General features: G+C 50.2%; 7 protein-coding genes and 1 pseudogene across 12 annotated transcripts; 3 read left to right on the forward strand and 5 right to left on the reverse strand.

Moving 5' to 3' along the window:
- Window positions 1-598: 598 nt before the first annotated feature.
- Window positions 599-9,661, reverse strand: DHRS1 (dehydrogenase/reductase 1). The gene is made up of 9 exons (XM_007986337.3): window positions 9,418-9,661; window positions 8,753-8,926; window positions 6,335-6,478; window positions 6,106-6,185; window positions 3,001-3,133; window positions 2,533-2,679; window positions 1,571-1,640; window positions 1,140-1,220; window positions 599-996 (listed from the first exon to the last, which is right to left on the reverse strand). The coding sequence occupies exons 2-9, from the start codon at window positions 8,900-8,902 to the stop codon at window positions 860-862; spliced, it is 942 nt and encodes a 313-aa protein (XP_007984528.2). The 5' UTR covers window positions 8,903-8,926; window positions 9,418-9,661; the 3' UTR covers window positions 599-859.
- A 95-nt stretch (window positions 9,662-9,756) lies between these two features.
- On the forward strand, window positions 9,757-19,045 carry NOP9 (NOP9 nucleolar protein). Of its 2 annotated transcripts, XM_007986334.3 has the most exons (10): window positions 9,757-10,121; window positions 10,329-10,787; window positions 11,554-11,664; window positions 11,909-12,050; window positions 12,176-12,368; window positions 13,016-13,156; window positions 13,676-13,801; window positions 13,985-14,221; window positions 14,439-14,544; window positions 14,883-19,045. In XM_007986334.3, exons 1-10 carry the CDS (start codon window positions 9,875-9,877, stop codon window positions 15,038-15,040), a joined length of 1,920 nt encoding a protein of 639 aa, XP_007984525.2. In that variant the 5' UTR covers window positions 9,757-9,874; the 3' UTR covers window positions 15,041-19,045. The 2 variants fall into 2 exon arrangements, with proteins under 2 accessions (XP_007984525.2, XP_072866960.1); XM_073010859.1 differs by lacking the exon at window positions 10,329-10,787.
- CIDEB (cell death inducing DFFA like effector b) lies at window positions 15,139-17,400 on the reverse strand. Its single transcript, XM_037985629.2, has 4 exons — window positions 17,298-17,400; window positions 16,314-16,463; window positions 15,887-16,077; window positions 15,139-15,705 (listed from the first exon to the last, which is right to left on the reverse strand). The coding sequence occupies exons 2-4, from the start codon at window positions 16,350-16,352 to the stop codon at window positions 15,573-15,575; spliced, it is 363 nt and encodes a 120-aa protein (XP_037841557.2). The 5' UTR covers window positions 16,353-16,463; window positions 17,298-17,400; the 3' UTR covers window positions 15,139-15,572.
- A 110-nt stretch (window positions 19,046-19,155) lies between the features above and the next one.
- LTB4R2 (leukotriene B4 receptor 2) lies at window positions 19,156-21,940 on the forward strand. The gene has a single exon (XM_007986331.3). The coding sequence runs from the start codon at window positions 20,479-20,481 to the stop codon at window positions 21,646-21,648; it is 1,170 nt and encodes a 389-aa protein (XP_007984522.1). The 5' UTR covers window positions 19,156-20,478; the 3' UTR covers window positions 21,649-21,940.
- Window positions 21,325-27,998, forward strand: LTB4R (leukotriene B4 receptor). 3 transcript variants are annotated; one of them, XM_007986330.3, is made up of 2 exons: window positions 21,325-21,431; window positions 25,593-27,998. In XM_007986330.3, the coding sequence occupies exon 2, from the start codon at window positions 25,608-25,610 to the stop codon at window positions 26,667-26,669; it is 1,062 nt and encodes a 353-aa protein (XP_007984521.2). In that variant the 5' UTR covers window positions 21,325-21,431; window positions 25,593-25,607; the 3' UTR covers window positions 26,670-27,998. The 3 variants fall into 3 exon arrangements, with proteins under 3 accessions (XP_007984521.2, XP_007984519.2, XP_007984520.2); XM_007986328.3 differs by lacking the exon at window positions 21,325-21,431 and adding an exon at window positions 24,576-24,958; XM_007986329.3 differs by lacking the exon at window positions 21,325-21,431 and adding an exon at window positions 24,576-24,954.
- A 325-nt stretch (window positions 27,999-28,323) lies between these two features.
- Window positions 28,324-44,206, reverse strand: ADCY4 (adenylate cyclase 4). Of its 3 annotated transcripts, XM_007986327.3 has the most exons (26): window positions 44,094-44,206; window positions 43,602-43,791; window positions 41,865-42,062; window positions 41,596-41,757; window positions 40,857-41,006; window positions 40,277-40,425; window positions 40,087-40,198; window positions 39,238-39,365; window positions 38,930-39,088; window positions 38,470-38,602; window positions 38,130-38,303; window positions 36,450-36,493; window positions 36,227-36,313; window positions 35,945-36,014; window positions 35,504-35,601; window positions 34,124-34,208; window positions 33,879-34,016; window positions 33,161-33,271; window positions 32,721-32,905; window positions 32,433-32,517; window positions 31,875-32,033; window positions 29,699-29,845; window positions 29,287-29,394; window positions 29,056-29,170; window positions 28,614-28,738; window positions 28,324-28,528 (listed from the first exon to the last, which is right to left on the reverse strand). In XM_007986327.3, exons 2-26 carry the CDS (start codon window positions 43,758-43,760, stop codon window positions 28,376-28,378), a joined length of 3,234 nt encoding a protein of 1,077 aa, XP_007984518.2. In that variant the 5' UTR covers window positions 43,761-43,791; window positions 44,094-44,206; the 3' UTR covers window positions 28,324-28,375. The 3 variants fall into 3 exon arrangements, with proteins under 3 accessions (XP_007984518.2, XP_037841512.1, XP_072866959.1); XM_037985584.2 differs by having other exon boundaries at window positions 43,602-44,195; XM_073010858.1 differs by lacking the exons at window positions 28,324-28,528; window positions 28,614-28,738; window positions 29,056-29,170; window positions 29,287-29,394 and having other exon boundaries at window positions 29,771-29,945; window positions 43,602-44,198.
- Window positions 44,207-45,127: 921 nt separating this feature from the next.
- RIPK3 (receptor interacting serine/threonine kinase 3) lies at window positions 45,128-49,259 on the reverse strand. The gene is made up of 10 exons (XM_007986326.3): window positions 48,911-49,259; window positions 48,565-48,705; window positions 48,122-48,431; window positions 47,524-47,669; window positions 47,352-47,398; window positions 46,977-47,144; window positions 46,802-46,869; window positions 46,212-46,586; window positions 46,011-46,071; window positions 45,128-45,498 (listed from the first exon to the last, which is right to left on the reverse strand). Exons 1-10 carry the CDS (start codon window positions 48,928-48,930, stop codon window positions 45,278-45,280), a joined length of 1,557 nt encoding a protein of 518 aa, XP_007984517.3. The 5' UTR covers window positions 48,931-49,259; the 3' UTR covers window positions 45,128-45,277.
- Window positions 49,260-63,564: 14,305 nt separating this feature from the next.
- Window positions 63,565-63,665, reverse strand: LOC119619620 (U6 spliceosomal RNA; annotated as a pseudogene).
- Window positions 63,666-66,190: the final 2,525 nt, after the last annotated feature.

Raw genomic sequence — 66,190 nt, forward strand, 5'->3', positions numbered from 1 at the left:
TTGGATGGTTATCTAGGCTGTTGGGTGGAAGGATCCCTCAAAATAGCCCTTGGCTCCTCTTAGGAACACACTCCATTGCCTTGCTTCAGGCTAGGACAGCCTCCTGCATAGGCAAGGCAGCTCTATAGGGCTCATGCAATTAGTTCTGCAGAAAGCAATTCAGGTAGTACCACCCCGAGAGGAAGGATGAGAGTTGTCGGTGTCACAGCTATTCCTCTGTCCCTCACCTGGATTCAGGCAGTACCTTCTCCCCAAGTTCCAGGAAATCATAAACACCAAGGAATCTGCCTTTGCTGGACTGGGCCTCAGTCAGAGATCAGGCCCAGCTAGAAGGTAGTAGGCATCTCTGAAGAGATGGTGGAATGGGGGTGGAAAACCAGTGTGACTGGATGTGCCCGCTTCCAGCTGTGGAGTGACTCTGCTCCTCAGCTGGGGCATGGGAATTAGGTCTTGCAGGGCAGAGCAGGAACAGGTCTGGAGGAAAGGGGTCTTGTCCTGGGGCAGAACCCCTTGAGAAGCTTCACATTTATACATCTTTGAGTCCTTCTACCAAATAGTTAACGTGTTGCCGAGCACAGTATCAGCAGTCAAAAACATATTGAAAGAGAAATGAGACTTTTATTAGCTCCCAGAGCATTTTTCAATACTAAGGCAAAAAGTAAAAAGAAGGACAAGGAAAACCAAGGCACAAAGAAAGGACCTAGGCAGACCCCAGAACTCACCACGGACACACAGAAGAGTCCTTCTCTTCATATCAAAGGTATGGGTAGGCAAGAAAGGCTGCTGTTTCATTGAGATAGGACCAACCACCAAGCCCAAATGAGAAGACAAGCAGAGACGTGGTGTCAGACCAGGAGGGTTAGAACTTGCTAGTGTAGAGGGCAATAATCCACTTGGGCACACGGAGGAAGGAGGGCAAGTAGGAGGCCAGCCAGCCCACGCCGGACACGTGTGAGAGAACAGAGCTCAAAGACAAATAGTCTTGGACAGGGCGGCCTGGGAACAACAGGAGTAGGAGGATTAGATTCTCATTTCCCACTCCTCAGATACCCTCACCTTGGCTGGAGAGACCGAGGGAGGAGTGGGCAGGGAACAGAGGGAATAGCAGTCAAGGCTGGCTGCTGTGCCAGGGTCCTCACCGTCCACATCCCGAAGGCCATAGCGTCGAGCAAGGTCACAGGATGGTAGCACCTTACCACTCAGGCTCAGGATATTGGGATCTGTGGGCACACAGACAGGTGGAGATGGCAGGCAGGGGAGCATGCAGAGTGACAAGGTTTGGGCCCAGTTGGACAGGGCACTGCTGAAACAGACTCAGGAGCCCTGGAAAACTCTTTCTTTCTGTTCCTAGGAAGGCTCTTGGGCCTCGGACTTTTTCCACACTTCCCAGGAGCCCACTCCTAAGGCTCCTAGACCTCAAACTGGGAATGCTGACCCCTTGGGCCTCAAAAAACAGAGAAAAGAATGACATGTTCCTCAATCAACTCCCAAGCCAGATCTGGCCACTGGATGCTACCACCCTACACATCCTCCATGCCCTTTCTTATTACCAGCTGCCCCCAAACTTCACCTGTTGCCAAAGCCACCACACATTTGCCACTCAATTCTGTGGTTTCTGCAGATGAGAAGATTGATTTGAACTGAAAAACAGGGGCAGAGAAGTGAAGGGTTAATTTCCAAGAGCACTGCCCAAGTCTCCCGGTTTCAACTTCTGTTCCAGGAGAAAGAGATCAAAGACCAAAGAGGCCAAAGACCTCAAGCAGGGCCTGCAGGATCCAAAGTATTGGCAGGTGCCAGAGCCACTCCTCCCCATATCCAGGTGAGCCCTGTTTCCTGGCACCAGGATCTGCTGTCTTTGCTAAGTGGAAGGATCTGGTAGTGCCAAATAGTGTTTGGACCTTCTAAGATAGCTAGTGTGGGGGTCCAGTGCATGGGCTTTGGCGCTAGACAGCCTTTCCACTTAGGACATATGTGACCTTCAACAAGTTTTTGCCGGGCGCGGTGGCTCACGCCTGTAATCCCAGCACTTTGGGAGGCCAAGGCAGGTGGATCACAAGGTCAGGGGTTCAAGACCAGCCTGACCAACATGGTGAAACCCTGTCTCTACTAAAAATACAAAAATTAGCTGGACGTGGTGGTGGGCACCTGTAATCCCAGCTACTCAGGAGGCTGAGGCAGGAAAATTGCTTGAACCCAGGAGGTGGAGGTTGCAGTGAGCCGAGATCACACCACTGTACTCCAGCCTGGGCAGCAGAGCGAGACTCCGTCTCAAAAAAAAACCAAAAAAACAAAAAACAAAAAAAAAACAAGTTTCTAAACCTCTCTGGGTTTCAGTTTTCCCATCCGTAGAATGGAGCTGGTATCTCCCTTACAGGATTAAAGGAAATAATGTGTGTCCCATGCTCAGTCCTGCACCTGCCACAGTAAGCACCTGGTGAATGGGAGTATCTGCTCTTGTTATTGTCTTGTTATTGAGGACAGAGAGGCTGACTCCCCTGTGTTCTCTGCTTCCTTCGCCCTCCCCTTGCCAACCTGCTTAAACACAGGATCCTTCAGGACCTCCTCTTTTGCCATATGCTCCTTCAGCAGTTCTGTCTGCACAATTCCTGGCCACAGAGACACATAGCTGACCCCATGGCACCGCAGCTCGTGGGCACAGTCAGCAGCCAGCTTGTCACACTGTGGAGAGGCGGAAGGCAAGGTAAGAGCCACCTAGCCATGTCACTTTCCTGCCCTGCCCTCTCTGCTTCTACTGTGAATGCTCCACCAACCCTGCCCTTCCCAGGAGCCCCAAGGTCTCAGCTGCCCACCCTCCCCAGTGTGATGCCTACTCTAGCCAACCGAGAGGCGCACAAGCAAAGGAACTGTCCATGGATGAGGCAGAGGAGGAGCTGAGAGGAGCCAGCCTTACCATTCTGACCACTGGGGACTGTACCTTCTGAGCTATAAGTACCATCACTGTCTTTTACCTCCTCAGCTCCTATGCCACTGGGTCCTCACCGCAGCTTTGCCCACACCATAGGGGACGTTGAACATATACTGCAGGCTTCCAGGGGAGGAGATGACCACGATGAGCCCCCGGCCAGCTGGTACCATCAGCCGTGCCCCATACACAGAGCAAAAGTAGTGGCCTCTAGAAGGTGCGGCAAGGGAAGAAGGAATGAACCATGTTAGTGCTGGCCTGGGTGCCGCAGCCTCTGGCAGCTTCCCCTGCCTTCTGGTGGTGGTTGTCCACTAGGAAGGCTACACAGGGCAGGGTAGCAACCTGAGGAATTAGGGGCTTGAGGCCATATTCTGAGAGGAAAACTGGTCAAAATAACCACTGACAGGCCTGGGCGTGGTGGCTCACGCCTCTAATCCCAGCATTTTGGGAGGCTGAGGTGGGCAGATCACGAGGTCAGGAGATCGAGACCATCCTGGCTAACACAGTGAAACCCGGTCTCTACTAAAAAGGCAAAAAAATAAGCTGGGCGTGGTGGCAGGCGCCTGTAGTCCCAGTTACTCAGGAGGCTGAGGCAGGAGAATGGCATGAACCCGGGAGGCGGAGCTTGCAGTGAGCCGAGATCATGCCACCACTGGACTCCAGCCTGGGTGACAGAGTGAGACTCCGTCTCGGGGAAAAAAAAAAAAAAAACCACTGAAACAGATAAGAAATAGCAATCTTTAGAAGATGAAATGGAAAGCAAGAGCCCTGTCACAATAACAATTACAAACAAAATTGCTCAGGGGGAGAAAATTTAAGAAATATATAGTATCTACATGGAAAAACTATAAAACCATGACAGAATAAGTACAGATAAAATCTTTCAAAGCTAAGAACTGACATGTAAATCATCATTTCTATGTAAATCAATCCATAGATTCAGTCAAATTGGATTATATCTCAATAAGACCTTTTGGAGGAATTGATAAAATAATCTAAAGCTCAATGGGAATAATAAACATGTGAGAACAGCCAGAAAAGCTGGGCACAGTGGCTCACGCCTGCAATCCCAGCACTTTGGGAGGCCAGCGGGGCAGATCACTTGAGCTCAGGAGTTTGAGACCAGACTGGCCAACATGGTGAAACCCCATTTATACTAAAAATACAAAAATTAGCCAGGTGTGGTGATACGTGCCTGTAGTCCCAGCTACTCGGGAGCCTGAGGCAGGAGGATCTCTTGAGCCCAGGAGGCGGAGGTTGCGGTAAGCTGAGATTGTGCCACTGCACTCCAACCTGGGTGACACAGAGTGACCCAGGTTGTCACACTGTGGAGAGGTGGAAGGCAAGGTAAGAGCCACCTAGCCATGTCACTTTCCTGCCCTGCCCTCTCTGCTTCTACTGTGAATGCTCCACCAACCCTGCCCTTCCCAGGAGCCCCAAGGTCTCAGCTGCCCACCCTCCCCAGTGTGATGCCTACTCTAGCCAGCTTGTCACACTGTGAAAAAAAAAAAAGAGAGAGAAAGAGAACAGCTAGGAAAATTCTGAAAAAAGGACTAATGTCTTGTGGGTGGGGGGATTGCTTTCCCTACCCCTGTTGTCACCCATATGAAAATGCACACGGGCCAGACATGCTGGCTTATGTCTATAATCCCAGCATTTTGGGAGGCTGAGATGGGAGGATTGCTTGAGGTCAGGAGTTTGAGACCAGCCTGGCCAGCACAGCAAGACCCCATCTCTAAAAAATAAAATAAAATAAAGTGTACAAGACATAATAGTTAAAAGAATACAGTGCAAGTGTAACAATAGTCTGATAAGTCAATGAAACAAAACAGTGAATAATTAGATACAAGTATATGTGAGAATGCAGTGTATTACAAAAGGAACCTGTCAAGTCAGTGGGGAAAGATGGATCATTTGGGACAACTGACCAGTTATTTGAGTTGGGGGAATTGGGTCTCTGTCTCATTTATTATTTTAAAATTAAGCCTAAAAGAATCAAATATTTAAATATAAAAAATAAAAGCACAGAAGTACTGAAAGAAACATGATCAAATGTGTTTATAAACTTGAGGTGGGGAAGGCTTTTCTTAGCATCACACCCAGATAGAAACTATAAAAGACTGACAGATTTGACTTCTTAAAATTAAGACACACAGACACATACACACACAAATACAAAGATACATGTATATTTCTGTGTATACAAAGAGCAGGGCAGGACTGAGTATGGTGGCTCATGCCTATAATCCCAACACTTTGGGAGGCTGAGGCCAGCAAGAGATGAGGGTGTGGAAGGCACCTATCTTTGGAGGCTATGGCCATGAACACTGGCCAATTTCCAGCTGTTAGGGTGTTCCTTTCTTGCCTTTGGCCTGACCATCCTTCTCTGTCCTAATGATCTTCCTTCCACTTTGGAAATCACAATTGCATTCTAATCCTGCTTCCTTGGGATTGTCACCAGAGTACCAAAATTGGAGTGGTGGGTGTTCTTACATGCTTTAGTCACAGATTTGCCGATAATCTGGTGGTTACTCCCACAGGTGACTGATCACATTCATCAGGCATGGCTTGATTACATGAGAGCGTAACATCATTCCAACAGTAACAGAGGCATAGCTGGTGCACATTACGCTAGGCGAATTCTAAATGCTGTGTTTCATCTGACTCTTGGGCTAGATGACCCGGTGTGACCCAGTGATATCCCTGCTCTCCCAACTCTGACCCATGAGTGCCCTTGCCTGTGGGTGTGGAGTGAGGATGTGGAGAGTAAAGAGCATTGGTATTCACTCCTTCTTCTTAAGCTTCTCCTGGTCTAAAACAAAACAATTTCTCCCTCTAACCATTTTGAAAGTATAGACTACAGGCTGTGTGCATTACTGAGAGGAGGAGGCTTTCTCCCTTCTGGGTCTTTCATTTGGATGGGCAGAGAATGAGGCAGGAGAGAGGCCAAGGGCTTGTTCTGATGAAAATTACTGACAGAAACAAGGCAAGAGTTGACATTCTCAGGAACAGACTCACCTGGATGGAACTTCTCCAGAGGTAAGTGGGACAAATGGAACAGAAGGGAGAAGAAAGAGATGGGGGAGGCCAGAGGGAAAAGGAGAGGACATGTAAGGAAAGGCCTGGCTGTTGAGCTGGCTAAGTGAGTGAGGGAACACGGGCCCTGGCAGTGGAGCACCCACCTGAGTCCAACGTTGTTGATGTCATCCCACATGGAGGCAGGGGTTTCCCAGAATGCCTTATTCCTGGTGTTCAGGATCGTCTGGAAGGCACAGGGAGGGTGATGAATGATCTGAAGGCAGGGAGGTGTGAGGGGCTAGGTAATGGAAGGGACAATGAGTGGGGATGAAGATGCAGGGATCAGAGGGGGAGGTCAGAAATGTGGAGCTGGGACCAAAGTTCAAAGGGTACCTGGACTCCCGCATAAGCGTTGTTGACCAGCACATCCAGATGCCCTTGCTGTTCCCGATCCACTTGCTCAAACAGGCTTCGCACTTCACTCTCCTGGCTTGAATCGCACACCACAGGCACACATCGGCCCCCGAGGGATTGTGCCTGGAGTAGGACAGGGGATATGAGCTTACATTCACACACGGGTGTGAGTCATGGCAAAACCCCCTCAATCAAAAGTGGACTTGAGCACTGAGAAGACAATCCTAGGAGAGCCAGCTGCAGAGGCAACATGGCAGGCAACGCTGCCCTCTGGTGTGTGTTTGAGTAGTTTCAGGAATGATAGGCCTCCCCACCCCAGAACAAGGTGAATTGCAATGTAAGTTTTAATAATCTACAAACATTTACTAAGGCCCACCATGTGGTGTGGAGTGAGGATGTGGAGACTAAAGAGCATTGGTATTCACTCCTTCTTCTTAATGTACTTCTCATTACATAAGTAGAGGGCAAGAACAAGTGAGGCATGGAGTCTGTTCTTGAGAAATGAGTAAGCATCCTTTTCCTTGTTGTGGTCTTTTCCATCTCCCATGGCCTTAGCTCCCACCCTTCACCACTCACCTAGAACCTCTACTCAGTCCCAGCTCTCTTACCCTCACTCCACCAATGCTCCTGCTTGGTAATTGAAAAAACCAAAGCTATCAGCCATGAATGATTTCTACTTCCTGTTCCGTCTCACTCTCTACAAATGTCCACAAACCTCCAACTTCAGAGGAAGAAGAGTCCCTTATCCAAGAACAATCCTCCTATTCTCCAAATTTATGGATCCTCCCCTATTACCCTCCTTGCCTGAACTACTGCAATGCCTCCCAACTACTCACCTGACCTCCAGTCTGTCTGCCTTAAATTAATTCTTCATAATCCAGTCAGTACGAACCATTTAAAACACAAACCCTGTTCAAAATCTCCTAACTGGATCTCCATCTCTTAGAGAATGAAGCCTGAGTTCTCTTCTAGGGTCTTCTAAGACCTACTCTTTCCTCTCCAGCCTCTCACTCACTACTCTTCCCTTGCATTATCTCGACATCTACTCTTTCACACACCGTCCCTATGCTTATGGAGCTCCCTCTGTTGGAAAGGTTTTCCTAACTTCCTTTACCTAACTCTTACCTTTCAAAACTCAGTTCAAGAACCACCTACCTCCTCCAGGATGCTTTCCCAAACCACTTTCCCTAGCCACTCTCCTGTGTCATCTGGATGCTCCCCAACACCCCTAGAGTATTCTGTGCATATCTCCCACTTACAATTTACCATATTCACATTACATTGAAATGACCACTTTCTGTACTTCATTTCCTGTTGGAATCTATCTTCATTTTTAATTTTTATTTTTTTTTTAGAGACAGGATCTCACTGTCACCCAGGCTGGAGTGCAGTGGTGCAATCGTAGCTCACTGCAACCTCAAACTCCTGGGCTCAAATGATCCTCCTGCCTCAGCCTCCCAAGTAGGTGGTACTACAGGTGCAGGCCACTGTGCCCAGCTAATTATTCAAAAAATATTTTTTGTAGAGACTGGGTCTAGCTGTGTTGCCCAGACTGGTCTCCAAAAGGCTGCACATGTTCTTAATCTTCCTTCAGAAGCACAGACGGCCCCAGCTCGGGAATGTAAGCCAGTTGATTTTGAAGTCCCTGAAACCTTTTTAAATCGCCTTCAGGACCTGACCTCCTCCTTTCTGAAGGACATTGCAGGTAAGTGATCTTGCTGCCTTGGCCTCCCAAAGGGCTGGGACGCCAGGCATGAGCCACCGTACTCCACCATGGACTGAATCTTTGAAGAGGAGAAATTAGATCTTATTAGTCTTGGAATTTCCGTGCTTTACCCAATGCCTAGCAAATCATGGATACTCAAATATTTATTTAACTGAAGTCTAGTAAATAAGCAAAAAATGTACAGTTCAATAAAGTCTTGCCTAAAATAGAGGAAAACACAGGTCCACAACCCTTTAGTTACAATTCCAAAATCTCTGCTTTCAAACACAAAGTTCTTTTCTTTTTCTTTCTTTTCTTTTTTCTTTTTTTTTTTTTTTTTTTTAAGACAGTGTCTCCCTCTGTCGTCTAGACTGGAGTGCAGTGGCATGATCATGGCTCAACTCCTAGGCTCAAGCGATCCTCCTGCCTCAGCCTCCAGAGTAGCTGCTGGGACTATAGGCACATGCCACCATGCCTGGCTCAAACAAAGTTTTTTCATAAAACTCACTGGGCGGCAAAATTCTACCTTACCTGAAGTTATTTACGGGGTTTTAAATTTCCACTTTGAATAAATATTCACATCTTGTTGAGTAGTAGTATAGTTTCAGGTAAGGGATTAGGAAAGGGAGCGGTTAAGTGGAAGGGCTCTCTTGGGTGGTTTCTGCAACTGTGGTCCCAGAGGAAGCACTCACCTCCTGAGCAGCAACGCGAAGGGTGTCTAGATGGCGGCCAGTGATGTAAACTGTGGCACCTGCTTTGCAGAGCTGCAAGGCAATGCCACGGCCAATACCCCTGGAAGCACCAGTCACCACACACACTTTGCCCTTCATGGGAGCTGCCATGACTCACAGGCAAAGGAGGAAGGTCTGTGGAAGCAAAGACTTGCTCTGAGGGAAGCCTGGAGACTGTGTGTGTGTTGGGGCGGGGGTCGGGGGGAGGGGGGAGCCTCACTAGGGCTAAGAGGAGGAGCCAAGGTAAGAATCCTTTGAGGGGAGAGGAGTCAGAGGCGGACAACTGGGTGCGGGCCTAAGGGTAAGGGTGTTAGAGGCGGACAACTGGGTGTGGGCCTGAGGACAAGGCTGACTGTCTTTTGGGAGGCCCAGAGAGTGAAGAAGGGGCTGAGTGGGGCTGTCCAGAGGTGGACAACTACTACTACCCCCTGAGTGTGGCTGCCTGGATGGGGGAATCTGGCGCGGCAGCCCCTCGGGGCGCGTCCAAGCAGAGTCCTGGGCTATCTGGGGCTCCGGTCCCTGGCCTGACCCAGTCCGGCTGAGCCAGAGGCGCAGCTTCCGGGCCGGGGATGAGCGCGAAGCCTGGAGATCCTAAGCCCTAAATGTGAGGCGCGTGTGCCGCTTACCTGCCAGCTGCGCTGCCGCTGAGGTCCTCGCGCTGACTAGCTCTCCATACACGTGTAGTTCGAGAACTTTAATTCCGGCCGCAGGGGGGGAACGAAGTGACTACTACTGGGGCAAATTGCGGGGCTGCGGTGGAAGTCTGGGTTCTGACCCAGATTGAGCTGGCGACGTGGAGGCAGTGTTCAAGGACTGATTCTACAGTAGGACCCGGGGCGATTTTGTGCTGGGATCGAGGGGCGGAGTCCTGGGCCAAAGTTAGAACCTGCGGATGGGGCGGAGCGATCTGGGGGAGACACCCACCCCACCCGGCTGGGGCCGCGCGTAACTATGACGTAGTAGCTGCGTCAGGAGCGCGCCCGCGTTTCTGAACTTGGTTTGGGCCAGGCACACGCTTGGCGACGTTGAAGGTTCTTCCACAGCTAAGGAAACTTTTGCAGCCGGAGAGGTCCCGAAACACACATGGGGCTGGGTCCGCGCTCTCCACACAAGGTGGGGCGCCGGTTCCCAGCTGATGGCAAACGGGGGCGCGGGGCCAAGGGGTCGGGGCGCCCCTTACCCGGCAGTAAGCGGCAACCCTGGCCGCCTCCGGATAGGCGCTCGGAGCCGCCTCCAGATTCGCACCCGCACCTGAGCCCCGAAGCTCTGGGATATTTCCGCCGGGCGCTGTCAGCATTGAAAGAGGCTCCCGAGACTGGGGAAGAACGAGGTAGGCAGCAACTTCGGGGTTTAGACCAAGAGCATCAAATCCAGGGCAGGCAAGGAAACTTTCTAGGGTCGACAGGGCGTGGGGACTTAGTTTCATTTCCCATATCCTCTTCCTCGGCCTCCCACCCACGACCCTTGGTTAAGTGAGGGTACATAACCGTATTGTCTACTAAGTCTCTTCAAAGTGTGTTTTTCTTCACTTTTCCAGATCTGATGGTGCACAATATTATGAAGGAAGTAGAGACTCAGGCCCTAGCTTTGTCCACTAACAGGACTGGCAGTGAGATGCTGCAGGAACTGTTGGGATTCAGTCCCTTGAAACCGCTTTGTCGCGTATGGGCTGCTCTGCGCTCCAACTTGCGCACTGTGGCCTGTCACCGATGCGGGGTCCATGTATTGCAAAGTGCTTTGCTACAGCTCCCTCGATTGCTGGGGAGTGCTGCAGAGGAGGAGGAAGAGGAGGAGCAGGAAGGGGAGGATGGGAAGGATGGTCCCACGGAGACCCTGGAGGAGCTGGTCCTGGGACTAGCCGCTGAGGTGTGTGATGATTTTCTTTTCTACTGTGGAGACACACATGGCAGCTTCGTGGTCAGAACTCTGCTTCAGGTGTTAGGAGGGACTATTCTGGAGTCTGAGAGAGCCAGGCCCCGTGGTTCCCAATCATCTGGTAAGTATTACAAGAGGAAAGTGGACCTAGGGGGAAGAAGAATTTAGAAAGTTCAGAAGGAGACAGTAAACAGAAGACTAAGTCTTCATGGGGGAGCTTGACCTGGAAGTATTAGCTTGACCTGTCCTAATCTGAACAGGGCTTAGCAAGCCAAAGATTAGTGTGTGCAGAGGCCCAGAGGTAGGGATGTACAGTTGTGTTTTGGGGACGGCGATTAGAATGGACACAGGAGGAGAAATTTTTCTTTTTAAGCATGACTTAACATTTAAATGGACTCAAGCAAAAGTAACATACATACTGGACTCAAGCAAAAGTTCAGGAAAGAATACCCTTACTACATGCAGCCCACTCTGTTATTATTTTTTTTCTTTTTCAAAACTTTATTTTGCTTTATTTCATTGAAAAAAAAAATGCTAGTTGAGACTGCTAACTTGATTTCATGATACAGTCTTGAGCTGTGATCCACATTTTGAAAAACTCTGGGAAATAAAGTTAGCGAGTTTAGATGAGGCTTAATTTTGGAATGCCTTGACTACCTGACTGAGGAGGTTGAACTGTCTTCTGTGGACCATGAGAAGCTGGTTGAAGTTTCTTAGAAAAATTAAGACAGAAATGTAGTCTCAGTTCTGTCATCCAGAAGAGACATTCAGTTGTACTACATCTGTTCTGCATCTCCAAGTGGAATCCTTGTCCATCTATGGAATTTTTCTCTCCTGGGTGACAGTTTGTGAGCTTTCCACTGCACATGTTCTTAATCTTCCTTCAGAAGCACAGAAGGCCCCAGCTCGGGAATGTAAGCCAGCTGATTTTGAAGTCCCTGAAACCTTTTTAAATCGCCTTCAGGACCTGACCTCCTCCTTTCTGAAGGACATTGCAGGTAAGGAGGGAAGTAGGAGGAGGGTCTCCTATCTACTTTTCTGGAGGTGATTTTACCACCAAGCAAGGCCCTCTGGTCAGGTTATTCCTCTTCTTTTCAAACCTGGTCTGGTTTGATGTTCAAAGCACTTCGTATAGTCTCTTTGTGTCCATATAGTGCCCTGTATCTTGTTGCCTAAAGTTTGAGGTTATCCAGGTTGTCTGGATTTTGAGAAAGCTGCTTTATTTCTGCCCTCTCTTCACAGTGTTTATCACTGATAAGATCTCCAGCTTCTGTCTTCAAGTGGCTTTACAGGTTTTACACCACAAACTTCCCGAGTTTTGCGCTTATCTCTGCAATGCTGTGATTGGCTACCTGAGTACTCGCAGTTCCTCAGTAGATGGCAGGTATGGTCAGGGCCTCAGGATCATTCAATGTTGGTGGGGCTGTGTGAAATGAATGAGGTGATGTAGTGCAACTGTATTTTGCATGAAATAGAGTTAAGACTGCCTGATGCCCTTCTTGTCCCCAGTCCCCTACTGCTATTTCTCCGAGATCAGACGAGCTCCAGACTCCTGGAGCAGGTCCTGCTGGTGTTGGAGCCCCCAAGGCTCCAGAGCCTCTTTGAGGAGCACTTGCAGGGGCAGCTGCAGACCCTGGCTGCACATCCCATTGCCAACTTCCCTTTGCAGCGCTTACTGGATGCAGTCACTACCCCTGAGCTGGTGAGTTGGAAACCTGAGCTGGTTCTGTTTCCAATTCTTGATCATTGGACCTTATTTTATGGTCTGTCTGCCTCTATATATCTTTGACATTGTGCTGGCCATTGCCCTTGAAAAGCTATTCCTTGAGGTTTTCCAGAGCTTAGGATAAATTTGCCCATCTTCCAGTGAGGATTTGTTTTGACTTCTCTCAGGTATGAGGACCAGCAAGAGACAGGCTTCATTCAGGTTTACAGCTTGAGGTTCCATGGCCCACCCAGACTCTGGTACTTGGCTCTAAGCCCACATGAGTGCTAGAGCTGTTGCCATAGCTGCTCTTTTCCTTTGCTGCTTAGGACTAAGGTGGGCTTCCCTGTGGTCTCATGCATTGGGTGTTAGAGTGGAAGGGCAGGTTTAATTTTAGTCCCCCCTTGCCTCTAGTTCTCCCTTACACATAGGGAAGAGCCACTTAAAGTTCCTTCCTGTGAGGTGGCACCTCTAAGACTGCCCCCTTGTCCTGGGCCTTATCTAGCCAAACAAAAGTCCTGATACTGGCAATGCTTTTTATGTTTTATCTAGCTTTTTTAGTTGTTTTCACTGGGAAGATTTCTCTGAATAATGTGGTCCACCATTACCAGAATGCCAAAGTTATATCCCATGTTTCCCATCAGCTGTCCCCTGTGTTTGAGGAGCTGAGCCCTGTCCTGGAAGCTGTATTGGCCCAGGGCCACCCAGGGGTAGTCATTGCCCTGGTGGGGGCCTGTCGCAGAGTTGGGGCCTACCAAGCCAAGGTCCTACAGCTCTTGTTGGAGGTGAGTGGATATTACCCACAATCCGTTTATGCCCTCAGTCCAACTTCTACCTGTTAGGACTTATCTAATCTTAAGTTGTTGTACCTCTGGACTCACGAAGTCTAATGCCCAAGGAGTTCACAGGAATGGGGGAAAATGAGACCTATAGGTGCCCGCCACCACTCCCAGCTAATTCTTTTTTTTTTTTTTTTTTTGAGACAGAGTTTCGCTCTTGTTGCCCAGGCTGGAGTGCAATGGTGCAATCTCAACTCACTGCGCCCGGCTGAGGCCAAATGCTATTTCACAGTCCTGGAACAAAAATTGTCTCCCAGAACTAAGAATTTTATTTAAGGGATAAACGTTTATTAATCCCTGTATGTGATAGAGACTGGGGATACAGCAAGGCATGATATCCTGCTCTCATGGAGCTCACATTCTTGTGGAGTTGGGGCTTCTTTCCTTTCCTGAAGGTGTTCCCTTAAAGTTGAGGTTAGGGATGGAGAAGTTCTCAGGTTCATCATATTTTGTCTTCTCCTTTAGGCATTCCACTGTGCAGAGCCCTCATCCCGGCAAGTGGCCTGTGTGCCTCTCTTTGCCTCTTTGATGGCGTATGAGGTGTACTATGGACTGATGGAGGAGGAGGGGGCAGTGCCTGCAGAGCACCAGGTGAGGTAGGGGAGAGGCCAAGCCAGTGACTAATTGGGAGCCAGGCCTCCTAGGGTTTAGCAAGCCTCTGCCTTCTGAGGTGAGAGTGGTGACTTCATCCAGGTGGAGGTGGCAGTGTTCTGGGGATGGGCTCATCCACCTGGCTTGTTGGTGCCTCCTAATTTCCTATCTCTGCGCTCCCAGGTGGAAATGGCCGCAGCCAGGGCCTTGGGGGACGTAACAGTCCTTGGGTCTCTACTGCTCCAGCATCTGCTGCACTTCTCCACTCCTGGTCTTGTCCTTCGAAGTCTGGGTGCCTTGACAGGACCACAACTTCTGGTCCTGGCTCAAAGTCCTGCTGGGTCTCATGTGCTTGATGCCATCCTGACCAGCCCTTCTGTGACGCGCAAGCAGCGCCGCCGTGTGCTGCAGAACCTAAAGGTTAGATTTCTGGCTTCTGCCTTGATTCCCCACCATCATCCATTTAGAGAATATGAGCTTTCTCAGGACTGTACCTTCAGACTGCAAAAGGCTATGTAATTACTAGACTATTTTAATTCAGCCCCTAAACTCTTCAGAAAATTCACTCCCCGCAAGCCCCCAAAATACACTTTTGTGGACTTTGCTAGGGAGACCTACTTTGCTTGTCTCAATACAGGGACAATATGTGGCTCTGGCCTGTAGTCGCCATGGCAGCCGTGTGCTAGATGCCATCTGGAGTGGAGCAGCCTTGGGGGCTCGGAAGGAAATTGCTGCTGAACTGGGTGAGTACCAGCCCCTCTCTTTGATGTTTCCAGACTTCCCTTTTCTTACTCCAGATCACTGGGTGGCTGGGAAGTCTACTGAAATTCAACAGTCTTTAGTTCCAAAGGGTGGTCTTGCTCATGGGTTCTTAGCAGTCTGCTTTCCCCTTCCCTCCCGCTGACTAATTGTGCAGTCCTCTGCCCTCACCCCTCCCTCTGACTTCTGTTCTTTGGAAAGTGAAGTGTTCACTGTACCCCAGTGGCAGTCCCAGGGTCTGGGGGAAATGGAGGGACCTTTACCTCAGGTAGAGTCTGTCTTTGAGCATGGTGGTACTAAACATGAGTGGTTCCCTTTGCAGGGGAGCAGAACCAGCAGCTGATAAGAGACCCTTTCGGCCACCATGTGGCTCGAAATGTGGCCTTGACTACCTTCTTAAAGCGACGAGAGGCTTGGGAACAGCAGCAGGGTGCGGTGGCCAAGCGGAGGCGGGCATTGCGCTCCATACTTGAAGACTGAGGCTTTGGATCTGGGACTGCGCGTTGATGGGGGAGGGCAAAAGGGGGTATCCATCCCATCTCTTTCCTGGTTTAAATTGGAGTCAAAAGTCGTAGTGGTAAATATTTTATATTTTTATTGGAAATGTTTTTGTTAGTTTGTGGGGAAGGATATGAAGACATCTCAGGGTAAAGTCAGAGGGCTGTCATCAGTGTGCTGGGGAGTTTAGGGACAGGAGGCATTGGTAGGGGTTAGATGTAGCAGCAATCAGGCTGGGATCAAGATGCCTGGGGGACAGGCTTGTGGCCTTTCAGGGCAAGTGGGAGGCCAGAAAGGTGGCTAGGAAGGGACAGCATTCTTCAGGTAAGGGTATAGACTTGGGATGTGAGGCATTATGCTGAAAGGTTCTCTGACAAGCGGATCAGAGGACAATGGGGAAATTGGGTGAGTTATCTAGCCTGTACTGTCTGCAGGTCCTGAAATTTGATGCTGTCATCGTCTTTGCAGTGTGTCTCTTGGAATGATTCTGGGGGCAGAAGCTCAGAGCCCCTTCTTAGTAGGAATGGAGGCAGCCCTTTTGCTGCCACTGCTCAGCCCCCTCCACTACATGACGAAGGGTGGAGGAAATTCCCAGCAACATATGGCCCAGGCCTTGCAGCAGTGTGGAGGTCCAACGAAGGAGCTCCCTGAAGGGCAGAGACAAGAGGAAATCAGATGATTTGGGAAACCTGGGAGGAAGCCATCAAGCTGGGAGATGAGGACTTTCCACAAGCAAGAGCTAACTAGGGGTAGGTGGGTGCAGGAGGAGGAATTATGGGGACTATCCAACTGTAGGGGATGGGGAAGTATGACATGTTGATTTCTGACCTGAGTACTTTCTTTGGGCCGAGTCCTTGAAAGTCACAACTCATAGAGTAGAGCCCGTAGAATGTGGCTTTGACATTCAGGCTGCCAAAGAGGTCTCGAGGGTTTTGCTTGTACACGTCAAAGGTGATGCGGGCGATGTCCTTGCTGTGCTTGGGCCTCTCCCGTCCCAGGCCATATGACAACACTCCACTCTGTAGGACACCCTTGTCAGTGCAGTATATCCTCACACCAGACACCCACCACTAATCTCCATCGGCACTGTGTCAGACTCTCCCTTGCTTAGGCTTTCTGTCCACTGTGTGACATCCTTAACAATTCTACAACTCCCCCTGTACCTGGTCCCCAGGATCAGGGTTAAGCTAGAGAGGAAGCCCAGGAAAGCTCTAAAGGATGGGCAGTGGAAGCAGCCCCAGTATAGGCCTCTTACCCTTGCGGGGCTCCAGCTCTGACCAGACTCCAACACCATCAGGCACGTGTCATCCTCCAGCAGCTGGAAGAAGTCCTCACTGTCCACTGCAGTTCCATCCTCCTCTAGCACCAGGGTTAGCACTCCATTCAGCAGTAGGGTCTCCAATGCCTGCCCAATGGCAAGAAGCAAGAAGGAAGGTATCCCATGCCCCTTCCCTCTTTAGCTGCCCAACATCCATCAGTTGGCTCTAGACATTGGTCGATGTCCCACCTTGACTTTCTGGCACTTTGATACCTCCTAAAGGCTGCAGCTCTCCGTGTTCTTCAGGTTTTGGGGGATCCTAGCTAGAGGCTGAGTTTTTTCCTCTTTGCTCCTACCATGTCATTGGCATCTCCCCTTGCTCCCCTCCAAGTCACTCCTGGTTTGGAATTGGAAAGCAAGCCAGGTTCTCATGAAGTCCACCCTTCTGTCTTATCTACAATGCTGCACCTCACTTCCCACACCCTCAGAGTTCTCCAGAAGTGTTTTGAGTAATAGTGTTTAACCTTTTTGAGTCCTTACTCTGTGCCGGGTATGAAGACTTTACCTACATTATCCTCTTACTCCTTTCAACAACCCTAGGAGGTGATGTGTTATTGCCTTTTTATAGATGAAGAAACTGAGGTTTTGATAGGTTGAACAACTTCCCAAGGTTTGACAGCCAGGAAGTAGCAGAATCAGAATTTGAACTTGATTTGTCATACAAATTGCCTTCCATACTGGCCTCTGAATTCCATCCCTCCAACTCTCCCTAACTCCTGCTAACCCCTGCTCCCATAGAAAAGCTCACTAGGTGGAAAATGAACAAACTGACTGGAGCTCATGAGGCCCACCCCACTGAGCTCTCAGCGGGAGGAGGCAGCTGTGTGACTTCAGCCCTCTCTGCTCCATCATCACAAGTTGCCACTTGTGGAGCCCCTTGGCTACCCCTGCTAAAGGAACCAAGGAACTTGGCCTACTTACTTTGGCTAGCAGCTCCTGGCGGGTGGCAGCTGTCAGGCCTTTCCGGATGGTCCGCTTGTGATTACAGACACGGAAAGGTCGCTGGGGTGGTGAAGCTGAGGTCCAGACCCTCCGTCCAAACTCTGAGCTTATATTAGATACTGACCTGGTAGTTGAGAAGAAAAGTCAAGAAGGGGCGAGGAGGGGCTTAGTGAGTGTAAAGGGCGTGATGGGGGTAGAGTGGGAGGGAGGGAGAGATCTAGGTTTATAGATGGTAGGGATGAGGGAGAGACCATGGAGTACAGGTGGGGTCGGGTGGGTCAAGAGCTTGACAAGCCCACTATGGAGTGGGGAGCAGAAGAGGAAGGGGTACTGGTTAGTGTCCTAGGGGCTGAGTGGAGTATTGTTGCCCTGCTTATATCCCCTAAAGGTAGAGGGTAGAGCGGAGGGTTAGCAGTCACCTGAGTAGGTCACTGGGGTTCAGAGCTGAGAGGTACTCCATGGTGGATGGGAGAGTTCCTTCCCTGGAACTTCTGGGCTGGGTGGTTCTCTCCTGTGCTGGGGCTTTAGTGGTGTTTTCTGTTACAAACCTGGGATCTCAGCCCAGGGCAACGTGGGAGTGAGTCAAGCCTGGACTCTGGCCCCCCTGCCTGACCAGTAAGAAGGGCAAAGTCCAAGGGGAGGGATGAGGGAGGGGCCAGATGGGGTCCTGGAGGAAGAATTGCCTGGCAAAAGCCATTGGAGCTTGTATGTGTGCCTTTGGTGATGACATGTGTTGTGAGGGTAGATGGGAACCATGTAAAAGGATGAAACGTGACCTCTGGTGTTTTTTTATTTCTATGAGAGAATTTCTGGGGATGGTTTCTGGCTCTCAGACTCTGAGAAGCTGCATTTTATGTGAGTGGCTCTGTGTGTGCTGCCACCTACTGGAGTAGCCATAAGCTGCAGCTTTAGGAAAAGGGATCCCGGGGTGGAGTGTGGGGAAGCTGGATGGCAGCATGGCAGGGCTTTGGAAAATGAGAGGTGAGACTGTGTCCAGGAAGGGTGTAAGAAGAGGATGGATCCTGATCCATGGATTCAGGATCATTAGGGTCCTGTCTGGGACCCTGGTTTTCCTACTTACCTGCTCCTTCCTCCTTGGTCAAAGGAGGGGCTGGTTCATTGCTCTGACTTCGGTTTCCAGAACGACCTGTGGAGTTGGGTCACACTTAGGTCATCTTCTCTCTCACCTTTCTGCTTTTGCCAACTAATGGACGTGAAGGAGATGTGAATGGGGCAGGAATGTCCTTTGATGGCATCAAGAATTTAGCTTCTGGTGCACTGTGTCCCAGCTCTGATTTCAGTTGCAGCCGTGATGGACAGTTGCATGGAAGCTGAGACTCTCACTGACAGTGAAACCCTCAAATGAACACAATCCCTGCTTTCCTGCCCACGATCCTTGTAGGGTCCCCCAGCTTCCCCACTTTTTTTCTGTGTCCTGACAAAGAAACAGAATAACTTGATTGCCCTGTGACCTGGCCAGCTGCATTTCCCCTGGAGGCTTGAGCCCAAGCCAGAGCCTTGAAAAGGTATTCAGGTTGTTGCTCAAAACACAAAAAAACTGGCCCTGGCCCTGAACCAAATACCTTGAACCTTCATAAACTCCATACCCTGACCCCTTTGTTTTGGACATATCGAGATAGAACAACTCTTTCTCTCACTGTCTGTTGTAAGGATATGCTGTAGCCCACTCATTAAGTACATTCTCCTAATAAATGCTTTGGACTGATCACCCTGCCAGTCTTTTGTCTTGGGCAATCTGTACTTTTCTCAGAGATTCCAAGGCCTACTGAAGGGACTTAACACACTCTTAATGGCTTTCCTGTCTCTTGTTTTACCCTATGCCCTCACTTCCTGAGTTAACCTCCCAAATACAGGATTACCGGTACCCAAGCCCTTAGCTCAGGCTCTGCTTTGGGAGGCCCCAACCTAAGACAGTACTCCTGGTGCCCTGCGCAGGGAACCTCAAGTTCTGGCTGTTACTTGGGCAGAGGCCTTTCTTTTCCCTTCCCCCAGCTCTATCCATCTGCCAGGCCCCCGTCAAATCTCTTCATTTCCAAGTTTTGCTTGACTTTTCCAAGAAGAGAGGGCTGCTGCTTAGTATGTCCCTACTACTGCATCCTTTCCTTTCTTGTCTTGTATCCTTGTACAGCCTGGAAATGGGATCTCTCCATGGTTGTGTGTCATGACTCCCTAACCATTATGCCTCCATGCATCTCCTGTTCCTCCTGGAACCTGGCAGCATGCCTTACATGGAAAAGCTGTCACTGACAGCCTGGTGAGAGCCCTGAGGGTGGAGTGACTGGGGCTGGGCCCGAGGCAAGAGATGGGAGGAGGTAGACCAGAAGCTGAAGAAAAGGGGCTTAGCCAGACCAGGAGACTGGAAAACAGGCAAAGATAGAGCAGATGGGGGACTGAGTTGTTTGGGTCACCTTCTCTGCAGACCAGAGAGACCAAGCAACATACGTGCTGCAGAAAGTGGGCTGGGTGGATTGGGGCCAGAGCTGGGGGAGGGATGAGAACAGAAGCAGGACCAGGGTTAGGATTCAGCAGAGTCCTCCTATTTCCTTCCACGACCAGGGAATCTTACTGCCCCACTTCAGCTTATGCTGTTTCCTGGCAAGGCAGGCTCTCACATGCCTGGACACTTGGATATGTTGGTGATGGGAAGGAGTAGGGTGAGGGAGGGGCCCCAGGAGAGGCCCAGGATGAGCCTCATCTTGTCCCTCCCCATTCTTACCTTACCCTCTGCAAATGTGATAGGCACAGGACAGGAGTAGGCACCTCGCCCACTGCTTCTTAACCTTTCAGCTTCTCCAGGCCCCCAGTCGTGCTTGCTCCCACCTTGGTAAGTAGATCTGCACACGTCCCTTTATACCCCACCATCCACTTTTGCCCAAATGTGCTAGAATGGGGCTGGACAAAGAAGGAGGGGCCAGACTAGAGGAGTGGTGGTAGAGAGAGTGACAGCCTGGGGTGAGGGCTTTATGCCTGTTTACCACTGAGCTCTGGGAAGGAGCCAGGAGTGGGGCAGGTCAGCTGACTGGGAGCAAGGGATCTGGGTTCCAAGAAAGAGTAGTGTTTGAGGTGGGGTCTGGGTCCTCATGGAAGTCAGGACTCCCAGGCAGAAAAGAGGCAGGCTGCAGGCAAGTAAGGAGGAGGCATGGCCCCTTCGCATCAGGCATCACAGGTGGGGTTTTGCCCCACCCCTGAACACCCTCTGTGGCGCCTTCCACCCACCTGTAGGCCCAGAAGGATGTCGGTCTGCTACCGTCCCCCAGGGAACGAGACACTGCTGAGCTGGAAGACTTCGCGGGCCACAGGCACGGCCTTCCTGCTCCTGGCGGCGCTGCTGGGACTGCCCGGCAACGGCTTCGTGGTGTGGAGCTTGGCGGGCTGGCGGCCTGCACGGGGGCGACCGCTGGCAGCCACGCTTGTGCTGCACCTGGCGCTGGCCGACGGCGCAGTGCTGCTGCTCACGCCGCTCTTTGTGGCCTTCCTGACTGGGCAGGCCTGGCCGCTAGGCCAGGCGGGCTGCAAGGCGGTGTACTACGTGTGCGCGCTCAGCATGTACGCCAGCGTGCTGCTCACCGGCCTACTCAGCCTGCAGCGCTGCCTCGCGGTTACCCGCCCCTTCCTGGCGCCCAGGCTGCGCAGCCCGGTCCTGGCCCGCCGCCTGCTGCTGGCCGTCTGGCTGGCCGCCCTCTTGCTCGCCGTTCCGGCCGCCATCTACCGCCACTTGTGGAGGGGCGGTGTATGCCAGCTGTGCCACCCGTCGCCAGCCCACGCCGCCGCCCACCTGACCCTGGAGACTCTGACCGCCTTCGTGCTTCCTTTCGGGCTGATGGTTGGCTGCTACAGCGTGACGCTGGCGCGGCTGCGGGGCGCCCGCTGGGGCTCCGGGCGGCATGGGGCACGGGTGGGCCGGCTGGTGAGCGCCATCGTGCTTGCCTTCGGCTTGCTCTGGGCACCGTACCATGCGGTCAACCTTCTGCAGGCAGTCGCCGCGCTGGCTCCACCGGAAGGGACCTTGGCGAAGCTGGGCGGGGCTGGCCAGGCTGCGCGAGCAGGAACTACGGCTTTGGCCTTCTTCAGTTCTAGCGTCAACCCGGTGCTGTACGTCTTCACCGCTGGAGATCTGCTGCCCCGGGCAGGTCCCCGTTTCCTCACGCGGCTCTTCGAAGGCTCCGGGGAGGCCCGAGGGGGCGGCCGCTCTAGGGAGGGGACCATGGAGCTCCGAACTACCCCTCAGCTGAAAGTGGTGGGGCAGGGCCGCGGCAATGGAGACCCGGGGGGTGGGATGGAGAAGGACGGTCCGGAATGGGACCTTTGACCCTGCTGCCCTTCCCTCTCCCTTTCCATCCTCTCACCCTCTGGAGCTCAGTGTTCTGGAACATTTGGGGACCCTTCTTTGATTAGAGTTTGGATCTGACTAGGTAGGATTACTATACACCTCAGGCAGGCCCAGGCTTCTCCATACTGAGGGATTATGAGGGTGGTGATGGTCCCTGTTAAGGACTATTGCGTGCTTGCAAGTTGGCATGTACCCATGTGCCAGCACTGCTTACTTGTTGCCAATAGCTGTTATTGTGAAATATACTGGGAAGCCATTAGATGATGACTTACGTGTGCCTCCCCTGGTGGTTCTTCATTCCTGAGTTGTACTGAAGCCACCTAGTTCCCTTCTGGGTCAAGCCAGGGCTGGGCAGTGCCAGCCTTCAGTGGCATCTGGACCTGCTCTCCTCAGTCCAGGTGCCCTGGTTCCACAGGCCAATCCATAGAACCACTCTGGAAATAAAGGAGTAAATGGAAGGAGAAGTATGGGAGCTTGGATGAGGGGTAGGAATGGGATCCATTCTCTGAGGCTTATAAAAGCCTCTGGGGGAGGAAATGGCTCTGAAGGGGAAACTGAATCTGGGGTTTGAAAGGAAAGTTTTCCTGCCTGTCTTGTGTTTGGTCCAGTGGGTGTGAGAGAGGCACACAAGGAGTGGACAGTGGTGTAGGGGCCCTGGGAGTCTGAGACTTACCTTCCTCCCTGACCATCTGTTCCTCCCTGCAAAGGCCACCTGACGTGAAAAGGAGCCCAGGAGCAGGCACTCAGTCTGGGAAGTTTGGAGGTTGGTCATCAGGGGGTATGAGGAATGGCAGGAATATTTAGAGGACAGGAATAATTTTTCAGAAAAGTGCCACCTATTCTTTTTCTCTTTGCCAAGTCTGGGCTCCTTCCAAGATGCTGCTAGCTACTCCTGGGCCCTTCCCCAATACTTATCTGCCCCCACCTTTTGGAATCCATATCTAGGTCTAAAAACGGTTCTAGATCCTGACACCTTTGATTGGGGGATGTAGAATGGGATTCTTTTCAGGGGACATCCACAAGTACACACTCGTGGTCACTAAGGTGACCAGCTCATCCCAGTTGGCCCAGGACTTTCCCAGTGTTAGCACTGAAAATCCCTTGTCCCAGCCCTGTTGGTTTCCCAACAAACTGAAATGGTTGGCCACTCAAGTGGCTACCCTGACCATCACCCCAGGCTCTACTTTAGTGACTGCTCATACCTCCCTGCCTCCCAGACAGAAGTCGAAACAGAGCAAAAGAAACCCAGTCCCCAGGGTCATGCTGGGGCTACCAAAACTGGGATGAACTAGCATCTGTGAACTAGAACAGCAGGGAGTATGCTTAGAGTGCCTGGTCCTGGGTATGGGGAAGAAAGGCCATCAAGGTAGATGTAGGTGGGGAACAACTTGGGAGGGGAGGCAAGGACAATCCAGTTTCTGTCTGAAGGGACCTCTGGTTGACCCTGGAGCTTCTGTCCCCAAACACAGGCCTCATGGGATTCTTTCTGTCCTCATGCACTGGGCACAGGTTCCCTAACTTCCCTTGTTGCATATTCCCCATCTCTGACACCCAGTGCGGTCAGAAAGCCCTTCCTTAACTCAGACTTCAGTTCTTGCTGTGGTTTCTGCCCATTGCTTTTCATCATATCCTCTACCTGACAGCTACGAGGTCAACTCTGCTCTGGCTTTTCTCCAGGCAGAGCAAGTGGGGGCTCTGGAAAGGTTAAGGGATCTCAGTGACCACCATTATACTTTGCATCTTTCCTGAGAAGTGAGAGTTGAAAGGGAAGCAGGAAGGCCCATGGTCAGATTGAAGGAAGGAATTTTTAGTTTCTTTTTTTCTTTTTCTTTTTTTTTGAGATAGAGTCTCACTCTGTCACTCAGGCTGGAGTGCAGTGGTACGATCTCGGCTCACTGCAGCCTCCACTACCTGGGTTCACGTGATTCTCCTGCCTCAGCCTCCCAAATGGCTGAGACTACAGGCACATGCCACTACACCCAGCTAACTTTTGTATTTTTAGTAGAGATGGGGTTTCACCATGTTGGCCAGGCTGGTCTCAAACTACTGACATCAAGCGATCCGCTCCCCTCAGCCTCCCAAAGTGCTGGGATTACCAGTATGAACCACTACAACCCACCAGGAATTTTTAGTTCTTAGCTTTTGCAGGAGACTTCAAGGAAAGGAGATGTTCCTCTGTCCAGGAAATGGGGAAGGTGACCATTTTTGCATTCCTGGTTTCCCCTCTTGGCAGGGTAGGCATGAGGCATCACTGTTCCTGCTCTCCCACTCCTGCCCCTCATGCTCAGCCTGCCTAGCTCGGCCTCAGCTTTCTCTGTGTGTCTAAAGTGGAACTGGATAGAAGGCTGTGGGAAGATAGGAAAGAGATGGTGCCAATCCCCTTGCCCAGATCTTAAATCCAGACTCAGCAAGGCAATCACATGGGCAAGCACAAGGCAGGGGGGTTGGGGAAAGGGGAAGTAATTGGCATTCTGTGTGATACCAAGGAGACCATTTGGATTTTGGCTTCTACCAAAGAGAATGGAGAATTGATTGACCTAAATGGAACCAATCCCTTTAAGTAAGGCGAGGAAAGGGGGTGCTGGAAGATGACCACACAACCTAGATCATAGCTTGAACTGAAGCCAAGAACAGAGTGCTGCCCCCTTTGGCAATTTACTGACACGCCCTCTTTAAATCATGATGTTATCTAACCCAAACCCAGACCCAGGACCTAGTTACAGCTCCAACCTACACTTCCTATTAATTAAAAAAAAAAAAAAAAATTCTACATTATTAATGCAAAACAAACTAACAAACAAAGATATCAGCATTGTAGCCTCTCAATCTGAGCCCATTTCCCTTCTCTGGCTACCATACCTCCTTCTCCTATATGATACCATTCACTACTTTGTTTAATTCTCCAGTCTAAACCTGCATCTTGAGACCACACCCAGCCTACTCACTCCCCACACCCCTCTTCCCTCTCTCACTGCTCCTTCCTGGTCTCTTCTCATCTGGCTCCACCTCTGAGGAGTCCTCAGAGAAACCCTTCTGGGTTGCCCTGGAACACAGACTATCCCCCCTCCCAGTGAAGGGAGTGGGTAGGGGTTTCAGCCCCACCCTCAGGAAGATGCGTCTTCCCTGTCCTCTGCTCTATGGTACTTCCTCTCTGGCTGACTTAGCAAATAGCACCTAGACTGGGGGCCAGGCCCTTGGCAGTGGGACAGATCCAGGGATAGGCTACAGCACCTTGCCCTGACCCTGGGATTGGCATTAGCTTCCAACCAGTTCCTGTCAAAGCTTGTAAGTAAGTATCCTGGGAACGGCAGTGGTTGTGGTGGTGGTGGGACGGTGTGCAGCCATGAAAGAAGGTGCAAAGGAATCTCCAAAGAAAGCCTGACCAGTGTAAAAGTTGGGAGGCTTTGTCCTTGTCACTTGTCCACTAACTCTTCCCCTCCCTGTTATTCCTGGTTGACCCTGGGCATCTCTGGGGACAGTAGGCAGGTGATTGGGAAAGTTAATGGGATTGAGGGGATGAGGGCCTGGCAGGGGGCAAGAAAGCTGGCCTTTCAAGGGGTGCAGCATTGGTAGGAACTCTCAGGTTGGTTCTGGGCTTTAGGGTCTCCTAAGGGGAGGAGACTGAAAAGGTCTGGAAATGCTGCTGCTGCTGCTGCTGCTGCTGCTGCTGTGGTCACTGTATATTTTGCAATTGGGTCTGTGGGCAGGAAGGGGCCCCATGACCCAGTTAGGAAACTAGTCTTTGTACTCAACCAGATCCCTTTAAGATGTCAGTCTGCAGCGATGGGGGCAGTATATTTCAGGGGGACCTCTGATGCTGCTGACCCTGGAGACAGACTAGAGTTCTCAGTCTAGGCGTGTCTATGGTGTCAGGAAACCCTTGGTCCTCTACTCTCATGCGTTTGTCCGCCCTCACTCTCCAGGTCCTCCTGACGGCCATGAACACTACATCTTCTGCAGCATCCCCCTCACTAGGTGTAGGGTTCATCTTTCTGTTGGCTATCATCCTGCTGTCAGTGGCGCTGGCTGTGGGGCTTCCCGGCAACAGCTTTGTGGTGTGGAGCATCTTGAAAAGGATGAAGAAGCGCTCTGTCACTGCCCTGTTGGTGCTGAACCTGGCCCTGGCCGACCTGGCCGTATTGCTCACTGCTCCCTTTTTCCTTCACTTCCTGGCCCAAGGCACCTGGAGTTTTGGATTGGCTGGTTGTCGCCTGTGCCACTATGTCTGTGGAGTCAGCATGTACGCCAGTGTCCTGCTTATCACAGCCATGAGTCTAGACCGCTCACTGGCAGTGGCCCGCCCCTTTGTGTCCCAGAAGCTACGCACCAAGGCAATGGCCCTGCGGGTGCTGGCAGGCATCTGGGTGGTGTCCTTTCTGCTGGCCACACCCGTCCTCGTGTACCGCACAGTAGTGGCCTCGAAAACGAACAACATGAGCCTGTGCTCTCCGAAGTACCCCAGCAAGGAGCACCAGGCCTTCCATCTAATCTTCGAGGCCATCACTGGCTTCCTGTTACCCTTCCTGGCTGTGGTGGCCAGCTACTCCGACATAGGGCGTCGGCTGCAGGCCCGGCGCTTCCGCCGCAGCCGCCGCACTGGTCGCCTGGTGGTGCTCATCATCCTGGCCTTCGCCGCCTTCTGGCTGCCCTACCACGTGGTGAACCTGGCCGAGGCCGCCCGTGCACTGGCCGGCCAGGCCTCCGGGTCGGGGCTCGTGGGGCAGCGGCTGAAACTGGCCCGCAACGTACTCATCGCGCTCGCCTTCCTGAGCAGCAGCGTGAACCCCGTGCTGTACGCGTGCGCCGGCGGCGGCCTGCTACGCTCGGCGGGCGTGGGCTTCGTCGCCAAGCTGCTGGAGGGCACGGGCTCCGAGGCGTCCAGCACCCGCCGCGGGGGCAGCCTGGGCCAGACCGTGAGGGGCGGCCCCGCCGCTCTGGAGCCCGGCCCTTCTGAGAGCCTCACTGCCTCCAGCCCTCTCGAGTTAAACGAACTGAACTAGGCCTGGTGGAAGGAGGCGCACTTTCTCCTGGCAAAATGCCAGCCCTGAGCCAGTTCTGTACCTGGAGGAGGAGCAGGGGCGTGGAGGGCGTGGGAGCGTGGGAGCGTGGGAGCGTGGGAGGCGGGAGTGGAGTAGAAGAAGAGGGAGAGGTGGAGCAAAGTGAGGGCCGAGTGAGAGAGAGCTCCATCCTGGCTCCCACAGGCAGCTTTAACCATTAAAACTGAAGTCTGAAATTGGGTCAACCTTGTGAGTGGGGTATGTGTGCTGTGGGCATTGGGGTGCTCCTGGGTGCCCTGGTGGGACCCCTCTCAGTAGTTGAGAGTCACCTCCTTTAGTTCCCCATGATTTACAATTTTGGAAAGGACACAAGGACAGACATAGATTGCCCCCATCCCAGGCGATTCCGAGTACCTAGTCTGCAGATAATACTTAGCAAAACGCAGTCTTCGGACTCCTAAAGCAGCTTGTCTAGGAAGACCACCCATGTGGGCCTATCACTCCAAGCTCTGTGACTCAGGGGACCTTCTGAGAAAACAGCACTGCTATGAAACATCTTCCCTGAAGCCTGTGATAAGTCTCCTTGTTAGCATGACTCCAACTTCCTGCCAATAATCTTTGTCCTCTCTGTAGAAGGTATTCTAGGGGATGCCTTCCTTCCTTCCATTTCACAAAGAGGTCAGACTTGAGGACTAAGTCATTAGATCTTATCCCTTAGAATTCTACATATCAGCATCTGCTAACCTCCACAACACACCCTGGCACAGGGTGGGGCTGAGGGCCCCAGGAAACAAAGATTCCCAAAAGTGAGAGGGATGAGTCATTATTTCCTAGAGATGACTGTTGTTTTAGAGAATCTTGGTCCAACTCTGTTCTGACAAGGTTTTAGGACGATGGCAACAACAGTGGCAGCAGTGTACTTTTTGGATCTTTCTCATAAAAAACAAAAGAGCAAGTAAGAGAGTGAAACCAGATATCCACATGCAACATCCGCAACAAACCTAGTATGTTAAGGTATCTCCCATGGACCCTAAAGTATGAGCCAGTGAGAATGAGTCATTAATACCTCAAGACCCATATACCAGCATCTGTGCAGAAGGATACAGAAGGAAGCAAAGGGATGTTGGGTGGATCTAAGAAGAAGGGACCCCCAAGCTGTCTACAGATCCTTACTGGAAATCATGGTGTACCAATTTGAGAACAGCAGCTGAAACTGGGAGGGACCTCACAGAGTATTTCTCAGACCTCTCACCCATTCTATATGGTGAACACATGATAGGTACTTATTTAGTGTTTGTTAAATGAATAAAGTTCAAATGACATTTCCCTGGAGACTCTTCCAGTATTTGTGAGTAGGGGGCAGGAAAGGGCAAATCTTTGTTTTGAGCCATGTGGCTAAATTCTTTACTCTTCCAAGGTGTACAAAATGCTGGAATCAAGTTGGCAGAGAGGCTGAGGGAGTTCTCTTCCTGAGCTTGTGAAAAAAAATCACTCCATTTCAACATGCTCAGTCTCACATGCATGCATGTGTGCACACATATGCACACACACACATACACACACTCGCACTAAAATTGGCCTGGGAAGAATACTTCCCACTGAAGGGCAAGGAGAAGGTGATCCCCAGCTATATCAGCAGCTTCTGACATCAATGGGCTTCAGGCACACCAGAGTCTCTTTATTGAGGTTCTTAGAAGGGGAGTGCAATCTCAGCCTAGGGTAACTGAAGGAGGTCCACTTCGTGTCAAGTCTGTGTTCAGGAAGTAGGTGCAGAGCTGCCCTTTACCTTTCACCTTGATGACCCCCCGGCTGTAGCAGGTGTAGCCCAGGGACTGTAGGGCCCAGGCTGTCTCCTCAGTCACCTACAATTGGAGGGGTGTGAGGGAATATGGAGGTGGCCGTATTCTTAGTTCCCCTCCCCCTATGCCTCCAATGTTGTTCACTCACTTGGATTTTGCCAAGGACTCCTGTACTCTCCATGCGGCTGGCCACGTTCACTGTGTTGCCCCAAATGTCATATTGTGGCTTCTGGGCCCCAATAACTCCAGCTACTACTGGTCCATGGTTCAACCCTAATAAGGGATGTGGTAATGACAGACTTGGAGAAGGAAGAGGGGAAGAGGAAGCACAAGGAACTAGAAGGAAGGGAGAAGAGCCTGGGGGGCCCTAGAGGAGAGTAGGGGTTTCTAAGGCTGGAGGAATGTAGCTTAAGAAAAAGAGTGGGAGAGCCTCATACCTCCTGGCCCAGCATCTTCACACCCCATCCCAGAGAGTGAGTTAGGGAAGGGGCTTCAGGATGAACTGGGAGCAGCTAACAAAGGACTTGGAGTGGGGCAAGCTCAGGAAGGTGAGGAGGTACCAGACTGTTGCAGCAGGGGAAGTCTCTCACCCACACGCAGGCGGAAGTTGTTGAATGAATGCTTGTTGATGACGTCCAGCTTAGACCCCAGGGCAACGGCAAATTCCACCATAGTGCCAAGGTGGCTGCAGCTCCGTTCAGCATCCTGGTAATGGGCCCATGCACCAGGGTGGGCCAGTGAGGGCACAGGAATAAGTCCCACTAATGAGCCCATCAATGAGAGACCAGAGGAGGGTGGTAAGTAAGGAAGGGTTGCTGTACCTGTTGTGCATCCTGTCCAGAGGTGGCATTTAATCCTGTGGCTGCCATGTAGGTGCTCCCAATGGTCTTGATCTTCTCCACCCCACTGAACTTGGGCTTGGAGAGTAGCTGTATGTAGAGAAGAGTCCTGTCCTCAGTCTCTCTTACTCTCTCCATCCCCTCTCCCAGAAGCCCAGCCCGAAGCCTTTGGAGTTAAAGGATCAGGCTGTGGGAGGGGGGATGGTGTCAGGAAGGAGAGGGTTGGTGGTGGGCAATGTTGCTGGAGTGGGTAGATCTGGGGGATCAGAAGAGGCGAGGGAGTACTGTAGCGGGGAGGATTGACTTCATGGCCAGAAAAGCAAAGTGGAAGGAGGTACTGGGGAAAATTCTAGAATCTAGGACATAGGGTCTGGGAGACTCTTGGAATTTTCACCTCATCAAAATCAGCAATTATTTCATTGAGCAGCCTCAGACACTCTAGGCCCTCATGATTGATGTTGGATTCAGAGTAGAACTCCTTGAAGTCTGGGACTGAAGCGAAGAGGACACAAACGCATTCGTAGGACTGGTGGTAGAGATCCTGGGAGAGCAGGAGACTGGAGTGAGGGGTGCATGTCATGTTCCTCTCCTTTCTAGGTCTGCGTGGGGCCCTCCTCCCCATGTCCACATTCCTGGTCTTCCTGTTTAAGAAGAATTGGGAAGGAGGGAGAGGAGTAGGGCCAGGCTACCCCAGGGAAGTGACTTAGGAGTCAAAGCTTGGATCTCATTGTAATTCTAGAAAAGACAGAGGTTTGGGGTCAGGATCACCTCATAGCAACATGAAGGGAATCACTCCTAGAACTGGGATCCTGTCAGTGTGAATTATTTCTATATCCTATCCTACTGCTGAAAGGTGTTTAAATCAATTAAGTCAGCTACAAAACCAAAGGTAAAACGTGTTTAAGTGTTTAAGTCAGTTAAGATAGGTACAAAATGAAAGATAAAGTAAGCAACAATAGGGACTATGAGGCAAAGGGAAAATAGGAGCAAGATGATAAAGATGGAATCAGATCTGAGGGTGGTTCACAAAATGAGTGCCATGAAGTCCTATTTAGTCTTAGATTTTGGTTCTCAGCTTTCTAGCAGCCAAAGTGAAGAGAGAAAAGGATCAATTACAACATTCCCTGTGTCTATTAGAGAAGAAACCAGAACTGATCTTGAGAGCAGGGAGCAGGCGGTGGGGGCATAAGGCTGTGAAAGAGCTCCTGAGCTGTTTCTTTTAACACCCCTTAATATGAGTCAAGAGCATTTCCATAGCAGAGGGCCAGCAGGTGATACAAATATGATGGTACAAATATGTGGGTGACTTTCTGATGGTTTGGCTCTAGTAAGATTTTTGAGGATCTAGAGCAGCAGCATCCAATAGAAATTTTTGTAGTGGAAACATTCCCTATTAGCAGTGTCCAATAGGGTGGCCACTAGATACAAGTGGCTGTTGAGCCCTGGAAATGTGGCTGATGCAACTGAGGAACTGAATATTTTATTTTAATTCATTAACATTAAATTTTCATATGCTAATGGTTACCATAGTGGATAGTACATGTCTAGAGAGAGGGGTGGACTATATCCTCTAAACCAGCAGTCCCCAACCTTTTTGGCCCCAAGAATGGGTTTCATGGAAGACAAGTTTTCCACGCACCCAGTCTGTGGTGGGGATGGTTTTGGGATGAAACTGTTCCACTTCAGATCATCAGGCATTAGTTATCAGATTGGTGCAAAATTAATTGCATTTTTTTTTTTTGCCATTAAAAGTAATTACTTTTAGGTCGGGTGCAGTGCACCTATAATCTCAGCATTTTGGGAGGCCAAGGCAGGTGGATCACCTGAGATCAGGAGATCGAGACCAGCCTGGCCAACATGATGAAACCCTGTCTCTACTAAAAAAAAAAAAATGCAAAAATAATTAGCCAGGCATGGTGGCAGGCACCTGAAATCCAGCTACCTGGGAGGCTGAGGCAGGAGAATCGCTTGAACCCAGGAGGCAGAGGTTTCAGTGAGCTGAGATCACACCATTACATGTACTCCAGCCTGAGGGACAAGAGTGAAACTCCGTCTCAAAAAAAAAAAGTAATTACTTTTAATTATATTACTTTTAATGGCAAAAACTGCGATTAATTTTGTATCAGCCTAATACATTTTCATAAGGAGTGTACAAACTAGACCCCTTGCATGTGCAGTTCACAATAAGGTTCGAGTTCCTATAAGAATCTGACACCGCTGCTGATCTGACAGGAGGCGGAGCTCAGGCGGTAGTGCTGGCTCACCGCTCACCTCACCTCTGCTGTGTAGCCAGTTCCCAACAGGCCATGGACCTGGGGCCTGGGGGCTAGGGACCCCTGCTCCAGACAGCTCCCATCAACACCTAAGCTTCTGGAATGTATGGAATGGTCATGAATTAGATAAGACATGCCTTCCAAGTAAGAATTTGAAATGCAATTTTGTGCTCACCAAAGACAGAATCTAAGATCTTGTGAAAACAAAGATGCTTGATAAGCACTAGAGAGGACCGGCCATAGGTCAAGACTTTCATCCGAAATTAGGCCCTATGGCATCTGTGGCTCAGGAGTCACCTCGTTGCGCCGGTTCTGGCCAATGAACTGGGGGGCCACGTGTGCAGGGAGCACGTTCTCCAAGAGCAGCCGAGTCAGGTTCTCCATCGTCTCTGTCTCCTCCCGCTCCTGCCTCAGCTTCTTCTTCCACAGGAAGTCCAGGCGGCAGTAGTACTCATTCTGGGGAGGGTCACCAGGGGCCATGGGGAGACACAGAGCAGGGGAAGCCCAGCTTCTGCATGTTCAGCCCCAACTCCCTGATGCCTGAAACCACCCCCACCCCACCCCCAGTTTAGAGGTAGGGCTTAAGGTGCAAGTATCCTTGGAGAGAGACTATCCTTGAAATTAGATTCAGACTAGGGATACAGAATTGGCAGCAGACTTTTTCTAAAGCATGGGCTTTCCCAGATAGGGGTGTGGGAGAAAGGAAGGACAGGGAGTGGAGGAGAAAGAAAGGAAGCAGGAAGACTCGCTTAGAAGCTTCCAATGGGATTCAACCCTGGAGATTAGAAAGATCAAGTCACAAATATGGGGGCCACTCATAGGTGGGCCCTGGTGGGGCTGAGCTGGGTGACTTACCTGGCGAGCCAGGACAAGGAGGGTGAAGAAGAAGATGAAGAAGGAGATAGCACCCATGAGTTTGGGCTCCTTCAGCACTCCGGGCCTGAAGGGGCCATGGATCAGGGTTGCTCCTTGCTCTGCCCCTTCCTGGCCTTCTCCCTGCCCCCAGTGCCCATGTAGGCCTCCGCTTCCCTCCCACTTTGCCCTATGGGTGATTCAGGTCATTGAGGCCAGGACAGCTCTGCTGTGTCCCATCTCACCCCCATCCCAGGGGGCCCGGCACCTCTGTCCAGCAGCTGTGCACACCTGGAGTCCAAGGGGCCCAGATAGAGGCGGACGATGAGGCAGTCGGACAGCCAGGCGTGGGAGTGCAGGAAGAGGGAGCAGGATGCCGCCAGCCACAGCAGGAGCAGCAGCAGCTTCAGCTCGAAGCTCATGTGCAGAAAGAGGGAGCAGGAGAGGAAGCCCAGTGTGCAGCAGTGCATGGAGTACTGTGGGGCCAGGCAGGGGTCAGGAGTGGGCATGTCCCACAGGCAGAGGGGGGACCCCTGAGGGCTCCCTTACTGTCCCTCCCAGGCCCAGGTCCTATCTGGGAGACAGGGGGCGTCATACACACTGATACACACTGGGTGTGACTTATGTCTGTTCTAATCCACAGAATGGAGTGTTCCTCCACGCAGGGGGCTGTGGACTTGGGCTGAGGAAGGGTCTGCAGAAGGAGATTAAGGGCATGTGGGAATACTCACTGGGACACTGATGAGAGGCAGAGACCCAGGGAGCTCCCAGGAGAGGTTGGAAATCATGGAGGACACATTGGGAGCTTGGAAAGGGCAGTCTGATGATGCTGGGAAGAAGAACTGCAGAGGAGATGAGGAGCTGAAGAAGCAGGTAGCTTCTTGGGCACAATGGTGGCTTGTGCTGGGTTTCAGCTGACCCAGGGATGAGTCAGGGCCAGACTCATCCAAAGGGGTGGATTCTGCTATTTCTGGTAGGGAAGGGAACCTCAGCACTGGGGTCCTCACTGGGGGAGGAGTTGTGTGAGGGGCGCCAAGAGTACTTCTCTGACTCTGAGCCACTGTGTGAGCTCTTGTCAGCCACTTAGCCTCTCTGGGCCTTAGCTTTCTCTTCTGTAACTTGGCTGATGGGTGATTCCCAGGTGCCCTCCAGGAATAGAATTCTAGGAGTGAGTCTAAATCCTGAAAAATCAGCCAAGTGATCTAAGTAATAAATAACTGCCTACACAGAAAAAAGATAAGAAGGACATTCACCGAAGTGTTATTAACAACTATTATGCCCAGATGGTAGATTGTTGGTGACTGTAATTTTTTTCTTTCTATTTGTACAACATTTCCAGCATCCCCTGGGCTTAGTCCAGCTGCCTGCCCAAATCCAAGCGTTCCCTTTCAGTCCCTGGCAGGTCCAACATGCCCTGATGGGGGTGGATAGGGCCCCCTCTGTCCTCACCAGGCTGGTAATGGCCATGGCAAAGACAAGGAGGATGGTGGCGGTGCCCAAGGCTATTCTCAGTCCTGGTCGTGTGGCCACCAGGCCAGACAGTGCAGGCAGCCAGTGCAGCATCTTGGGGCCTTTCAGGACACACCTCTGTGGAGGGAGCATGGGCGTCTTAGCCATGGGGCTGGGGCACCCTCTTCAGGACAGGTTGTGACCAGGGCTCTGGCATGCCATTTCCACCCCTCAGCCCACCTCACCATCAGGTCCTCTGAGAAGCAGACAAAAAGGAGGAGGAGGAAGAGGAGGAAGGTGATGCTATACGTGATGGCCAGAGCTGGGGGCCTAAAGGGAGACAAAATCGAGGCCTTGAAGTGCCAGAACAGGCTCCCTGTGTGCTATGAAGGTACTGGTGAGTTGGGTGGGAGATGGGGGAAGTGGTTCTGGGGAATCTGGGTTGGCTGGCAATGGGGTCCCGGCTGATAAAACACATTGCATTCTAATGATCTGGGTTGGCTGGCTTAAGGGTCTAGAGCAGTGTTGAGGTGGAACAGGGACCCGTATGGTGGGGAGTGGGGGCTCACAAGAATGACCAAGGCTACGGCAGACTGATCTCTGGGTCTTTAGGCTAAAGCTCTTTAACCTGGCTGAATTTTTTTTTTTTTCTTTTTTTTTGAGACGGAGTCTCGCTCTGTTGCCCAGGCTGGAGTGCAGTGGTGTCATCTTGGCTCACTGCAAACTCTGCCTCCAGGGTTTGAGCGATTCTCCTACTGTCAGCTTCCCGTAGCTGGGATTACAGGCGTCTGCTATCTCACCCAGTATATTTTTGTACTTTTAGTAGAGATGGGCTTTCACCATGTTGACCAGGCTGGTCTTGATTCCTGACCTCAGGTGATCCACCTGCCTTGGCCTCCCAGAGTGCTGGGATTACAGGTGTGACCCGTTGCACCCGGCCACGTGGCTGAGTTAACAAGTCCTCATCCCTGCTAGCAGTGGACTAGGAATGAGGGCCTACTTTCTTTTTTTTTTTTTTTTGAGACGGAGTCTCGCTCTGTCACCCAGGCTGGAGTGCAGTGGCCGGACCTCAGCTCACTGCAAGCTCCGCCTCCCAGGTTTATGCCATTTTCCTGCCTCAGCCTCCCGAGTAGCTGGGACTACAGGCGCCTGCCACCGCGCCCGGCTAGTTTTTTGTATTTTTTTTTTAGTAGAGATGGGGTTTCACCATGTTAGCCAGGATGGTCTCGATCTCCTGACCTCGTGATCCACCCGTCTCGGCCTCCCAAAGTGCTGGGATTACAGGCTTGAGTCACCGCGCCTGGCAAGGACCTACTTTCTAAGCTCACACATTTGCTGCCAGATTTGGGTTTCTCAATGGAAACAAACCCGCCTTCATGGAGATGTTGTTAGCACCAAAAGAGACGCTCATGGGAAAATGCTAGGGCTGTGTAGAAAGTCCACAGGATGTACAAGATTAAGATAAGGGCTGCGATTATCATTTTCCCCACAAAACCCGTTTCCTCTGTGGGTAAGTGCCTGAAGCTAAGGGGAAGAGGTGAATGAAGAAAGTGTGGCCAGGGGTCATGAGGGCAAGGTGATCCGCTTATGACAGCCAGGGCCTCCTTCGCCTGGGGCACTCTCACCTGTTTGTCACTAGCATCTGGATGATGAAGTTGGAGAGAAAAACCAGGAAGGTGCAGGCTTCATAGTATTTGAAGGCGGGGATTGCAGAGAGTCGGTACTGAAAGTGAGGGGGCCGGAGGTAGAGACAGGGTCCCGTGCTGCCCATCACCTTGAAGGCATCACTCCCGGGCAACGGGTGGGCTCCTCAGCCTCACCGCCAAGCCTCCAGTTCAGTTCCATGTAGACCCTACCAGTTCTCCAAGGAGCTACCCTCCTTCCTCCTTCTACCATCCAGTAGCTCGGTCTACAGAGTGACTTTCCTTTAGAGAGAGGCACAAGCTCCTCACCCCTAGGATCACAAACTGAGCAGACCTGGGGAGGAGACCCAAGGGCTGACCCCTCCCCAGCACCAAGGAACTAAAGTTGGGAAGTCGTTTGGTGCCATCCACTCCACAGCTCACCTCTTTCTCCATCTCCTTCTCTCTGAAGTACAGTGTCAGTGGGTTGAAGTCCTTCGACTGCTTCCACTGTCTGGTGGGAGGTGGGAGGGTGGGTGAAAGCACCAGAGAGCAGAGGGCAGAGAAGGGCAGGAAGAGGGCAGAGAAGGGCAGGAAGAGGACAGAGTGAGGGCAAGAGCGGGTGGTCAGGTGAGTCTTCCTTCCAGTCCCTCAGGGAGCACCATCCCTTCTCCACCACACGACCTTAGGGCCTGCGGCCCTCCCAGCCCTCTTTGTTCTCCGTACTTCTGTGAGTTGAGCTGCTCAATGACCTGGAAGAACTTGGCATCCCCGGTGTCCAGTTCATCATCTAGTCCACGGAGGGTACGGCTCCTGCACAGCAGTGAGAGCCAAGTACATCACCACAGAGACTCTCAGAGCATCTGGGCAAAGCAGGAGCAGACCCCCAGGAAGGACGGAGGGGGTCATCCAGACAGCCCCACTGGCAAAGGCTTTGGGGCCTCCTCACCGATCTAGGCTCCACTGGGGGCTGAAGGAAGCCAGGGTCTTCTCCTGTTGGGAGAGCACAGTGAGAGGTGGGCATAGTGGGTGTTTTCCCTGTAGTGAGGTAGACCATGAGCCACACTGCATGCTCTATACATGTCCTTGACCTTGGGCATTTCACTGGGCTCTTTCCTCTGCCTCTAATGACCTCTCTCTCTCCCAAATCCCACCCACCCTTGAAGAAGAGGTTTGAACCTCCTTAAAGTTTCCCCCTGACTCTCTAGACTCCCAGGATCTCTCCCTCTCTCTCTCTCTCTCTCTCTCTCTCTCTCTCTGTCTGTGTGTGTGTGTGTGTGTGTGTGTGTGTGACGGAATCTTGCTCTGTCACCAGGTTGGAGTGCAATGGCATGATCTTGGCTCACCGTAACCTCTGCCCCCTAGGTTAAAGCAATTTCCTGCCTCAGCCTCCCAGGTAGCTGGGATTACAGGCATGTGCCACCACGCCTGGCTAATTTTTGCATTTTTAGTAGAGATAGGGTTTCACCATGTTGGTCAGGCTGGTCTCAAACTGCTGACCTCAGGTGATCTGCCTGTCTCAGCCTCTCAAAGTGCTGGGATTGTAGGCGTGAGCCACAGCACCTGGCTGGATTTCTTTTTTCTTTTTTTCTTTTTTTTTTTTGAGATGGAGTTTCTCTCTTGTTGCTCAGGCTGGAGTGCAGTGGTGCAATCTCAGCTCACTGCAACTTCCACCTTCCAGGTTCAAGCAATTCTCTTGCCTCAGCCTCGTGAATAGCTGGGATTACAGGCACGCACCACCACGCCTGGCTAATTTTTGTATTTTTAGTAGAGATGGGGTTCGCCATGTTGGCCAGGCTGGTCTCAAACTACTGACCTCAAGCTATCCATCTGCCTCGGCCTTCCAAAGTGCTGGGATTACAGGCGTGAGCCACTGTGCCTGGCAAGATTTCTGATATTTGACTGATCCCCTGGAACTTCAGGGGCTAAGTGGATTTCTGTGCTAGTGAAGGTCCTGCCTCAGGAGATACTCTTGAACAACCACCTTGCACCTAAGGTCATCTCATAGTCCCTGGGCTTGTAGCAATCCCCACACACCACTCCACCCACCTTAGAGATCTCATCCTCCAACAGTCAGCTGAGTCTCAGCTTCTTCCTTCCTCTTCCTCCTGCCAGCTTAACCCTCTGACCTCTCCCCTACCTCATGTTAACACTTGGAATTAAGTACTTCCTGCAACCACTGCTGCCAGTGTCCTTCCCCCACTCCCCAGTGTTGGGGGGATTGAAGAAGAGAGCATCTAGTTTCAGGAACTGAGTTAAACAGAGACATTTCCTGGTGCTATGGGTGCACAGCCCTACAATCAGAGACAGGAGGAAGTGGGGGTCCAACTGCCTATGTGGTGTCAGGGGAAGGCACTCTCCTGAGTAGAGGCTGGGGAGTTATGGACATGGTGTCTGTAGGGATCTTGGATCTTCTCTGAGGTGAGCTGGAGGGCCCTTTCTCTGGAAGGAGGGGCAAAGAAGGGCCTGAACCAGTGACTGGGGTGACCAGACAGTTCAGGACTTTGGGATATCACAAATCATTCAGTGGCTCACTGGTGGTGGAGGCAGAGAAGGCTGGGAGTGGGGCCTGAGGATACTGGGGGCGGATTTAACTAAGCTCTGGGGCTCAGGATGAAGGTGCACATACCTGGAGAGGGGTGGAGGTGGACACAGGGCTGTCTACGTGGCTCAGGTGGGCAAAAGGCTTGGCTGCACCCCAGGACTCCAGGTAACGGGTCATCAGCAGTGATGGACGCATCTTGGGGCCCTCAAGCGAGTAGAGCAAGCCTCCTGCAGTGCCCTTCTCATCCTCCTCCTCTGCCTGGGACACATGAGGGCTGAGAGTAAAGATGACAGACACTCCCTCATTCTTCTTCCACCCCCCACTAGGATCCAGGAACTCAATCTCTGGCACGGAAGAGATCAGGCCTGTTGACTGTGGGACAGTTTGTGTGGGCCAACCCATGGGGTCTGCGCTGGGCTTTTACCCGTGGATCGATGACCAGATAGGTGGGCTCCCCTAGCTCCCGAAGGTAGGGATCCCGATGCTCCATGCCTGCATCCTCCACAGCATAAGCCCCTGCCAGGAGGGCCAGGGTAGCGCCTGTGATGTGCACTCGCCTGGAAGGAGGGAGGCAGTAGGGGTCAGCAGGGAGGGCCTTCACATCTCCTATTTCCTGCCCCCTCACGCCCGTGGCTCCTAGAACTGACAAACATCTCATGTCTTTTAAAGATCATTCCTGGAGGTCTAACTTCAAGAAAGAGCCTGTGTTACAGGAGGTGCCTCCCAGCTCCCCTCCCTGTACCCTAGGATCTCCCAAGCCCCATATGGGACTCATCTTAAGGTACTCATCTTGTGCTTATCTTAAGGAACTAACGAAAAGATTGGCAGCCTGTGGTAGGCCTGGTTGGCCTTCCGCTGTAGCTGCCTAGGGCCATAGGTCTCACCCTGGTACACCGCCTGCCTCCATGTGGTTAGCCAGTGTGACATCATGGGACCAAACATCATACTGCCACTTCTGCAGCCCGATGACTCCACAGAGTACACTGCCTGAGTGCACGCCCACACGCATGTTGATGTCCACGCCAGTGGCTGCCCGCAGTTTCCTGAGCAGAGTGAGTGTGGGGCAATCTGAGTCCTACCCTCAGCCCTGCCTATGAGACACCCCTGATTCTCACAAAGAGGACTTCTGTCAGCTGCCTGCTGCCCCCCACATCCAACCTCAGCACTCCTCCTGACCATCGCCTGAGCTGACCTGATGGCCCGGCACATGTCCAGCCCCATGCGCACGCAGTTGATGGCATGGTCTGGCAGGGAGAGTGGCAGTCCGGAGACACAGTAGTAACAGTCCCCCAGGATCTTGATCCGCATGCATTCATGCTCCTGGGAGTGTGTATGTGGGTGTGTAGAGGAACCTGGTTAGAGGCCAGAAGGGTAGGAGGGAGTTGGGAAAAGCGGGGAGCGAGTGTGGTATTCCTGAAGAACTTCCAAGGTGGGGTAGTGTCTAGATCAGATCTAGGGACTCCTTTCACCTGATATGGGGCTAACTGTCTTCCATGCAGATCTCTTTCTCAGAAGGGTTTCCCCAAGGGCTGGATGGCTGTGGCTCTTTCCACTTTTGGCATGTGAAGGGGGTACCCAGAGTTGAATATGTGGTAGTGGTCTCAGGATTGAGAGGTTGGGGGGAACCCAAGAATTGGTTGCTTGGAGGTATCCCTGGAGTCTAAGCAGGTTGCTGGGCTGAAGTTGCATAGGGCAGAAATTTCTTTTGGAAGGGCCTCCTAAGGTTAGAATATCAAAACGTCTCTATAGACTTGGTTATAGTGTCCAGAGACACATATGTTGGGGCTCTGAGCTTGTATGGGGCATTGTACTTGGGATATCTGTGGAGATATTGAGGGATCTCTGCAGGTTTCAGATGTGTGGTGAGCAGCTTCATGACTGGGAATGTTTGAGAGGGTTTCCTCTTTCCATTGGGATATCTGGGGGCCTGCATGCACTGAAGTGGGCCTGGGATCTTATAAGGTGGGAGTTTCCCTTGGAAGGGGCTACCCAGGATGGGAAATTTGAGGGTCCCTGGGTGGGGAGGGAAGCCTTCTCTGACCTTGGCGATCTGGTCGAACTTGCCAAAGAGCTCATTGAGCATGAGCACCAGCTCCTTAGGGGAACACTCGCTGGCCAGCCGTGTGAAGCCCACAATGTCAGCATACAGCACACTGCATAGGGCAGACTGTGTCAGTGGGGCCAGGGTCTTAGCCCACAGGCTCCTCCCCTCCAGCCATTCTTCATCATACCTGACTCCCTGGTGTCTCTTGACATAGAGGCTGTGGAAATTGTTGGTGCTCTCTGGCCGTGACCCCTGTCCTGCCTGCAGCCGTGCCATGATCTCTGCTTTCATCTCTCGGGCCAGGTAGGCAGGAAGGATGGACAAGAGAAGGTGTTCCTAGAAGAGGTCAATATGAGTACCAACTCCTCTGCATCCTAAAGCAGAGAGCCCCTGCCCCCCAAATCACTCAGGAGCCCACACTGCCCACCACACATGCTTCCCAGGATGCTCCCCCAAGTCCTCCCTCTGCACACAGCAGGGCTCCAGCACCCCATCCTACACTGATCACCTTTAGGGACTGAACTCCCAGTATCAACACCTGAATGAGAGTTCACTTAATATCATAATGCTCTAAAGTGCTTTTTATAAGCTTTGGTTTGTGTGAGCCTCACAACCTTCTAAGATGGGCAATACCCACGTTTTATACAAAAGAGGAAACAGGTCAAGAAACCTGCCCAGAGTCACTCAACTTGTGGAGGACCCCCGTTATGTAATCTAAGCAATTCCTCTCTGGGAGCGCTGGTCTGGCCTTCCTAGGCCAGGCTGACCTGGTGCTTCTTTTCGGTGTCCAGCCGCCGGCGCGAGTGCAAGGAGCTGAGTGCCTCCCGGAACGTGGCCCGCAGGGCGCGCTCCATCAGCGCCTTGTGGTACACTCCTGCAACATTCCCGCACAGGAACAGCACCGCATTTGCTGCCAACTGTGGGCGAAGGCCAGCCTCAGAGGACACGGGACCCGGGTGGTTGTCGTGTGTAGCTGGAATTGGTCTCAAAGAATGGCTGGGGAAGACTGGGTTCTACAGTGAGGGACCTAACTACTGTGGAACAAGTGGTGCCACACTGTGGCATCCCTAGGGGAGTTTCCCTTCCCAGATGCTCCCTGTTCCAGACTCTCTGCTGCTTCACCAATACAACCTCTTAGGTCTGGAACCTTTGCAGGTACATTTCCTCTGTTTGGAATACCACTTCACTGTCGCTACCCACTTCCGTGGCACAAAACTATTTTTTTTTTTTTTTTTTTTACATTCTCTGTCAAGATTTCATTAACCAACATCTGTTGTCCCCGGGCAAACCACGACACGACTCCCTTCCTTGAGACCTGGATCCCTCTTCTGGTAACAGCAGGCATTGCACCACACTGTTGTACCAGCTCTGCGAAAGCAAGGTTGGGTATCCTACTCCCAGCATTGCACCCTGCCTTGGAGTCACAGCTCCGCAACCCCACCAAAGGAGCCTACTAGCACGTGACAGAGCCGTCCTGAGCGCAGCCTGTGCTACTTGCGTGCTCACCTGCGGCAGCAGTGCAGGCCGTGAGTCCGGCTGTGGCCCAAGATACAGCCCCAGGACCAGTAGATGCGAGAGTGAGGAGGCGAGGCCCGCGACGGCGGCGTCCCGCATGCCCAAGGGCAGCATCGCATACACCGTGAAGATGACGAAGAGAAAATAGGACACCTGGGGGCGGGGCGCGGAAAGCCGAAGGTCCGAGTGGGACTATTCAAGGCCTGGGGAGGGATCGAAGCCCGGGCCGTCCCCGCTGGCCTGCCCGCCGCCCCTCTCACCTGGTCCCAGGCGCTCACCACGCCCCCGGTGAACAGGAAGGCGTGGCCTAGCGCTAGCAGCGCGACCCATACCAAGCCGGAGAGAGGACGCGTCCAGCGCTGCAGTCGCTGCTCGCGGGAAGCGAGGCCCAGCAGCAGCGAGAAGCCGCCCAGCGCGCACAGCACAGTGGTCAGGAAGCTCGGGTCTGAGGTCAGCTCCTGTGGGCAAGGGGTGTATGAGGCAAGACTGTGACAGGGAGAAGGAACGAACCAGATAAAGGAAGAGCCGGCAGCCCAGCCCCTCAGCCCAGTTCTGAAAGATGTCTCAAGCCTAAGTACTAAAAGGAGGCAACGCACCTCCGCTTGCCATTCACTTTAGGTTGAACCATTTGAAATTGCTTGTGTCCTACTGTTTTTATCTAGACTCAGCAATTTCGTATGGTTTTTGTTGGTTGGTTGGTTGGTTGGTTGGTTTTTTGAGACAGAGTCTTGCTCTGTCGCCCAGGCTGGAGTTCAGTGGCACGATCTCGTCTTACTGCAACCTCTGCCTCCGGGTTCAAGTGATTCTCGTGCCTCAGCCTCCCGAGTAACTGGGATTACAGGCTACCACCACCACGCCCGGCTGATTTTTTTTTTTTTTTTTTTTTTCGTATTTGTAGTAGAAGACAGGATCTTGCCAAGTTGCCCAGGTTGGTCTCGAGCTTCTGGACTCAAGCGATCTCCCGCCTCGGCCTCCCAAAGTGCTGGGATTATGGGCGTGAGCCACCGCGCCCAGCCTTCTGCGGTCCAACCTATTATCTTGCTGAGACTGGGACAGCTACCTAGAAGATCTGGCTCCCATCCCTATTTGTGAATCCATGACTTTTCTGAGCCTCAATTTTCTTATCTGTCAAACGGGAACCAAAGCTTCATGAAGCAAGTAAAAGATAGATCCTAGCTCACAAGAAGGCACTTCGGAATGAATGTCTCCAAATCTGGCCAATTTGCTCGGGAGATTCCCGGCGGCGCGGGGGCCGGCGGCTGGCAGCTCGGAGGGCGGTGCGAGGCAGTGCTCGAGCAGCAGGGGGCGCCAGGACCCGCGGCGTCCCGCACCTTCCTGGCCGCCAGGGCTGTGATCTCGCCACCTGCCTCAACTCCTTGCAGAAGTTCCACCGCCGTCCCCGCGTTTTGTCCCCATCTCTTCCCGGATTTCGGCGTGGACCAGCAAGGATTGGCCGCGCCCGGTGATTTTCCCACTTTGCCTCCAAGGAGTGAAAAGAAAACCCGGGGCAGGCCATTTCTAGAATTTGATTGAAGACCCCCTTCCTTCCCAAACAGGAACTGGACATGGGTTTACTTTGGGACTCAGTGAGAGCCGGGTGGAGGGTGCCTTCTGGGAGTCTGTGGGCACAACTGCCCCACATCCCCTAAGAGGCAGAGAAAGGCAGGAAATGAATTCCTCAGGGGCCTCCTAGAATTTCCCTTTTGGAAAACTGGAAAATCCGGTGATGGATTTATTGTAGAACCCGTAGACCACGGACGTTCATGAAGTCTGTCAGAACCCGGACAGAAACTAGAAGCATCCAGGACTCAGCTTTCTCCCTGCGCAGACCCAGAAGGGTAGAGTGACTTGCCCAGGGTCACTGCAGTTCCTAGCCAGATTCAATGGTTCTTTCTCGGCTCCCAGCAACGAAACACATCGAAAAAAAGACCCCACAAACCCCAACCCCGAAAATGCTACCCAGGCAGCGACCCTCCCGCAGCGGCGGCCCGGCTCACCCTGCCGCTGGCCCAGGCAACCGCGAGCAGCGCCGCGAGCGCACAGAGCACGATCCCCAGCAGCAGCAGCAGCAGCGGGTACTGCTGGCTCAGGCTGTAGTAGGTCTCGTAGAAGAGGTCTTCGCTGAGGGGTGGCCGGGGGCTGAAGAGGCGGGCCATGATCTCCCCCGCCCCAGAGTCCCGAGGCTGGCTAGGGCCGGGCGCCGAGTTACCTCCTTCGGCCCGGCGGGCCCCACCTGAGCTTTTCTAACCCGCTCCAAGCCGCTACCTCCCCGCGCCCCCAAACCTCGTGGTAATCCCGTCTCCTTTTTCAGGCCCTCCCCGCGGCCTCCCAGCCCGCTCCCAGCTGGCTATGAGGGGATCCCTCAGTCCTTTCCTCCTCCTCCCTCATGCCCGGATTGTGGAGGTGCCCTAGCAAAGCTTCATCGCTAGGAGGGCAGGATTTGGGGTTGGTGCGAGGGACCCCCGGGTTCCCCTGTCCCCTGAACTCACTGCCCGCGGCGCTGGCGCAGCGGAGTGGGCTAGGCCCAGGGAGGGAGCCGGGGACCTGATGGTGGAGTCACGCTCGCCGCTGCGCTCTGGCTCAGAGTCCCGGGCGACAGGCGCTTCCCTCTAGGCGCCGCGGCCCCCCTCCCACTTCCCCGACGGGACAGCCCGGCCCCTTCCTGTGCCGAAGCCGGACTCCCCTGGCCTCCTCCCGCACTTGGTTTTGTCTCTCCTTAACATCATCGCCTTCCCGCCTCAGCCCCTTCAGGGAAGGGCAATGTGGACCCTGGGAGAGATGCGAAGGGGTGGCTGGGGTGGACCGAATAGGGTGTGTCCAAATGGGGGTGAACGTTTGGTAGTGGGGAGACTGAGGGCGGGAGGCTGAAGCCTGGCGAGAATGTAGGGAAGAATGTGGGTCCTGGTGGGGATCTAGGTCAGAGCTAGGGGCGCTCATTCTCCTCGTCTCTCCGCCTGGCTGGCAACCACTACTACCAGGTTTGAACTGTTCCGTGGGAGGGGGTGCGCGTGTGTATCGCTTTAGGAGCCATAGCTTTCCACTCCCGAACAGCAGCTGGGAATCAAAAGGGAAGCAATGTCTAGGAAGCAACCTGAGTGTGTGGTGGAGGCAGGTATGGGACCTCGTGATCTCTAAGAACCTGAGGGCACCGTGCGGGGCCTGGTCTGTGATCTTTCACACCGACTCATCCCTTCCCAGAGCGCTGCAACTGAGTTGAGAGCCCAGAAGGAAAGGGACCACAGCCTCTATCCCCAGAGTTTAGGGTTAGGGTGGGGTCGCCATCCTAGGCTTTAGAGGAAGCACTGCTCTGAGATTAGAGTGGTCTGGGGAACCAGGCCTCTGGGATTCTTTCCTGTTGTAGCCGGCTGTGCCCTGACCTTGTGTGCCAGGCCGTTGCCCACTCCCAGCCCCCAGCATCCCTGCTTCCTGCCATAGCAGAGTTGTGGTGCCTCCCTATCCCTCACTGGCAGCTTCCACCCCCATCCCAGTCCCTCCCGGCCCCTGGCTGAGCTCAGACTTTGGCTAGCATTCCATCGTGTTTATTGACTCCTGGGGGACAGATCACAAAGTCAGTTTGTGGGCAGGCCAGACTGCCCTAGAAGGAAGTCAGGGGCTTCAAGGGGTGGCGCTCTTCCTTAACTCGTAACTCTTGGAGGCAAGCTCTGAAGGTGCTTTATTTTCCACTATGATTATACCAACCCTGTGGCCCGCTCCAGGTTTCAGGTTCTTCAGGGCCTTCTTGTGAACCTGTTGGTGGGGGGTGCTGCCAGCCCCTCCCTGTGCCTGAAGGTGCCAGGCCCCCTGTGGGCCAGGCAGTTGTCTGTTTCATAGTCAAGTAGTTGTGGTGTCCAACTTGCACCCCAGAACAGTTGTGTAAGTTAATGAGTGGTTGCCCTTTAAGAGAAATAGTGATGGTGGCAGGAGGGTTTAACTGTCAGAAAGGCCAAGTTGGGGGTGGGTGGGGAGTATGAGGTCTTCACCCCCAACTTGGCCTTGAGTGGAGTGGTCGCCCAAATGGCTGTGTCAAGGTGTGTCCTGTGCCCTTCCCTTCAGAGTTCCTCTCCAGAATTGGCTTAGCAGAAGCTCTAGAGAGTGGCAATTGACATTTGAGGCTAATCTTTTTTGCTGTGAGGTCCTCTGGACTGCTGAAACAATGGAACTTAGGGGGGCTCACAGAGCTGGTGCTGTGGAAAGTTAGAAACTCAGGGACAAATCCAAGTTTTGTGGTGTGACCTCAGAGGGCTCCTTTCTCAGGGGGTATCAGTTTTCCCATTTATGAAATGAGGTTGAGTTAGATCATCTTCTCCCCTCCCCTCCATAAAGTACCCTGAATCTAGATATAGATCTGGAGGAGGAGTCTGGTGGAAGAATTGAACAGGGAAAAGAAAAAGGTGGAGAGTGGGTACCTGTTACTGGATTTGGCTCCGGGGTCCTGGAGGACCAGTTCATGCCATGTCTCTCAGCGCCCTGCAAACAGCACAGAGCATCCAGTTCTGTCCTGGAGCCTGGACCGCCCAGTGCACTCCTCTCAGCCCCAAGTTTTCCCTGGCAAGGGGACAGCATTTATAGGACTCTTAGTGCATCCCCTAATCCTGCCAATGTCTCACCTGATTCCCCTGGGGTCCAGGACTTGGTGTTCCAGTTGATGTGGGGCTGGGCATCTGGTTTCTGAAAGTTGAGGTCTCTGGAGTCTGGGGAGGTTGGGCCACTGAATCTGAAGATGTCCCTGCTGTCCTGGCTTGCAGAACCTGCTCCTCTTGTGCCCTGCTCCTCTTGGTAAGGCTCAGGTATTTTTCAGGAACAGAGCTGGGAGACACCTCTAGATTCAGTTTGTTTAGCAGCTCAGAAACCATGACATCATTATGAGAGTGTTGGTTTCCTGTGATTCTCCTAAAGCCATCCATTTCTGTCCCTCCTTGGCCTGACTCTGGGGTAGAAAATCTCGGATTGCTGCTCCTGAGCTCAGACAGGAAATTCTTTACCTGCAGGGATGGGAGGAGTTTGCTGGGTATGACTTGGATGAGCCAGGGTAAACCCAAGGGAGTAGTCTCTTGGAACTCAAGGGTGGGCTGGGGAGGGTGGGGACAAAGGTCAAGGCATAAAAAAGCTGTGGTTAATGGTGAGTCATTGGATGGCCAGGTAGCCATGTTGTGCCATCCCTGACCAGCTCCTGGAGAGCGGTGATGTTGGCGCTCACTGTGGAGACAGCAGCATTTATATTGTTCTCCACCATCTGGAAGGCTTCATCAGTTTTTGGTAGGCATTCTAGAGGGACAGCAGAGTGGGTTGCAGGTGAGCAAATCTTTTCCTGAGAAAAGCCCCCTGCTGACAGACCCAAGCTTACCCCAGATCCAGCTAATTGGCCAGCTCACCCTGGAAGGAGGGTCTGTCCTTGGGCTCACTGCTCCAGCAAAGCTGCATTAGCTCCTTCAGTCCTTCTAAGCCGGGAGTCTCAGGCCCGGCTTGGGGCAGCTCAGTCAATGAGGGCCGGGTCTGCCTCCTGCACACTGCTCCACACACCAGTGATGCTTCTGTTGGGACTGGAGTAGGGGAGGAGGGTGAGAAGAGAAGGCATTCAGGGTAAAAGGGAATATCTGCTCTATCATGGAAAGAGGCAGGGAGTGTAATGTGGGGGCACGAGGAGGGAGGAGGGCAGTCTTAGTAGGTGAGCAGGAAGGGGAAGCTTTGGGGCTTTCAAGAGAAGGGCACCTGGGGTTAAGGATCCCAGAATCCGCCTAGAGTCTTACACTCAGCTTCTCTTCCAGCCAGCACTGCCCACATTAGGATCCCGAAGCTGCGGGAGACACAAAGCTGAGGACCAGTCCAATCACTGGCAAGACTCCTTTCCTATACATCAACCCCGGGAGGGCCCAGAGAAGTGTAGGAATCCCGATTGTGTGTTTGGGCTGGGATCCTTACCTGTAGACATCACTGGCTGTGGAGGCCTTCTGGTTTACATTAACAAACAGTTCTGGGGCCAAGTAGCCCAGGGTGCCCCCTGGCTCCCTGGACGCTGTCCCTGACTGTGAGCCTCCCTGAAATGTGGACAGGCCAAAATCTGCCAGCTGCAAAGGAAGGAAAGAAGTGGGAGGTAGGGAAGACAAGGGGGCCAGGCAGCTTCCAGAAACCCCCCTGCCCCCAGAAAGTTCAGGTTCAGCTTTGTAAAGGGAGTGTGGAGGTCAAGGGAAGAGGTTCCCTTGGATAGTAGATCTAGGTGCCTGTGGTAGGGCTGGGTCAAGGTCTGAGTCTCCAGGGCTGGGTCAGCCATGACTCTTTGGAGGGGCGGGTGGGGCAGCTGGTGGAAATGACTCGTGTGGGTTGGGGCCTCTATCACCTGGTATGGCAGGAGCTAAAACTCCTGGCTGGGCTTTGTGCCCTGGTAGCCCTGTATCCAGAGGGAGAGGCTACGCCCATTCAATAGACAGGGCTCTGGAGGTCTAGTTTCCAGTGGGCCTGGCTGGAGCTGCTCTGGGGTGGGACCTTGTCCTGAGGCTGAGAGGGGTGTAGACCAGCTGACCTTGACGTGCAGCTCTGGGTCCAGCAGGACATTGGATGGCTTGAGGTCCCGGTGCAGGAGCACCGGGTTCCGGTTGTGCAGGTAAAACATCCCAAGCACCACTTCTTTCAGCAGGCGGCAAAGGAGCGGCCAGGGCCTAGGGCACTCGGGCTGCAGGAGCCGGGACAGGGAGCCGTTCTCCATGAATTTAGTCACCAGAGCCGGCTTGGGCACGTGGTCCCAGTTCACCTTCTCGATGACCCCTTCTAGGCGCAGCACGAATTCGTTATCCAGACTTGCCATGGCCTTGACCTCCCTGGATATCGCCTTCCTACACTCCAGGAAAGAGCTGGAGTCAACTGGGGTCGTGGGAAAAATCCCTCCATTCCCCATTCAGGCCCCAGAGCACAGTGGCTCCACCTTTTTGGCCAGATTGCTGCCGGGGGGCAACCGGGGTCACTCACGAGTTTACGATCTTGACCGCCACATCGTAGCCCCACTTCCTATGTCGCGCCCGGAACACTGTGCCGAACCCGCCTATGCCGACGAACTCCTGGTTTTCCAGTTCCTCGATGGACACCAAGGAGGCGGAGGCACCACTGGGCCTGAGACAGGGGTGTCGCCCACTAGCTGGCAGTGCCCTACGCCTGCGCTGCTCCCCGCGCCCCTGTGAGAGCGCTCTTACTGCAATCCCCGGCCTCTCTCGCCGGCCCCCACCGTCTCCAGACTCAAAGGCGTTCTCTGAGCGAGTCCGTGGGGCGCTCTGGGTGTGAATGTCGGAGGCTGCGATCGACATGCCACCATACTCACCATAACTTGACGCTCGACATCAGGCTGGAAGGCGCGAGGGGGCCTCTGGAAATTGCGAGCAGTAGGAGATGGAGTGACTTCTGGGGCTGCGGTCTTTGGCAGAGAGGGGAAGGGATCTGTCTCTGCAGGGATCAGTCTCTAGACCAATTCGGTGACTCCACTTTCCGGGTTGCTACCCGTATGCTGAGTTGACTGAACAACTTCCCTTACAGGCGCCTCTACAGTCCCGCCCCTGGGGTGGGGCAGGGGGCAAACCGAAAGCTAGTGCCTTTCTCCCTGACTAGCGTTTCCTGAGTGCCTGCCGCGTGCAGCGGCCAGGTTAGGTGTGGCTGGGCATTGAGGATGTTAGGGAGTGGGTCCTCACCTTCCAGGAACCCACAATCAACCCACTCCTACAGTCAAAGCCTTCCCTTTTCCCACAGGATTTCCTGCTCCACCACCTGCCAGGCCATGAGTGGAGATGGTGCTTAGGCAGGTTTTATGGTTTTAGGGCTCAGCTCTCTCATAGCTGCCCTAAGATAATAGCCAACGCATATATAAAACTTATCATGCACCAGGTACATAGATTAGCTTATTTAATTCTCACATGAACCCTAAGGGGATAGGTACTGCTTTTATTACCTTTCTATAGATGAGAAAACTGAGACACTGAGAGTTTAAGTACCTTGCTTAAGCCCATATGGAAATAATGGCTCTGAACCATCAAGTTATCCTGTTTTCACATAGGTTTCAGGGCTGTTTTCACATAGGTTTCACCTGTTTTCACATAGGTTGCAGGACCACTCAGCTGGTCCTGCAGGAGGCTGGGAAAGTTGTGAAGCATCCAACGATGTAGTGAAGGATCCCTATTTGTATTCCTTGGGACTTATATGTTCATAGGGACTTATATGCCCTATGAACAGGAACTCCTTGAGCTGGCAGACCCCAAACCCACTCCAAGGGCATTGTGGGAAGGCTAGATATACCAGCCCATCCAGCGAGTTGGTGACATTGTGGTGTACACTGCAGTGGAAACAATTCAGAGCTTTCCTGTCCTCTCCCTTGCATGACAACTCTTGCATGCAAATACCCTAATTAATGTTCCTGACAAGCACATACTCTGGACACAGGCTTTTGATAACCCAGAAGCATGGAGAGTCTTAAAGATTTAGGGCAGAAAAAAGGTGTCCATATTTTACCTTTTGGAGGTCTGACCATGACTGGAGGTTGTGGGAACCTGATAGGGCCAGCCCTAGGCACTCAGTCCTTCACAGGGATACTCAACCCTGTGGGTTGTGTGTTGGCTCTCACTAAAAGGTGCTCACCTTGGTACTTGCTTTCCATTTTGTTCAGTGGTCCATGGGCTCTTCTGGTTGAGGCAGAAGTGATCAGCAGATTTTTCTAGAACAACTCCTGGAGAGCTACACCATGGCTTCTGGTAGGGTCAGCTCATGCTATTTTGGAGCTATTTAGGGAATTGTTCAACCATAGTCTCTTTAAAAGCCAATACATGGCAGATACCCAATAAATATTTGTTGAATTGAATGAATAAATGAACAACCAAAAATATTAAGCCTCTTTTAAGGCACTGATCATCCTAGATGGAGCTCCATACTCAGTAGGAGGAAAGAGGAGATTGGGTTCCTATAGGGACTGAGGGCTCTCACCTGCACAGTTCATGAAATCCATCTGAAGTAGGCTTTAGTATAGAGATATGGTGGTATCACACAGAATCCAAGAAGGCAAGAAGTGTAGCAGGTCCTCAGAAAAGCCTAGAGTCAGAAGCTGAGAACCATCAAAAGGGGTAGCCACTCCCTTTGTGATTCTTTTTGGAGAGAATAACCCAGGCTCAGTATCTCCACTTGAAGGGAGCAGGCAAAAAGGAGTTGGAAAGGTGTTATAACCGGGTTTCTTCAGATTGATATGAGACCCTGAGAATTACGGATAAACTACTGTGAAGCACAAAGTTGGGTGTGGTATCAGGGCCTATACAACTTTTTGACTCAAAATAAACAGCTCTTCCTTTAAAAGAAGGAAGAGCAGGGAGAAGAACCTTAGAGTAAGTGCCTAACAAGACCCTCAGCTTCCAGCAAGGGGGTGTGGGGGTGGACCTAGGCAGAGGTTGATTCTTGGAATTTGGAAACTCAGAGTTTGAAATAATCAGATAAAGAAACTAAAGAAGCTATTGTAAAATGTTTAAAGAAATAAAAAATAGAGTAGAGAAATAAAAGAGCAAGGGATAAGAGATCATAAACAATGTCCGGATATATTTACAAAAAATAAAACATCAAGAAATAAAAAATGTATGTAACCATTAAAATTGAAATTGTAGATTTTGGTTAAACAGAAGATATAGCTGAAGAACGAATTAGTGTACTGAAAGATGAATCTGCAGACATTCTCCAGAATGCAGCAAAGACGAGCAAATAGAAAAGTTAAGAGACAAAGAATGAGTAGGTCTAACATGTTAAATTGGAATCCCATGAGAAGAGAAGCGAAAAATTAAAAATGGGGCAAGGCAATATTTGAGGAGAAAATGACTGACAATTTTCAATAACTGATGAAAGACAAGGATCCATTTGGGCACAGTGGCTGACATCTGTAATTCCAGTGCTTTGGGAGTCCAAGGTGGGAGGATAACTGGAGGACAGGAGTTCAAGACCAGCTTGAGCAACATAGTGAGACCCCATCTCTACAACATAAAAATTAAAATAAAAGGTTGCCAGTTCTGGTAATCTTAGCTACTTGGGAGGCTAAGTTGGGAGGATTGTTTGAGCTCAGGAGTTGGAGGTTATGGTAAGTTATGATTGCACCATTGCACTCCAGCCTGGGCAACAGAGCAAGGCCCTGTTTCTAAATAAATAAATAAGTAAATATAAAAAGTCAAATATACACAAATATAGGAAGCACAATTTGTGCCAAAAAGGATAAATATAAAGAAATTCACTCGTTATACCTCAGTGAAACTGCAGAACAGTGAACACAAATAAACAATATTAAAGGTTAAAAAGAAAGCATAGATCATCTACAAAGCAGCAGTAACTAAACTGGAAATACACTTCTCAACAGCCAAGTAAAAACCAGAAGACGTTGAAATAATTCGAGGTGCTCAAAGACAGGAAAAGTGTTCCTGAAAAAGATAATTTTGGTGTGTATACAATTTTATGTTTACAGACAGGTAAAAAAAGACAAAAAGACATTTTCAAATAAATGAAAACTGAGTTTACCACGAACAGACTCTTTCCTAAAGAAGTTTCTAATGGATGTGCACAAAGAAGATTAAAAAAAAAATTATCCCAGAAGGAACGCGTGAGACACAGGAAGAAACAGCAATTTCCCAGTAAGGTTAACCATGAAACTAATTAACATCATGTTAGACCCTTAGAAATGAGAGAGGGTGGCTCACTAATTTTTCTTTTCTTTTCTTTTCTTTTTTCTTTTTCTTTTCTTTCTTTTTTTTTTTTTTTGAGATGAAGTTTCGCTCTTGTTGCCCAGGCTGGAGTGCAACGGCGCAATCTGGGCTCTCTGCAACTTGTGCCTCCCGGGTTCAGCCAATCTCCTGTCTCAGCCTCCCAAGTAGCTGAGATGGCAGGCGCCTGCCATCACACCCAGCTAATTTTTTTGTATTTTTAGTAGAGACGGGGTTTCACCATGTTGGCCAGGCTGGTCTCAAACTCCTGACCTCAGGTGAACCGCCCACCTTGGCGTCCCAAAATGCTGGGACTAATTTTTTTTTTTTTTTTTTTTTTTTTTGAGACGGAATTTGGCTCTTGTTGCTCAGGTTGGAGTGCAATGAAACGATCTCGGCTCTCTGCAACCTCTGCCTCCCAGGTTTAAGCTATTCTCCTGCCTCAGCCTCCCTAGTAGCTGGGATTACAGGCATGTGCCACCACGCTCGGCTAATTTTGTATTTTTAGTAGAGATAGGGTTTCTCCATGTTGGTCAAGCTGGTCTCAAATTCCCGACCTCAGGTGATCCGCCCACCTTGGCCTGCCAAGGCGCTCGGATTACAGGCGTGAGCCGCTGCGCCTGGCCGGGACTAATTTTTTTAAAAAGATCTGCTATCAATAATTCCACTCCTGAGTATATCCTAAAAGAATTGAGGCCGGCCCCAGTGGCTCATGCCTGTAATCCAGGCACTTTGGAAATCCGAGGGCGGCGGATGACTTGAGGTCAGGAGTTTGAGACCAGCCTGGCCAACATGGTGAAATCCCATCTCTACTAAAAATACAAAAATTAGCCGGGCATGGTGGCACCTGCTTGTAATTCCCCCTACTCAGGAGGCTGAGGCAGGAGAATCGCTTGAACTCAGGAGTCAGAGGTTGCAGTAAGCGAAGATCACACCACTGTACTCCAGCCTGGGGGACAGAGCAGGACTCTGTCTCAAAAAAAAAAAAAAAAAAAAAAAAAAAAGAATAGGAAATATGGATTCATATAGATAACTGTACACCAATGTTCATAGCAGCATTATTTGCAACAGTCAAAAGGTGAAAACAACCTAAATGTCTATCAATAAGTGAATGGATCAGTCCAATACAAACTGTTGTATATACGTACCATAGGATATAATTCAGCCTTAAAAATATGATTTGACCTTAATAAAATTCAGACACATGCTATAATGTGGATGAATCTTGAAGATATTATGGTAAGTAAAATGAGCCAGTCACAAAAGGACACATATCATATGATTTCACTTATATGAGGTACCTAGAATAGTCAAATTCATAGAGACGAAAGTAGAGTGGTGGTTTGTAGGGGCTGAGGGAAGAGAATGGAGAGTTACTGTTTAGTGGATACAGAGTTTTAGTTTGGGAAGATGAAAGGTTCTAGAGATGTAGTAATGGTTATACAACGAAGTCAATGTACCTGATGCCACAAAACTGTACTCTTAAATGGTTAAAATAATAAATTTTGTGCTATGTGTATTTTACCACAAAAAGGATCTGCTAAAAATTTGATTCTAGTATTAGAAAGGGACATATGAAAATTTATATTAATAAACATTTAGCTGTTTGATTTAACATCAAATTTCACTGCAAAGAAAGAAAGTATGTATGTATATATATATGCTTAGAAAAATATATGAATGGACAAATAGAAAAATGTTTAAAGGAATTATTCCCGGCTGATGAGCTTACAGGTGATTTTTATTTTCTTATATTTTATATTCATATCTTTTTCTTAGTGTATGTGCTGCTGAGGTGAGTACTTATAGTCTCATTTTTATCTACATTTTCTAATTTTCCTGAAATGAGTTCATGAAATGAGTGTAGTAATTCTACAGTTTAGCTTCCTCTTCGTCCCCAGGACACACCCAGAGATGTAGGAGCTTCCCTCTCCCACCTGCCCTAGCCCGTCAATCTATTATTTGCGGCTCCCTCCTGATTTCTTGTAACTGTAAGTAGCCTGCTGGTCACTTTGGTATTTAATGGATGTTATTTTGTCTTGGAGTTTCAGTATGGTGAGTAAGATTTTTTTGACAGACATAACATGATAGAGGTGATTCCACTCAGAGAGAATGTTCTGAGCCAAGGGTAAAGTCTACAGTGTGAATTTTTGTGAGTCCGACTGCCAGACTGGCTGAGTGGCCTTTCCCTCCCTGCTCCCACCGGCAACAATGATACAAACTAGTCTTATCCACACTTGATGGTTCACAAAGCACTTTCACAGTAAATCCTCACAATCAAGGCAGGTTGGACTTACTGTCTAAGGTTTACAGAATAAAAAGGTCTCATTTTTTGTCTGGAGGTGAATAGCAAACATAGAGTGATAAGAAATCTCTCTTTTTTTTTTTTCAGACAGGGTCTCACTCTGTCATCCAGACTGGAGTGCAGTGGCGTGATCTCGGCTCACTGCAACCTCCACCTCCCAGGTTCAAGTGATTCTCCTGCCTCAGCCTCCTGAGTAGCTGAGATTTCAGGCGCGCACCACTACGCCCTGTTAATTTCTATATTTTTAGTAGTGACGGGGTTTCACCATGTTGGTCAGGCTGGTCTAGAACTCCTGACCTCGTGATCTGCCCGCCTCGGCCTCCCAAAGTGCTGGGATTACAGGCGTGAGCCACCGCGCCTGGCGATAAGAAACCTTTTTTTTTTTTTTTTTTTTTTTTTTTTTAACTGTGGCAGTGCGGATTCCCGCCTGCCCTCTTCCCTCCACCCGCTTCCCACTCAGGGATGCTCCAGCTCATGGGGGAACCCTTATTCCAGCTGCTGAAAACAAACCCTCCACACATGGGGAAAGGGTGCAACTATGGGCAAAAGAACTGTCACTTTTGGGGACTGAGCTATACTCAACTCAGGAAAGTCACAAAACAAACCCCAGGGTTTAAGAGAGAAGAGTAATGGGGAGAACTTTCCACTTGGACCGGGCGCCCACCGTGGCGCCTGCCTCTCCCTATCCTTGGGATGCTTTCTTTTGGGGAGCCTCCTCCAGGGCCCAAGTATTGCTCTTCTCCTTTAGAATCTCAAGCAGGTCAGAAGCCCCTTTTACTTGTTTTTCCTTAGGAGAGCTGAGGGGCTGATGCTTTCACAAAGAACCACATCCTTTAGCTTTCCTATCCCACCTGTGCTCACTGTCCCAGCAAAACGGAATCCCCGTGCTTCATCTGTTTCCTCACAGAGCGCATTTTGGATCTGCGTCCCAGAGCGTCTCTTTGGCAGAACTTAAGGTACTTGTCTGTACCCTCAAGGAAAGAGAGGCTGGGCAGGGTAATTATTTTGATTCTACATTGCCATGGTGGTACCAAAAAGATTGTGGGCAGCTATAAGTTAAATGTCTACACACCTATTACCATAATGCCCCTTCTGTCAGTGTGGAGTCCTTCTCTCCTTCTTACTGTCTAGTTAATGTCAAATATATAATTTCTGTGTTCTCCCAGCTCCTCTCACCCCAGTGGAGCAGGCCACTGCTTCATACCGCTTCCCCAGCTGGGTGTCCTCCCTTCCTTCCTTCCTTCCTCCCTCCCTCCCTTCCTTTCTTCCTTTCTTTCTTTTCTTCCTTTCTTCCTTTCTTTCTTTTTCTTTCTTTCTTTCCTTCTTTCCCCTTCCTTCCTTCCTTCCTTCCTTCTCTTTCTTTTCTTTCTTTCCTTCTTTCTTTCTTTCTTTCTTTCTCTCTCTCTCTCTTTCTTTCTTTTTGACAGAGCTTCGCTCTTGTTACCCAGGCTGGGATGCAATGGCGCAATCCCGGCTCACCACAACCTCTACCTCCTGGGTTCAAGCGATCTTCCTGCCGCAACCTCCCAAGTGGCTGGGATTACAGGAATGTGCCACCACGCCCAGCTATTTTTTTTTTTTTTTTGTATATTTAGTAGAGAAAGGGTTTCTCCATATTGGTCAGGCTGGTCTTGAGCTCCTGACCTCAGGTGAGTCCTGCTGTTTCTTTACAGGGAGTTAAGTATAACCTAATGGTCAAGGGTATAAGCTCTGGAGTCAGGTACCTGGGGATGATTTCTGCTCTGTCAATTACTGGCTGTTTGACCTTTAGTAAGTTACTCAACCTCTCTGAATTTTGGTTAATTATAGCACCTACTGGATTGGGTTGTTCTTAGGATGAAATGAAATGAGGATGAAAGAACATAGCAAGGCTCAGCATGAAAATAGGTTAGACCACAGGAGGCTGGGCATGGTGGCTCATGCCTGTAATCCCAGCACTTTGGGAGGCCGAGGCAGGTGGATCACGAGGTCAGGAGTTCAAGACCAACTTGGCCAATATACTAAAACCCTGTCTCTACTAAAAATACAGAAAAAAAAAAAAAAAAAAGCCGAGCGTGGTGGGTGCCTGTAGTCCCAGCTATTTGGGAAGCTGAGGCAGGAGAATCTCTTGGACCCGGGAGGTGGAGGTTGCAGTGAACCGAGATTGTACCACTACACTCCAGCCTGGGTGACACAATGAGATCTGTCTCAAAAAAAAAAAAAAAAAAAGACAGCATAATTCCAGGCAAATATTATATGGTCAGTAGGTGATAGGTATTATCACAATAAGCATTGCTGTGTTTCCAATCTGAGGAACATACCTAGTTCACAATTTATTTGTAGAGCAGAGAAAATGGATTTAACTACTGTTCAATGAAATAGTTCCCTCTCCCTTTTCCTGAAAATTTCCAGCCCCACCCCTTCATCCTAGGACCTTTTTAACAACTCACCCCTCAGGTCTCTCTCTTCTCTCCCAGACAACTGTTCTGAGGGAGTGACTGAGGAAGGCAGTGTGTCCCCCCCTGCCTGTGTTCTTGAGGAGAGAGGGCTTTAACCGAGGGTCTCCGGTTTCTCTGCTGAGAAGTATTGGATGTCTGTTGCCTGGTGCAAAGGTGCTCAACAAGGCTGAGAGGGTTATGTTGTTGACCCAAGGATGGGCTTTGGGCCTGAGGCAGCCACTTGGGGTGCATTGGGCTGTGTGTCCTCAGGCTGCCTCTGATTTGAGCTGCAGCTGTGGTGAGCCATCCCTTAACCCTGCCAGGATCCCATCCAAGAGAATTTGTCTCTGACTTTCTCCCTCAGCTGAGAGAAGTGTGGGAGAGGAGAGGCATATCAGTGCTCTGAGGGCAACCCTCAGCCACTGGAGGGAACAAGCCAGTGCCCAGCCTCCTGTTCTTTCTGAGGTTCTGCAGTTCCTGAGGATCTGCTCTGAGCTCCACCTCAGTAGTTAGCTCAAAATGCACCTTTGTATTGGCATTTTCTCCTTCCCGGACTCACATTTTCTGCTCCCTCCCTTCTGATCCCTGGGGTCACCCTTCCAGGAAGTTTCAAGTCCAGGTCTCAGGGGCACTGTTTTCAGGGAACACAACCCAAGACACACCCTTTGGCCTATTTCCTCTTTATTGTTTCTCCCCTGAATGTCTTTGTAACTAGGATCCTGATCTGAAAGGAAAGAGGAAAGGAAGGGAAAGGAGGGGAACAGAAAGGAATCTAATCTCCTCAGAGACGGGGCCTGATCTATACACACTGGAGCCTAGGATGTGCTAGGGACTCTCTCCCACCTGTCATCTCATTCTAAGTTTAGCAACAAACCTGTGAGGCAGAATATCATTAGCCCCATTCAATGGATGAGAAATGGAAAAGGCCATGAGAGTAACAACCTGAGGTCACACAATGACTTTGTGGCAGAGCAGGGTTTTAAACCCTGATCTATGCTCTTTTTAACTACCTTCCTTTTTGGGCAAAGTCCTCTGACAGAATCAGAAAGAAGAAGAACTTTGAATCAAGTAAGACTATTATTTTTTTAATTAAATATTTTAACTGTTTCATTGATGTGAACTGACATTCAATAAACCATACATATTAAAGGTGTACAATTTGGTAAAATTTGACACACTCATATAGCCATGAAATCGTCACCACAATTAAAGTAGTGAACATATTCATCTCCTGTTTTAGGACATTTTTGCATTACTGTAAAGGAATACCTGAGACTTGGTAATTTATAAAGAAAAGAGGTTTAATTAGCGCATGGTTCTGCAGGCTGTACAAGCATGGCACCCCCATCTACTCAGTCTCTTGTGAGGGCCTCAGGAAGCTTACAATCATGGCAGAAGGCAAAGGGAGAGAAGACAAATTGCATGGTGAGAGTGGGAGCAAGAAAGGAGAGAAGTTCCAGACTCTTTTAAACAAGCAGATCTCGCCTAAACTAACTGATCTAGAAAGAACTCACTCATCACCAAGAGGGTGGTGCTAAGTTACTCATGAGGGATCCACTCCCATGATCCAATCACCTTCTACAAGGCCCTACCTCCAACATTGGGAATCACATTTCAACATGAGATTTGGAGGGGACAAACTTCCAAATCATGTCACTCCCAAAAGCTTCCTTGTGCTCCTTTCAATCCATCCCTTCTGCCCTTCTATGCCGCTTATTCCCTCTTTCTTGGCAACCACCAATCTGCCTGTTGTTACTTTAGATTGATTTGCATTTTCTATTTTATATAAATGGAATCACATAACATGTGTTCTTTTTTGTTTTGACCTCTTTCACGCTACATGATTATTTTGAGATTCATTCATGTTATTGTGTGTATCAATAGTTCATTACTTTTTATTGCTGAGTAGTGTTCCATTGTACAGATATGTCACAATTTCTTCATCCATTTACCTGTTCATGATCAAAGTATTTTGGCAATAAATGAGGCCTCTATGAATATTCATGCAAAAGTCTATGACATATGCTTTCAATTTTGGTAAATATCTTGGAGTGGAATGGTTTAATCATATGGTAACCATTTGTATTAGTCTGTTCTCATGCTGCTAATAAAGACATACCTAAGACTGGGCAATTTTTAAAGGAAAGAGGTTTAATTGACTCACAGTTCCACATGGCTGGGGAGGCCTCACAATCATGGTGGAAGAGCAAGAGATGTCTTATGTGGTGGCAGTCAAGAGAGAGCTTGTGCAGGGAAACTTCCCTTTATAAAACCATCAGATCTCACTACCATGAGAACAGCATGAGAAAGACCTGCCCCCATGATTCAATTACCTCCCACCAGGTTTCTCCCATGACGTGTGAGAATTGTGGGAGCTATAATTCAAGATGAGATTTGGTTGGGGACACACCCAATCCATATTAGCATATATTTAACTTTTAAATAATTTACCAAATAGGCCACTGTGCAGTGGCTCACACCTTTAATCCCAGCATTTTGGGAGGCCAAGGTGGGTGGATCACTTGAGGTCAGGAGGTCAAGACTAGCCTGGCCAACATGTTGAAACCTGCTATCTACTGAAAACACAAAAATTAGCCAGGTGTGGTGGTGTACGCCTTTAATTCCAGCTACTTGGGAGGCTGAAGCAGGAGAATCGCTTGAACCCGGAAGGTGGAAGCTGCAGTGAGCTGAGATCACACCACTACACTCCAGCCTGGAAGACAGAGTGAGACTCACTCAAAACAAAGAATTTGCGAAATAGTTTTTCAGAGTGGTTGTAGTATTTTATATTCTCACCAGAAATATATGAAAACTCTAGTTCTTTTATATCTTTGCCAACATTTGTTATATTCAAGTCCTGTTACTATTAGCTATTTGGATAGGTAGCTCATTGTGGTTTAAATTTGCATTTCCCCACTGACCAATAATATGAGCATGTTTTCATGTGCCTACTTGCCATCCATATATCTTTTTTTTTTTTTTTAATTGAGACAGAATCTCACTCTGTTGCCCATGCTAGAGTGCAGTGGCGTGATCTCAGCTCACTGCAACCTCCACCGTCCAGGTTCAAGTGATTCTCGTGTCTCAGCCTCCTAAGTAGCTGGGACTACAGGCATATGCCACCATGCCTGGCTGATTTTTTTGTATTTTTAGTAGAGGCGGGGTTTTGCCATGTTGCCCAGGCTGGTCTCAAACTCCTGATCTCAGGTGATCTGCCCACCTCGGTCTCCCAGGGCTGGGATTACAAGCGTGAGCCACTGCACCCTACCACCATCCACATGTCTCCTTAGGTGAAGTGTCTGTTCAAATTTTTGGCTCATATTTTAATGGATTGTTTGTTTTATATTACCAAGTTTTGAAAGTTCTTTATATATTCCGGATACAAGTTCTTTTTTAGATGTATCATTAAAAAATACTTTCTCCCTCCCTATGGCTTGTCTTTTCATTTTCTTAACAGTGTCTTTCAAGGAGCAAAAGTTTTACTTTTGACAAAATCCAACTTGTCAAGTTTTTCTTTTATAGACGATGCTTTTGGTGTAGTCTATAAGAAATTTTTGCTTCATCCAAGGTTATAGTGATTTTCTCTTATGCTTCTTTCTAAGTTTTAGAGTTTTGGTTTTATATTTCTACCTGTTATGATTAAAAAAATAGATCTATTCATTTTTAAATGTTCAGATATTCCTGCTTATGGTGTGTGTGTGTGTGTGTGTGTGTGTACTTCTTGGATTTTCTTTAGTTTTTAAGAAAGTTCATTTTGAAAGTGTAAGATTGACTCACCTTTGATAAGGGAACTACGAACAGGGAATTTGTGTAACTTAGACCAGGTTTTGGATGGAAGAAGGTGCCCTCCACAAACAGCTTTGGTGTGGAGGTAAAGAGGTGCCCCAAATGAGCAGTAAGGGTACATAAATGACCACCGTCCTGATTTGAATACATGCCTTCTCAAGTTCTTCTCTGCCAGGAACTCTGGCTTAAAAGGTTTTGCTTTGTTTTAATATCAGTAGTTGTGGAATGGTCTTGAGCTATGTTGCAACATGATCAGATCTGTGACTTCGGAGGCCCAAGCCAGTGGCTACATGGAGCATGAATTGAGATGGGGAGAACTGGAGGCAGGGAAAACTGCAGGCTATAGTTAGAGCAATTCAAGTGAGAGGTGATGAGGACCTGAACTGAGTTAATGCCTGCAGGGATGGAGAGGAAGAAACTCAGTCTAGAAATAACTCTGAGGTATTAGTAGAAGAACCTGGGGATGAGAGGGAAGGAATATTCAAAGTTTCTATTCTGGGAAGTTGAGAGAATAGTAATGCCATGACACTGAGGTATGGAACATAGAAGAGATAAATTATGTGGGAATGGGCTATATTTGGATGTGGACATATTTGTGTGAGAGCCACGTGCTGCAGCCTCAAGGGATCCCTAGCAGGCAGGAGAAGACAGGAGACCAGAGCAGGGAAGTGGTGAGAGTTATGCTGAAATGAACGACACCAACCGAGAGAGTCTATGGAGGAAGAAGGGAAGAAGGCAGAGGACAGAAAACACTATATCTCCAAAGTCAGACCAGCAGAAGAGAAACCAGTGAGAGAAACTGAGGTCAGAGAGGCTGGAGCAGAACCAGGATAGCCAAGGGAGGAGACACTCATCAGACTCAGCTGCTACTGAGAAGGCGTTGAAGTTTGGGTTTCCGAAAAAGAAGAGCCTGAGCTTGGATTTAACAGAGGTAGTGTTTTGGGGAGGGAATCCTAAGAAGCAGCAGTGAGGGAACAGAGTGTGAACTAGGGAAGGCAAGAAAGCCAATATGAGGATGTTTTATTGAGATTGTTATTGTAGGCAATGGAGGCTCCTTTCCAGTAGAGACTCCAAATTTAAAGAATGCCTCCCAGAATTGTCCATATGAAGGATGGGAGGCTGGAACATTCATCTGCCAGTGTCTGCACTCATTGGTTGAGGATTTCATCTGGAGGCACTAACTCCCTTGCACTTCTTGGCTGTGTTTGCATTGGAGCTGGAAAGGAGAGGGGTGGTGAGCAAGATCCCATTGTGTGGGAGAAGGACCTTGTGATGGTTACGTTTTATGGGTCTGCTTGGAGGGTGTTTTTGGATGAGATTCAACATCTTAAAAAGTGAACTTTAGGCCGGGCGCGGTGGCTCATGACTGTAATCCCAGAATTTTGGGAGGCTGAGGCAGGCAGATCACAAGGTCAGGAGTTCAAGACTAGCCTGGCTAACATGGTGAAACCCCATCTCTACTAAAAATACAAAAATTAGCTGGGCGTGGTGGCTGGCGCCTGTAATCCCAGCTACTCGGGAGGCTGAGGCAGGAGAATTGCTTCAACCCGGGAGGTGGAGGTTGCAGTGAACTGAGATTGTGCCACTGGGCGACAGAGCAAGACTCTGTCTCAGAAAAGAAAAGAAAAAAAAGTGAACTTTAGGCCATGTGCTGTGGCTCATGACTGTAATTCCAGCACTTTGGGAGGTTGAGGCAGGAAGACTGCTTGAGCCCAGAAGTTCGAGACTAGCCTGGGTCACATAGGGAGACTCTGATTCTGCAAAAATAAATACAAACAAATAAAAAATGAAGAGGTTTAGTAGTGAAGGGAGGGAAAGAGATGGATGTTAGGTGAAGTATAAAGAGCGATCAAGGGAATTCTCCATGCTGTCTACAATACCTGCCTGTTAGTCACTTAGTGGTGATATTGGTTATCAGATCAACTGTCCAGGTATGTCAGTGCTTGTGTTCAAGTAATCTTTATTTTACCTAATAATGGTCCCAAAGCAAAGAATAGTGATGCTAGCAATTTGGATATGCCAACAAGAAACCATAAAGTGCTGCTTTAAGTGAAAACGTGTTAGCTGGGTGTGGTGGCATACACCTGTAGTCCCAGCTGCTTGGGAGGCTGAGGTAGGAGGATCACTTGAGCCCAGGAGATCAAAGCTACAGGGAGCTGTGATCCCACCACTGCCCTCCAGTCTGGGTGGCAGAGTGAGACCCTGTCTAATGAAAGAAAAGAAAATGTAACTTTGGCGTTCTTTGGCTGGGGTTTGGTGCTATCTGTGGTTTCGGGTCTCCACTGGGGGTGGAGCATATCCCTGCAGATAAGAGGGAATAGAACCATCTCTTTTGCCAGCTGGCATAGTGTTAAGCACTGTCAGTAGTGGGTGTTGGAGGAACACGGGAGGAGGAAGAAGTCCATCTTCCTGGTTTTGGTTTGCTCCTTTGCCTTACTCCGGCAGCACGTGCAACTTCTTCAGTATACACTCAGGCAGTGCAAAGTGGTCAGCAGTGCCTAGCAGCCAAAAGCTTCCCCTGGCACCTTTCTGGGTGGCTTCTCAGCCTGTTGCAACTGCTAAGGCACCTCCCCATGAATAACTTGCTTTGGCATCTGCTTGGCCAACTTTACAGCTATTTCAGTCCTAGGAGTAGTGGGGTTTTCTTATATTTGCTGTTCCTATGTCCTTTAGAATTCTCATTTCTTCTTACTAGCTAATCCCTTAGTATGCCAATACCCTGTTAGAGTTAATGCTTCTTTATTTTATTTTTGCAAATAAAAATATGGGACACTCCATGAATTTGCATGTCATCCTTGTGCAGGGGCCATGCTAATCTTCTCTGTATCATTTTAGTATGTGTGTTGCCAAAGTGAGCACAATACTTGTTTATATTAAATGATCCCGTTTCAAATGACTGTGGTTTCTGTCTCCTGATTAAACCCTGACCAATACAGCTTTAGTCCTAGAATATAGTTCTTCAGGGACCCTAATGACATTCTGTGTTGTTTAACAGGGCCTTCCTCCTTAACAGGCTCTAAATTCCAGTTTTTGTTTCCTCAGGACTGTAGACTACTGAAAGTTCTTCTCAGCCTCCTATCTCTTAGGCACTATCTCCTACTGAGTCTGGCTGCCTCTCACAAGTCAATAAATATCCCCCATGGGACAGACCATGCAGAATGTTGGCCTCACCTCAACATGCTTCCCTTTCTTCTGGGACCTTGGCACTTCAGAGCCTCCTGCCTTGATGAATTTCCCGTGTCTTCAAACATATTTTTAAAAATTTGTACCCAGCTATGCAAAGGCATACAGAGTGGTATAATGGATTTTGGAGACTCAGACGGGGGAAGGGTGGGAGGGGGACGAGGAATAAAAAGCTACATATTGGGTACATTGTACACTATTTAGGTGACAGGTGCACTAAAATCTCAGACTTCACAATTATACAATTCATTCATGTAACCAAAAACCACTTGTACCCCCAAAGCTGCTGAAATAAAAAATTTTTAAATAATTGTACCCAGCTTTTGTAGTTGTTCTCAGAGGGTTGATCTGATGCAAATTAGTTGATCGCGGTGAAGTCGGATAGAGATAATTACAGATGGATAAAATGTTTGTGGAGCAGCAGCGAGGATGCAGCTGAAGTTAGAAAGCAGTGATCTATTATCGAATCAATCATCATGATTGTGAAACTTTCTCCAGACCAGGAGGCAGAGAAATGCACGCTTGGCTTACCTCAGTTTGGGAAGTGATAGAAAGTTAAGGGCTGAGGAAATCTTGATTGCTTGTGAAAACACTTGAAATGGCTCACGTGGATCCCAGGTTGGACAGGGAGAGCACTAAAGCTGGAATAGGGGGTTGTTAGTCTAGGAGAACAACAAAGTAATGGAAATCAGAATTGGTGAGGAGAGAGCAGGGCACAGAAACTCAAGGTTTGGGTCAAAAGGGGGAATTTCAAGGCCGGGCATGGTGGCTCACGCATGTAATCTCGGGACTTTGGGAGGCCGACGCGGGTGGATCATGAGGTAGAAGTTCACGACTAGCCTGGCCAAGATGGTGAAACCCCATCTCTACCAAAAATACCAAAATTAGCTGGGTGTGGTGGCACATGCCTGTAATCCCAGCACTCGGGAGGCTGAGGTAGAGAATTGCTTGAACCCAGGAGGCAAAGGTTGCAGTGAGCTGAGATCACACCACTGCACTCCAGCCTCGGTGACAAAGCGAGACTCTATCTCAAAAAAAAAAAAAAAAAAGGGTGTAATTTCAGAGTTTGGTACTAGGGAAAGGAGCATTCCTAAACCCTGGTAAGTGGACAGTGTGTTGCGTATTTAAATTATTGATGTAAAGGTCATTAGATTGAGGAACATAACCTGGAGTATTGGAATAGCCTTAGTCCCCAGGTGGCTGGTAGGGATGAGGAAGAGAGGCACCCTGAGCCAGGTGCCAAAGCCCACCAGAGAATTCCTTTAGGTTGTCAGGTGGCCATGACTCAGATAGGGACAGGGTGGCATGAGTGAATGAAATGAATGGCACAACCTTCAGAGGAGTTTCTAAGTGAAAATGATCAAGAGTGATTCTGAAAGCTGCTATGAGGCCATGGAGAGGAAAACTCCACTTTCTTCTCTGATATGTGGAAGGACGGCCTGTCTGTACAAAGGTTATGAGAGAATGTCCAGGTCTCAGGTAAGGTGAGAGGGAGAAAGTTTTGAGTGAAAGGTTTGAAGAAACAAGAAATTACACCAATAGAATAGGGATCCACAATTAGAAGGGGCAAGGTAAGAGGCTGAGATTGTTCCTGGGGAGAAGTAGGGATGGAGCAGAGAAGACAACAGGCTGCACTGATAGCAAATCATGTGGGAGAAGGAAGCATGTTAATATGAGCTATAAAGGAGGAATAGACTCCCTCCCTCCCTCCCTCCGTTCCTTCCTTGCTTCCTCCTTCCCTCCTCCCTCATTCAACAAATATTTATTAACCACATGCAAAGTGCAAGGCACTCTGTTATGCAATAGGGAAAGACACAGATGAATCAGAAATGGATTCTGCCCTTAGTTTACATTCTGAGGGGTGACATGATTTTGTTTTAAAGACATAACCTCTTTTGCTTGTTTAGTTTATAAGTTTCCTTTCTATCTATTAATTCACATGATGTGAATCTCTGTGGGATTCTACCTTTCTTTAAGGAAGCCACACTAATTAACTCTTTATAATGGGGAGAAAATAGAAGAAAGAACAAAAATTATGATTATTTCTATTTGAAACAAGAAGAGGAGGCTGGGTATGGTGGCTCATGCCTATAATCCCAGCACTTTGGGAGACCGAGGTGGGTGGATTACCTGAGGTCAGGAGTTCAAGACCAGCCTGGCCAACATGGGGAAGCCTTGTCTCTGCTAAAGCATACACAAAA

Source organism: Chlorocebus sabaeus, chromosome 24 (assembly GCF_047675955.1).
Source record: "Chlorocebus sabaeus isolate Y175 chromosome 24, mChlSab1.0.hap1, whole genome shotgun sequence".
In the NCBI taxonomy this organism is placed as follows: domain Eukaryota; kingdom Metazoa; phylum Chordata; class Mammalia; order Primates; family Cercopithecidae; genus Chlorocebus; species Chlorocebus sabaeus.

Excerpts from the sequence above, each read along its gene's own strand:
- LTB4R2 (XM_007986331.3), top strand. The coding sequence starts at position 20,479 with ATGGCCCCTTCGCATCAGGCATCACAGGTGGGGTTTTGCCCCACCCCT.
- LTB4R (XM_007986330.3), top strand. The coding sequence starts at position 25,608 with ATGAACACTACATCTTCTGCAGCATCCCCCTCACTAGGTGTAGGGTTC.
- NOP9 (XM_007986334.3), top strand. The coding sequence starts at position 9,875 with ATGGGGCTGGGTCCGCGCTCTCCACACAAGGTGGGGCGCCGGTTCCCA. Across the intron at positions 10,788-11,553 it reads CCGTGGTTCCCAATCATCTG|AAGCACAGAAGGCCCCAGCT; the intron begins GTAAGTATTACA and ends ATCTTCCTTCAG. Across the intron at positions 11,665-11,908 it reads CTTTCTGAAGGACATTGCAG|TGTTTATCACTGATAAGATC; the intron begins GTAAGGAGGGAA and ends CTCTCTTCACAG.
- RIPK3 (XM_007986326.3), bottom strand. The coding sequence starts at position 48,930 with ATGTCGAGCGTCAAGTTATG. Across the intron at positions 48,706-48,910 it reads ATGTCGAGCGTCAAGTTATG|GCCCAGTGGTGCCTCCGCCT; the intron begins GTGAGTATGGTG and ends CCCCTGTCTCAG. Across the intron at positions 47,145-47,351 it reads GGCTGGAAGAGAAGCTGAGT|TCCCAACAGAAGCATCACTG; the intron begins GTAAGACTCTAG and ends CCCCTACTCCAG.
- CIDEB (XM_037985629.2), bottom strand. The coding sequence starts at position 16,352 with ATGGTGTTGGAGTCTGGTCAGAGCTGGAGCCCCGCAAGG. Across the intron at positions 16,078-16,313 it reads AGAGCTGGAGCCCCGCAAGG|AGTGGAGTGTTGTCATATGG; the intron begins GTAAGAGGCCTA and ends GGTGTCCTACAG. Across the intron at positions 15,706-15,886 it reads GGCCCAAAGAAAGTACTCAG|GGAGCTCCTTCGTTGGACCT; the intron begins GTCAGAAATCAA and ends TCTGCCCTTCAG.
- DHRS1 (XM_007986337.3), bottom strand. The coding sequence starts at position 8,902 with ATGGCAGCTCCCATGAAGGGCAAAGTGTGTGTGGTGACTGGTGCTTCC. Across the intron at positions 3,134-6,105 it reads ATCAACAACGTTGGACTCAG|AGGCCACTACTTTTGCTCTG; the intron begins GTGGGTGCTCCA and ends CGCACCTTCTAG. Across the intron at positions 2,680-3,000 it reads ATGGTGTGGGCAAAGCTGCG|TGTGACAAGCTGGCTGCTGA; the intron begins GTGAGGACCCAG and ends GCCTCTCCACAG.
- ADCY4 (XM_007986327.3), bottom strand. The coding sequence starts at position 43,760 with ATGGCCCGCCTCTTCAGCCCCCGGCCACCCCTCAGCGAAGACCTCTTC. Across the intron at positions 41,007-41,595 it reads GGCCTGCACTGCTGCCGCAG|TTGGCAGCAAATGCGGTGCT; the intron begins GTGAGCACGCAA and ends CTTCGCCCACAG. Across the intron at positions 33,272-33,878 it reads CCATGGCCATTACCAGCCTG|TTCTTCTTCCCAGCATCATC; the intron begins GTGAGGACAGAG and ends TCTCCTCTGCAG.